At 39.3% G+C, this 72089-nt stretch overlaps 3 protein-coding genes across 12 annotated transcripts; 2 read left to right on the top strand and 1 right to left on the bottom strand.

Moving 5' to 3' along the window:
• The first annotated feature begins 14751 nt into the window (after positions 1-14751).
• LOC146393863 (LIM domain only protein 7-like) lies at positions 14752-45980 on the top strand. 9 transcript variants are annotated; one of them, XM_084936431.1, is made up of 30 exons: positions 14752-14841; positions 15040-15127; positions 19031-19101; positions 19549-19618; positions 22295-22401; positions 22961-22991; positions 25098-25211; positions 25294-25447; positions 26148-26295; positions 30706-30765; positions 31489-31657; positions 32392-32528; positions 33531-33711; positions 33915-34511; positions 35185-35499; positions 37013-37127; positions 37791-37952; positions 38043-38221; positions 38330-38393; positions 40788-40823; positions 41354-41379; positions 41507-41614; positions 41708-41791; positions 42056-42249; positions 42433-42477; positions 42759-42811; positions 42895-43066; positions 43177-43359; positions 45024-45126; positions 45416-45980. In XM_084936431.1, the coding sequence occupies exons 2-30, from the start codon at positions 15059-15061 to the stop codon at positions 45458-45460; spliced, it is 3792 nt and encodes a 1263-aa protein (XP_084792557.1). In that variant the 5' UTR covers positions 14752-14841; positions 15040-15058; the 3' UTR covers positions 45461-45980. The 9 variants fall into 9 exon arrangements, with proteins under 9 accessions (XP_084792557.1, XP_084792549.1, XP_084792580.1 ...); XM_084936423.1 differs by having other exon boundaries at positions 14758-14861; XM_084936454.1 differs by having other exon boundaries at positions 14758-14866; positions 25294-25387.
• A 7832-nt stretch (positions 45981-53812) lies between these two features.
• On the top strand, positions 53813-66972 carry LOC146393861 (uncharacterized). Of its 2 annotated transcripts, XM_084924697.1 has the most exons (7): positions 53813-53893; positions 62989-63047; positions 65289-65379; positions 65514-65764; positions 65869-65927; positions 66055-66112; positions 66271-66972. In XM_084924697.1, the coding sequence occupies exons 3-7, from the start codon at positions 65291-65293 to the stop codon at positions 66393-66395; spliced, it is 582 nt and encodes a 193-aa protein (XP_084780823.1). In that variant the 5' UTR covers positions 53813-53893; positions 62989-63047; positions 65289-65290; the 3' UTR covers positions 66396-66972. The 2 variants fall into 2 exon arrangements, with proteins under 2 accessions (XP_084780823.1, XP_084780822.1); XM_084924696.1 differs by lacking the exons at positions 53813-53893; positions 62989-63047 and having other exon boundaries at positions 65074-65379.
• Positions 57067-58786, bottom strand: LOC146393862 (BTB/POZ domain-containing protein KCTD12-like). Its single transcript, XM_084936402.1, has one exon. The coding sequence runs from the start codon at positions 58627-58629 to the stop codon at positions 57832-57834; it is 798 nt and encodes a 265-aa protein (XP_084792528.1). The 5' UTR covers positions 58630-58786; the 3' UTR covers positions 57067-57831.
• Positions 66973-72089: the final 5117 nt, after the last annotated feature.

The following is a 72089-nucleotide window of genomic DNA, read 5'->3' as shown; positions in this document are numbered from 1 at the left end:
AGAACCAGTTACTCAAATAACGACTCGTTACAACCAAGGTATGCAGAAGAGCAACTCTGGACACACAAACATGTCGAACCTTGTAGTATGTAATAGAAGACCACACCAGGTCTTAAGAACAGAAGACTGAAGCTATTCTGCTGTCAAACTTTGAAAACAGCGGTTTTATTTGTGTTACTTCCTGTTTTCAAAATAAAGGAAGTAACACACACACACACACACACACACACACATGAACCTGAGAGAGAAACTGAAGATAAACAAACATGGATATATGACTGACTGCAGGGATCACAAAGATTATATAGCCTCATGAGGAACACAGACTGGAAGCAAAAAGAAACTATGACGCACAACGAAACAGTATAATACTGAAAGGACTAGATACAGAGCTAAAACATAAACCACATCTCAAATCCAAAAGAACAAATCATGAGCTCTGAGAAAACTCAAACCATCCCAGAACTCAAAACTCTGGATCAAAGTATTGTGACAGAGAGATTCTCATCATGTATGTGCAGCCGACAAATCTGCAAAAACTGTGCGATCCTGTAATGTTAGTGTGGCGGGGTGCGGTGCCGTGCAGGGAAGGCGGACGCACCTGCACGGCATCCGCAATCACCCCTGCCGACTTAAATATTGCACTGGGTCCTGTGGTGTTGGTGTTGGTAATGTTGAGCTGGCAGCAGGAGAGAGCTGCAGCTCTGTGTGTGTTTGTGTTTAAATAAAGAATGCTGCAAAGCATGAACGTGGACGCGGGTCCGCTGTGGGTTTGTTACAGGTAGTATGGACCAAAATCTCTGAGGAATGTTTCCAGCACCTTGTTGAATATGCACCACGAAGGATTATGGGAGCGCTAAAGGCAAAAAAGCATCCTAGGCAGTGCTAGCAAGGTATACCTAATGAAGTGAGTGTATATTTAAAAAGACGCAGCCGATTCATTAATAATAATAATAATAATGGATTGGATTTATATAGCGCTTTTCAAGGCACCCAAAGCGCTTTACAATGCCACTATTCATTCACTCTCGCATTCACACACTGGTGGATCCCCTTTCACACCTTTTTCAGACAAAATCAGCATAAAGGACTGTAGAAACAGTTTCCCTACCATACAAATAGCACAAGGTCAATATGGGGGTTAATCAACAGACCAGTGACTGGATTTTCTGTAGCCATTCAAAGATGTACATCATACGCCCGCAGAAAAACGATGACAGCAGACTACTGTTAATCATAGGCCTGACCAATATGGGAAACAGACAGTACATACATATACAGTAGTGTTCATTCCAGTGATATGACCAAGAAAATTGTATGATTCATTCATTCAGAAAAATCACAAAGTGATTGATTTAATAATAATGACTAAATAATAGGGCTGCCACAAACGATTATTTTGATAGTCGACTAGTCACTGATTTTTTTTGCGATTAGTCGACTAATCAGATCATGCATCCATTGGACGTAAAACGTACAGCTTATTGCACCAGCATGCATCTGCTCTTATATAACTATCATTAGCTTACAGCTTTAAGTGTTTAAGGTATGTGCTAACTAAAAATAAAGACAAGATGGTAGTTTATTAAATTTTAATGACATTTGCAGATTGTTTCGGTGAAGTTTAATAAACTCCTTGCTATCTAAAATATAACAGGACACCGGAGGATATTCTCGAGCATCTCACACTTCTGATAATCAGTTGTCTGCTTGACGTTTATTCAGCTGTGTAAAAACTATAACTTTAATCTCAGCCAAACCAATTTACTCAGGAACAAATCAAATACTAAAAAAAAGCCAAACAATAACATTTTTAAGTTATCTAAGTGACTTATATATGTTTAACCTGAGTGGCGAAAGACGGCGGTGGGTTTGAAAACGATTTGCCAGGAGTCCGGTGTTCTCACCGGCTCTATTGAGCCTTGAACCCTGGCTATCTATCGAGCTGGTGGGTAACAGACGTCTCCGAAAATGTCGGAGCGCTTTTGAAAATATGTGGTGTCTTGATAAACTGAGCAGATATTTGAAGTTTAAACAGCTACATTCTCGCCTGAAAATATGTCAAACGTTTATTGTTGGAAACTGAGCAGGGCCGCGCTATGAATTCTGGGATAGGTTGGGCCACGAAGTATACACCCGACCCATCTTTCAAATCTGGGGAAATGAAGGGCACATTTTGATAGTCGACATAATCGTGACTAGTCGACTAATTGTGGCAGCCCTACTAAATAATAAATGGACTAGTTTTTGTATGGTGCTTTTCTACTCTATCTAAGCACTCAAAGCAACTCTACATGTATTAGGTATATGTGCTGTCCAGTAGTTTTATGCTGTTTGCTGTTGCCCTTCAGAGGATAGGTGTAAATATCACCTTTGCATTTGGATTGTACCAACTGGGCTAGGTTTGGCTGTTTTGTTTTGGGGGTTGTTTTTTGTGGGTTTTTTTGGGTTTTTGTGGGTTTTTGTCAGGCAGCCCTGCTTTTTTCTGCGAGAGCTCTCTGTCTCACCACCTTCACTGCGCCAATAGATGTGTCACAATGAAATGAAGGCAGGTGCTGCATTTTTGCCTTTCTTCTCCCTTAGCGATGCTGTCTGTGTGGCCAGAGGTATCATTCAGTTCGCACTTGGGGAAAAAGAAAGGTATTTTTATTGGTTGACTTTTTAAATATATACATTAAACAGTGACACATAACATTTTACATGTTAAATACACAGCTTGTAAAAATGCCTAAGAGCTGCAAATAATGCTGTAGTCCCACATAGGAGCAAGTGGCCAATTTCAATGTGTCTGTGTTACATTACTACATTTCACAAAGCACAAACCTCTGTGCAGAACAATACTAATTACCAACACTCATGGTCAGTCAGGTCTACAAAGCCTGTGATCATGCGGCTGGGACACCTACAATTAACTGGAAATTGGTGTGCAGAATATAATGGACAAAGAAGGAAAAATGTACTACAGTATAAACCACAAACACTCTTTCGAGTGTTGGTTTAGTGGTGCAGATGAACCAAAGTATTGAAATAGTATGTGTGTTGTGCAAACGATTCATCTTTTATTAAGTGCTGTGCTGTCCACTGTGTTTTAGTCTGTTAGACAGCTACGAATGTGCGTGACTTTTGTGCACTGTATTACTGACTGACCATCTCGCATGAATCATTTGCCTCTGAATCTAAAAGATGAACTCTTGTAGCTGAAACAGTAAAATAACTATTGACTTATATTTAACTAAACCCAGACCAAAGGTGCTGACGCATCTTCATGCCTCCTCTGCTCTTCTTCCCAGGTCCTCTATTATCATATTGAATTTGCATCAATTCCTTGCTGTCCCAGAGCAGGAGCAGCACCTTTATCACCATTCCAAACATGTTCTCTCCCAAGCAAATCCTTGCATTAATCTCTGCCCACTAACTCAGAGATGTCACCACTCTCTGTCTTTGTATATGGACTTCAGTACAACCACATGAATCTTTACTGTACATGCCAACTAGTAAGCATGAATGATAAGACTTCTAAACAGTAATGATAAAACAAAAGCAGTAGTGCAGGTCCTCTTCATCGTGTATTTATTTTGTTTTCAGGCTGATAAATTGCTGCATTGGAATCGGCTTGTTTTGTTGGGTACATTGTTTAATGTCGTTTTTGACCATTAATTATATCATAATATATTGTCGTGGCGTATAATAATTATTTGCACTGCTTAACTGCACATATATTTGCTCCAATGTTTTTAAAAAATGAAAGCTTGTCAAAAATGTCAAATGTTTATCTTGATAATGTGCACGAAAGTGCAGCCTAAATATTTCACATGAAATATGCTGAAAAAACAACCCACATCAACATTACTACTACGACTAAGCAGTATTTGGGCCTGAGTGGAGTAACTCAGATTTACAGGGTTACAACAGTGTACATTATATTGCTGTGGTAACTCATGCTTCACACCTATTCTTCCACAGAGCAGGTTATCTTTGAGATAACACATACATACAAAACCACCACATACTGTGACCAATTCTCTGGAAAATACTGGCATTATTCCTGGAAGATCCATCAGACCTCACTGCACAGATAGCAAGAGGGTATCTGTGTTTTTAAAGATTCTCTGAACCCTTTCATGCCAGCTGCAAGCAAATTTAAAGCCTACTGTATGGCAGTATAATTCTGAGAACAGCAAATCCTGCACTTCACTGGACTTGACATGAAATCTATCAGCATATTTAAGTTTTCTTACTCAGTCTCAGACAGCTTAACAACACCAGGGTTATAATTGGACAAAATGTGTGCCACACAAACTACAGGAATAGATCTCAGCAACACGTTAATTTGTCTGTAATTATAGTCAGATGGTGTCATTTAACTTCCACAGTCCACATTATTCTTTTCCCACCTGTCCTTGGTGGCTTTAAACAGCTACGCAAAAAGTACTTTGAAGAATAACCTCACTTATTAATACAGCACATTTTGTAATAAGACTACATACACTACTGTGTGTCTGATAAAAACTCATACACTTCTGCTTTGGCTGAAATTACTGTAGTGGAAAAAATTTCAAAATAATGTTCTTTCAGTTCAATTAAATTTTATTTATATAGCACTGAGTCACAACAGTTGTCTCAATGTGCTTTATATTGTAAGGTAAAACAAAGTAAAACTGAGAAAACCCCAAGAATCAGTTATTCACTGTAAAATTATGAAAACATTGAATATCTAAGTAATCAAAAGAGAATCAGAGAATCTCTGTGTTCAAGGGACAAAGCCAAAAGTCAATATTGGATATCTCAAGTTCTTCCGGTACTGAGGTAGCACTGCATTAAAAACAGGCAATATCGTCTCTTGGAAACTACTGCACAGACTCAGGAACACTTCCAGAAGCTCCGGCATCAAAGGAAGAAGCCAAATGTGAGCATGATCTAGAAATACCATTGTCTTTTCTATTCGAAAGCTCATTTAAAATGGACTGAAGCAAAGTGGAACACTGTTCTGTAGACAGACAAACTGAAATTTGAAATTCCTTTTGGAAAACATGGACAGTGCATCCACTGTACTGAAGTGCTAAAGTTCAAAAGCCTACGTCTTACATATTTCAGAAAGACAATGCTAAACCACATACAGCATCTGTTACAATAGCATTGCTTCATAGTAGAAGAGTCTGGTGCTCCTCAATTCCTAGACTTTTCTTGTTCAAAGAAAAGGGGATGCTACACACTGGTAAACACGGCTCTGTCACACTTTCTTTTTGAGATGTCTTGCTGCCATTAAATTCACCAAATGTTCTTCTTAAAATAGTACATTATATCAGTTTAAATATTTGATATAGTTTCATTTATTAAATATTTATTTATAATATAGCATATATCTTTTGTTGTGAGAAAAATACGTGTTCATTGACTTGTGTGATTTGCAAATCATTGCATTCAGCTTTTAAAAACAGTTTGATTAAGGTGTACATCAATTGTTTGTTTGTCTTTTAAAATAGGTTTCACAAGCACTGTTGATGCACGCCATGGTAACTTGCATTTTCCTATTTTCCTATGTTGATGGGTGAACTTGACATTACATAAACATTAATTAAATTAATGTTTAATTAACTAAATTTCACTGTTACGAAGTTTCAATCCTGTGTTAAGCATTACATTATGTGCTACTGCAGCAGGTGTCTTGTTATGCACCATTAGTACTAATAATAACTTCAAAATTATAACCTTAGTTATACAAAATGAAATGATATTATGTTGTGTTGTTATTCAGTTAAGTTGAAGATAAACACTTATATCGCTGATGTTTTATGATCACAATCACTGATTAAATTAAAAGGTAAAACGAGGTTATGACTGTTTTAAAAAAGGTGGAATATACTAGAACGTCTGCACCAATGATAGTGCTTTAGTAAATAACTCAATGTATTTATTTACTAATGTGTTAAAGTAGTATTTTTATTTTGAGAGTTTTTATTTTAAATGAATTATGACCACTGAGGATTAGTATTTCTTGATTTATTACAATAACAATCCCTGCTTTATACAGTTTGGGGGTTTTAGATTCCACCGAAATCTATGAACTGGTGCATACCGTAACTTAATCACCATATGAACAAATGTGCTTCTAAATAAGTATTTGCGCAGACTTTTTAAATGATACCATGACCCAAGAATAGCTCCTAAATAACTCATTTGCACCTTGTTTAATATTTTATTTAGAAACAGTTATGCCATCATTTAGAAAGAAGAAAAATATTGTTAATAAACATGTTATATATGAAATTATAAATGAAGAATAAACTATTCAGTGCTTATAAATTAGATATTAACATGTACTAATACTGTGTGTGCCGTTATTTTTTATGTTTCTTGGCTGTGACGTTGAAAGTGTGCAGGGAGAGGGTGTAGTGTCTGAACTGGAATTCAGCCAGTGAGTTATTAACCAGCTTGTAATGGGACCACTTAGTGAGAATGCCGATGTTAGGGTAAGAAAACTAAGGAAAAAATAACCTGAACTTACTTTGTAGACAAGGCACTATAGGGGTCTTGTTGCTGATCAGAACTAATTTTATGTATCTTATCACAAATCCACATCTTAGTAACCACATTTGGGAAAAGATTTGGTTGAGTCAAGACCTTTTTCACAAAGGTCTCATTACGGGAAACAAAGATGCACTTAAGGATGACTCATTTCTAACAGTAGTTCCAATAAACAATGGCAAAAGCTAGGCCTCCTGTAAGTGAGCTGCAGTTAATACATCTGTGCTTTTCTTGCTCTAACATGTATTAATGTCTGCTGCAAATCATCTATTGCTTCCCAGTGATGACAGCTTTAAGCAAAAAATATTCTTTAAAAGCATACATGATGTGCCATTCACAATTCCTGTGTCCACCGACTTATAATTGTAAGTAAAATGTACAGGGTGGGCCATTTATATGGATACACCGTAATAAAATGGGAATGGTTGGTGATATTAAAGTCCTGTTTGTGGCACATTAGTATTTGTGAGGGGGCAAACTCCTCAAGATGGGTGGTGACCATGGTGGCCATTTAGAAGTCGGCCATCTTGGATACAACTTTTGTTTTTTCAATAGGAAGAGGTCCATGTGACACATCAAACTTATTGGTAATGTCACAAGAAAAACAATGGTGTGCTTGGTTTCAACGTAACTTTATTCTTTCATGAGTTATTTACAAGTTTCTGACCACTTATAAAATGTGTTCAATGTGTTCAAACCCATACATGCAACAAGGCCATTATCAAATGATGGTTGAACTGCATAGCAAATTGATGAAATGTTATAATTACAGGTGGCTGATGAATTTCAATACAGCACGCTGCTGGACACATTTATCAAATAAAGTATGCTTATTCCACATCAGACATGCACATATATTATCAGTTACCAACAATGCAAACAAACTCAGACTAATTAATAGCAGCCATCACTAAAGTCAGCTGAAACTTTTTCGTGTGACCATGATGAATATAAACAGTAACAACTACCAGGCTGGTCAGCAATCACCCCAAACAAAACAGTTTCAACACACATAGTGACAATCAATAAATCACCACAGCATATTTACAGCAACAATACAGTCAACATTGTAATAATCAATAAAAGCTTACTTTGTGCTGTTGCCCCTTCACTGGCACATCACAGGGATCCAGGGTAGTCCTGCAACTTTTCGATTGCATCTTACTTCCTCTTTTGCTTCTTCTTCTAATGCTTTTCTAAAGCTTATTCCTCTGTCTGACTGGAAAAGTGCACCACCCAACTGAAATTGATAACCAAGAGAAGTTAGTATATCCATTTTTTCCTCCTCTCCAAGTATATGTGGTTAGTTGGTGCTAAAGGCTATATTTTAGCTATTGGCAAATTGCTAAAGCATAGTTGTTTCTGACTGGCAGTGGTGAAGGGGTTAAATTGTAGTTTTTGGTCGTCTTGTGTCTTTTGTGTTATGTGTCTCCGTCTTCATGTTTAGTATTAGTCTTACTCCTCTGTTAATTGTTTAAAGGTTACTTCCTGTTTTATTTTGAAAGTTCGTTTTCTCATATGTCTTTTGCCCCCCCCGTCATTAGTTTGACTTGCTTTTCATTGTTTCCACCTGTGTGTCAACCCCAGTCACTCTAGAGCACACAGAACACACAGATACTTTAGTCCTTCCCTTTGACCTGTTTGGATTGTCTCCCTTCCCGTGTTGTCTTCCTCTTCCTATTTGTGTTACTTTTTTTTTTGATTCTGGTTCATTACTTGTTTTTGTGGTTTGCGTGTTGTTCCATTTCTGTCTATCTTCCTAACATGACATGACACAGGAGCTTAGACTGGTGATCCTATGCAATATTGGTATTTCCACTATTTGCTTGTACTAATTTTATTTGAAATTTTAATTAAACTGAGTTGAAAATCAGTTTAATTAACATTTTTGTAGAATGTTTTCCTAAGGAACTAGATACTCACCCACCCTTTAATAATTTTGACTCTTGAAGAGGGACCTACAGCAATTTCCCTTTAAAAAAATGTTTATGTTGATGACACTCGGCTGCAGAATGTAACATCTTGACGCACAAGCTACTTATTTTCCTTACATTAAAGGACACTATACTTCAAAACCACTTTAGAGGCAAGCAGTAAGACAAAATAAGATCAATCCTGCCTTTTCCCTCAAATGCCCATGATACAGCCACTCTTTGGTTCTTTTGAGCTGCAGCACAGCCGGAGACTCAGAAGTTACATTAAAATGCAATGATAATTGGAAAATCTCCCAGGTGACTGGCACTGCAGAGGAAGCACTCTCAGTGTTATCCCAGCCCACATCCTGTTGTGATAGTGTTTCAGACCTTGGCAGAGACAACATAGACCAGACAGTAGGGAAGAGAGGGCAGAGGAGGTGAAGAAGCCAGACTGTATTATGGCTAAACCTTGATGTTAAGGAATCATTAAAGCTTGTAATCGTGGATATATTTAAATATTTTATGATTTAATCCACTTTATAAAGTCCTCAGTCACCAAAACGTCCAGATCACTGTTTTAAACCTGTTTTACTCATCTGGAAATCATTAATATGTTATTTGTAAAACGAGAAGGTAAGTAGTTGTTAACAGCCATTCTTGTGTCTATTAATTGTCACCTTTTTAAGTATTTTTTGTAATCTTTATGGTCATAGTACTAAACTACCTAAAGAAAAGGTCATAACATTTTAACTTTAATGCTTGCAGTCTTATACAATAGAACTTTTTATGTTTTTAAGCAGGAAAATAAGGCAAAAGGTTGGTAAGGTGGCTAGGTGTGATAACACCTGAATATACTGAACCAGTCTTCTTCCATTTGCTGAGAAAGAAATGTATAGAAATTAATTTGTGGAGGCAATATCAAATGAAAAAAAAAAAAACATATTAAATTAATTAATGCATTTTTAAAATTCCAGTATGCATGAATATCTGGATAAAATACGTAAACAATCACCACACTTGTAAGGGGAAACTTCTTCCTCTCTCTGCCTTTTTATGCAGTTCACAGAAGAGCACTCTTGGCAAACCCTCCAGCTAATGATCTCAGATTTAAGTGCAGGACCCTAATGATTCACTAATGCAGTCTATACTCCAAGTATAACATTACTACTGTAAAGCTCTCACTCTTTGTGTAAAAAAGCCAATATATAGTACATTAGTTATGAAGACAGACATATCAGGTTGATGCCACCAGTTTCCACCATGAGCAGTGTGTGAGAGTAACAGTTTGATTGTCGGAGACGGAGGAGGAGGTATGATGAATTTAGATGAAGTTCCTGATAAAAAGTGTCTGAGCAACAAAGAGAGTGAGCTATACATAGAGAGAAGCATTTTCCATTGGTGTTATATATTTATACCAATATTAAACTTTAAAAAAATAAAAATGAATTACATTTCATTAATGATCAGATAATTATGTTTAAAAAAACACTATGTATAAACATATTGCGTAAAACAGTTATCCATTAGAAATTCAGCTGAGATGCTTTAAAAAAACAGCATGAGGTAATATAAATAATAAATAAAGTAATAAATAGAAAGAAGGAGAATATTTTATTGGTACAAAATTCCCTTGGTTTTCTCTTCAGTTCCTGTAAAATAAAAATAATAATGGAGGACATATTAGCTGTTGACTTCGCAGCTTCTGACAACAGTAATGATGGCGGGTATAATTGAAAATTGAGTATTCTGAGCAGCATCACATTACTCTTAACCTCACTCTGGACTGGACCCAGGGGAACACATAAATGGAAAATATGGGAAATAACTGCGTTATGTGGAGGCAAATCAGACTGTCGTCATTGTCCATTTCACTCTCCCTTTCCCCGTCCCCTTCATCCACCCTAAACCACCCCCTCCAGTTGAGCCATGCAGATGCAGAGTTACAGCAACACCCAGTGGCAGCCCAGTGCAACAGATTAGTTCATCGGCTATGATAAGTTGATGCATTCATATGGACCCATAACATAAGTAAAATGTAATGCATTACTTTTGCAGTAGTTTTTCTTTCTTTTTTATATTTAGCTGTTCATGCATCAATAAATTCAGGACACATTTGTAAAAAGGACTCAAAGACAGAGAGCAGAATCATTAAAGGCATTGTACTTATAAAATCTGAAACCAAACAATTGAACGGTAAATCATTTTTTAAAAGTGATTTATTTTGTCACTCCCCAAAATATAATTATGCTAATTATGTGTATATTATTTATTTAGCATAATGTCTTGACTCCTTATTACATCATAAGCTCCTGGATCGTTTTACAGTGATTTCAGTATAGTGATTACTCAAACTACTAATTGTAGTTTACTAGGCATTACATCTTTACATTCAGTTCAGTTTATTTATACAGGGCCAAAACACATCAACGGTCTCCTCAAAGTGCTTTATACTGGAAGGTAAAGATCTACTACCTTTGAGAGAAAACCCCAACAAGTAGATGATTTCCTATGAGCAGGTACTTGGCAACAGTGGGAGGGAAAAACTCCCGTGTAACAGGAAGATAGCTCTCCCAGAGGCAGGCTGAGAGAGGGTCAGCCATCAAACACAACAAGTTAGGAGGTGAGGGGAAAGTAAAAGAAAAAAAGGCACAAAACACACACTATTGCAGAGAGAAGACACAATTTCATGACATTAAGTAGTGGTCTCTAAACACCTGGGGAGTGAAAAGGGTGAGTGGAAAAGAAATGCTCAGTGCATCATGGGAAATCCTCCAGCAGCCTGAGACTATAGCAGAATAACAGCAGCAAGGGTTCAGGGTCTGATGAAGAAGTAACTTTAAGCTTTTTCCAAGATGGAAGGTTTTTCTTTCTGGTTCCAAAGGACAGGGGGCTCAATTTGAGTCTTACCTGTGGTAAGGCTCAATTTGAGTCTTACCTGTGGTAAATTCAGTTGTTGGACATGATTTGGAAATGCACACATCTATCTATACAGGTCTAATAGTTTATAGTACATGTTAGAGCACAAACCAAACCATGATGTCCAAAAAATTGTCTGTAGGCATCCAAGACAGGATTGTGTTGAGGCACAGATCTGGGGAAGGGCACACAGAAATGTTTGCAGCATTAAAGGTCCCAGTGAGCACAGTGAGCTCCATAAAATGAAGAAGTTTGTAGCCACCAGCTCTGCTAAAGACAGAAGTGAACCTTTCAGAAGGACAACCATTTCTGCAGCACTTTACCAATCAGGCCGGTATGGTAGAGTGGCCAGGCAGAAGTCTGTAAAGGCACACAACAGCCCACCTGGAGTTTGCAAAAGAGACACATGAAGGACTTTCAGACCATGAGAAACAAAACTCTCTCGTCAGATGAAACAGTGATTGGTCTCTTTGGCCTGAATGCCAAGCATCATGTCTTGAGGAAACCAGGGACCACTCATCACCTGGCCAATATCATCCCTACAGTGAAGCATGGTTGCAGAAGCATCATGCTGTGGGGATGTTTTTTGGCAGCACAAACTGGGAGACTAGTCAGGATCGGGGTAAAGATGAATACGGCAATGTACAGAGACACTCTTGATGTACACCACAAAGATAACAAAGGAGTGGCTACTATTGTGAATCTCCTTGAGCCACCCAGCCAGAGCTCAGACTTGAACCTTGTTGAACATCTCTGAAGAGATCTGAAAATGCTCATGCGCGATGCTTCCCATCCCAAGCTTGTACCATCATATCCAAAAAGGCTTGAGGCTGTAATTGTTGTAAAAAAGTAAAGTACTGAACAAAGACTGTGAATATTTATGTACAGGTTACTTTTTTTTGTTTTTATTTTCAATAAATTTGCAAGAATCTCAAGCAGAAATCTTTCACTTTGTAATTACGGGGTATTGTGTGTAGAAATTTGAGGTGAAAAATTAATGTATTCAATTTTGGAACAAATCAAGGGTGTAGCATGCCATAATGTGGAGCAAGTGAAGCACTGTGAGTACTTTCTGGATGCTCTGTAAACATTCACTGAACATTCATCTAGCATATATTAGAACTAAAGAGATTAGCCTTTTGGGCTTTATTCTAATCTATTTATCGACCAGGTGTTCTTGAACAATCACAATAAACACACATCTTATCATTTTATATACACAATGTAAATGGATCATCAGAGGACCAGTGATGTTATTTACATCCTTGTAGTTGATGAGTATTTCGTACTTGGGCTTATAATCCTATTCCTTATCTAATCAATGGATCAGTATGTGCAACAAACCCTCATGCCTGTAATAAAGATGAAGAGCCATTCTGCTTTTTCAAGTGTGCAGCACTTGTGAAAGGGGTTGTGTAGTACCATTGTTGTTTTTCATCTTGGATAGAGTACTTTATTCATGAAGAACATAAATCAGTGGCCAGCATCTTACATAAAGCCTCATCAGGGCAGGAATTTAACAACCTAGAGTAATTCAAGCTTCCATCAAGAACCACACAAAAGGTGAAAAACCTTTGTACATAAATACCACTCTGAATGTGCAGAAACAGAGGCAGCCTTTTCAGTCACCGCTGCTTCTAAGTTTCCTGTTGTTTTCAAAAATGAGTGGAAAATTGATGTCTGTGGCTGTAGCCTTGATTGAATTTCTAAAGATGGTCAGTGCACAGAATTTTTTAAGTGTGAAAATTCTTCTGTAAAATATCAGAACACTGAGACCAGCCTTACTTAATTCTCACAAAAGAGCAACAGAGGATTTATGTTTGAAGCCCCAAAACAAAGGTGGGGAAAAAAGATAATCCCTATTGTTCTGTGTGCATATCAGGTGGTTCAGGAAATTATGTTTTAATTTCCCAGTTTAGGTAATAAATGGAAGGTGTGTGAAGATTATTGATTCACATAATGTTCTTTCTTCTTAATAGGCATCTCATTAAGTTTTCTACAGTGTCCTACACCTCTGCACCTCATTTTACTTTACAATTATGTGATTCCATCACAGTTTCCTATACAGTCCACCTCCTTAGGCATTTGGCAGAAAATTAGATTGGAGTAAGCACGTACTGTAATACAAGATGAGGCCAGTCCACCCTGTTCTCATTATGCTTTCAGATGTGCAAATAAAAAGGAAAAAAAAAAGAAAGAAAAACAATTTTCTATTCATAGACATAGCTGGTGAAGAGACCTGCCCTTGATGATACTGTCATGTTTTGCGTACGGCAGAGGGCTGGTGCTACAGAGACTGACAGAAAATAACTTTGACAAATGGAATTAAAGAAGAGAAGGAGATTATTTTTTATCTGTACCCAATGCAAATATATAATTTTGCACATTTGCTATTTAAATATAGCCATCCTCTGAAGTTAATGGATTACATGGCTTGCATTCTGCATACTGTGTGATCGAACGTGATGTCTGGATCAACTAGAAGAGAGAAAGCAAGCTCAATAAGTGCCACTGAATGCACTGCAGATGACAGTTTGTATTTGGTATGTAGCCATGTGGATGGCGCAGTAATGCAGTAGTTGCAAGAAGAGTCTGGTTTTTAAATATACTGTCTTCTCGGGGTCTTCCTGCATGAAGCTTGCATGTTCTCCCTCTGCCTGTGTGGATAACCTGCGGGTGCTCTGTTTCTTCTGCAGTCCAAAGACATGCACGCCCGGCTAATTTGTGATTCTAAATAGGTCGCTGATGTAAGTGTGAGCGGTTATCTGTCTTTCCTGTCATGAACTGTCCAACCTGTCCAGAGGCGTACTTCTCCTCAAGCCCTATGAGAGACAGAATAAGCTCCAGCTCGAGCTGCCGGACTGGTAAAGATATGGATGGATGGATGTAGACATGGATGTATGTATGTATCTGAGGGGTTAAATTATAGACTCTCAGTGGTGTCACTGATATGCAACTAAAATAAGGACCGATACAAAGTGATAATTCAATGGGGTGCTTTTATACTTTAAACACAGTTCATTTCATTTTGATATCTTAGGCCAAGAGAGATATATATTCTCCATCAGAACTGCATCACTATGATCACACTGGGAAATGAATTCCACCTAGAAAGCTTGATATGTAAAAAAATAAGACATTATACTCTGCTGTATACGCTAAAAACGACCTTATTTAATGTATTTATCTATCTTTATCTACTTTTTGTTATTATTTAGGCTCTTCAGTATTTGAAATGTTAAAACCTCATCTCTTGGTGGTGCAGTGCAGCCGCTGGCCAGCAGGGGGATGAAGAGTCTACGCTCCCCTCCTCGGCTCATCTTTGGTTTCGCTTCAAACTTTGCCTGAAAGTTTTTTAGTGGGCGGAGACCTTCCGCTACACTTCATCCAATAAGCGGAACCTGTCAGTGATGGGCTCCGGGGTGGCAGGAGTACGGACGGTCCGGTGTTAAACTGGGTGTCAATTAGCGGAAGACTTTCACCGGTGAGCAGCCAAGCCACAGCGTAAGGTGACCAAACAGGCAGAAATTATTACTGTGCCTTTTCTTAAAGTATCACTTGGATGTGGGTGTGTGCTGATACTAATTGACCTTATTTGAAAGGCTTGCTGCAGGTTCGTGGCTTCCGTGCTCCGTAATTAATGAATGTAACGGATTCTCGCCTCTTTTTGCCCTCTCGTTAGAGTTGTTCAGAAGACTAAGATGGAGTGGCGTCAGCAGACCAGTGTGAGCAGTGCAGACGCATTCAACGAGGCCAAACGCTGGATTGAGGTAGCTGCAGGTTCAGTTCTTCACTCTTTCCTCTCCCTTTATTTACTTCTAAGACGTGCTTCTCTTCACTTGTTGCAGACAATTAATTACAAGCAATTAAGAAGGTTTGATGTCGCTTTATTTTAACCCGCTGTGAAGTCAGGAAATCTAACGTTAACCAGAAGCAGCCATGCAAAAGCACCTGTGCATAATTTGTATCGTTGAAACTCACTATAAACTCATACACTTTTAAACTGACTGAGGCTCTGTGCTCTCAAACATCAAGCGTGGCATCTTTTGCATACTTAATCTTTCGTTTCAAAGGCAAACTGTGCCTTGATAAGACTCAGGGCTTTTTTTATGACCCTTACCTATCTGAGAAGTCTGTTTGCTCAGAAAGTATTTGACTGCAGGTCTCAGGGCTTCAGAGGTAAATTCAAATACAGGAAAGGCATATAAATCGTTAATATTTAAAAGAAGCTGGAAAATCATAATGTGCACACTTTACTTGAGGTTTGTTTAGTATCAGTGTGCTGATATTATATAAGGCATGGGTTAAATTTGCTAAATGTAACACTTTGCACGCTACCCTGGCATGTGGTGCAGGCAGGCAGGCTTTGCCTTGCATGCATTGTGGAGGATGTGGTTTCAGTGTGGTGCATTTTCTAGGTTATTTCAGGCTGCTCCTGTCCAAACTAGAAACTGTGATCCTTAAATCATAACCGATGGCTACAACTTGTAGATGGTGGGCACTGGACGTCGACCAACTCTAAATGGGACCATTAATGTCACTTGTGTCCGAGCAGATCATTATGAGAATTTTGTGCAGGGTTCTCTTGGCAGAAAGCCCGTGCCAGTTTTGCACGTCTATTTTCCTGCACTGACGGATGAAAGAACGGGTGAACCGATATGTGTTAGACGGGAGTATAGCGAGGCCTGCTGCTCGCAAACAAGTAAATGCACCGTTCCTTGAGCCAGATCACAATGGGAACGTGTTGGCACTAATATCTCCAGCTACAGGTTGGGGGATAATAAGCTTCCATATATTCAAGCATCCAAACTGTTTTATCATTGGCACAGAACTGGCAGCAACATCATGTAAGTGTTTGCTGTACTCGAGGAGAAATTATAATGAATCGGGGTATTTGATATGACGTCATAGTTTCTTGGAGAAGCAGAAGATTCCCCCTCCTGCTGTCCAGCATGTATTCTCCTCATTTAGAATAACACCATCATCCCTTCATTAAGATGAAACAAATTGACTGTAATTCGGGTCTTTTCTCATTTTTATTTTTTAACAAACCCCATGTTTGACCAGTGAATATTTGGCATTTTTGAAAAATTCCTGCTTTATTTCCTGATAGCAACTTGCTGCGGATTAATTGGCGGATCATTGCAGCTCTTAATAATACATTATTTTAAAGACTACATGTAATGATGCTTGTTTTTCTCCCACCCGGGGTCATTTGATCCTTTTTTGGCTCGGAGACACTCTATTTAGACAAATGAATCAATCTGGCGAGGTTTGCGAGTTGCACACGGATAAAATTCATTTAATTTGTGGTTTCTCGGGGACTATTGTTCATTAAAATGACCACGTTACGCGTTTGATGCTGTAGAACAGACGGCATGCCAAGGCACAGCCGCATTGTGTGTTATTGTGTTAACCTTGCGCTGCATTGTTTGTCTGATTCCACTGAGACGCATTCGCTCTGTACCCAGCGCCCGATTCTACTAAAAATGAATTGTAATTGTGGATTCCTGGGGGGACTAATTAGTGAGAAGAATAGCCTTTTGGGGCCCCGTGTTAGTTATGGAGCCGAACCTTAATAGTCCCATTTTTATGTCCTCATTACAAAGCCCCGCTTGCCTTGTTCTTGCTCCTGCCATGTCAAATCATTTCCATAGGTTATGCTATATTTGTTGTTCAGAGCAAAAACAACTTTTGAGTGGTTGTGTGAATGCTTGTTTACATACATTTTATGGCTGCTTTTCTCTGTAGATGTATTGTAATTATTTGTTTTTATGTGGCAGCTGGAGAATATTTTAGCTGCTCTTAACAAACTCACTTAATTTACTCTTATAGTTGACAGCAACAACTACAAGAGGTAGTGTGTGTATATTTTTGTCTTTTTAATTAACTTCAACTGAAACTATGGCTTCCTAATGTTTTTCGCATAGTTGTTTTTGACACAAAGTGGTGTGTATACACTCACTGGCCACTTTATTAGCTACAACTTGCTATACTGGTATAACTTGCTTGCAAAATACTTAATTCTTCTTGGCATGGATTAAATAAGGTGCTGGAAACATCTCCGAGATTTTGCTCCGATCACACGGTTTCTTGATTTGACTCTGCTGTTCCCGCACATCCCAAACGTGCTCTAATGGTCTGAGATCTGGTAACTGCCAAGGTCATTTGAGTAAAGTGAGCTTATGATCATGTTAAATAAACCAGCTTGAGATGATTTGAGTTTTTCATATCGGGTTTTATCCTGCTGGAAGCAGCCATCAGATAATGGGCACATGATGGACACAAAGGGATGGACATGGTCAGCAAGAATACTCAGGTAGGCTGTGGTGTTTGAATGATGTTCAACTGGTATCAAGCAGCCCAAAGTGTGCCAAGAAAATATCCCCCATACCTTTAAACCATTACCACCAGCCTAAACTGTTAATACAAAGCATACCTTCTGCGTACCTTGATGGCGGTAGCCAGTAGTCATTTGAGAGACTGTTTCCATCCTATCGGCTTGAAGCAGTCGGGCCATCTCCAGCTGACCTGTGATATCAACAGGGTATTTTTACCCAGAGATCTGCTGCTCAATGGCGATTTTGTTTTTCAGACCATTCTCTGTAAAGCATAGCATTCATTATTTAGGCACCCATTAGTTGTTACCACAGCAACTGCTAATTCTTCCTGAGGTCCACAAGAAGATCTGGTGGGATTTTCCCAGTAGATCCACAGTTCTTGAAACACTCAGAGCTCCGTCTGGCTGCGTCAACCATGTCAGCTTTCTTACACATTCTGATGATTGGTTTGAACTTAAGTCTTCTTGACCTTGTCTGTATGCCTAAATGCACAGAGTTGCTGCCATGTGATTGGGTGATTAGAATATTTGTGATAGCTAAAATAATGGGTGACTGTATAAAGGGCAAATATCATCTTTAATAGTTGAACTCTGCAAGCACTTAACATACTTTAATCATTAATGTGCTGGTTTACACCAGTTTATATAGACAGTGGTGGATATATGGTGTTGGTGTCAGTACTGTAGAAGTATGTGGTACTATTTTAAGCATGTTGGAACCTTTTTAAAATGTAGCATGAATTATATACAGTCATACATATTCATACAGTCATGCTTATTTCTGTTACTTACTGGTTTTGACCACTTGTTCCAAACCTGAATGTCACTGCCTAATAGGCTGTGGGTCCATTGTGGGGTGCCAAAAAAGCTCTGATTGAGATTGACGTGAACTGGAAAAGACCTCTGAAAGTGTGTCATCTAGCAGTAATCCATTAGCGGCGCATGTGAAGCTGAGCTGCCGTGAATCAAGCTTTTTCCAGTACATTTGGACTGGTGTGGTGATATTGTCGGTTCTGGTCAAAACGACATACCAGTCGGTCCTGTGTGCCTTTTTTTTTCTTTTCTTTTCTTTTTTTCCAGTGTTTTCGGTCCATTTTATTGTTCATTCTTTCTAGTAAAGGCGCGCTGCCAAAACAACAAGAAACAAACAAAAGGAGTCTGAAAATGAAGTTGTACATGCCACACTGCAGCCTATATTTTTCATTTTGTTGGACCTCCAGCTGTGTTTTTAATTGCACTCTTGTTAACTTCAACTTTTCCCAAAAAAAAGTTATTAAGCAAAGAAACGCAAATAATTGACTTTTTTTTTTTTTTTCTCTCCTCCCCTCTTTAGGAAGTGACTGGAAAGTCGTTTGGATGCAGTGACTTCCGTGCCGCATTAGAGAACGGAGTCCTGCTTTGCGAGTAAGTAATGATGCTCAAACTTTAAGTGTTTTGCAGTTTTACTTTGGTCAAACTTTTATCTGTAAGAATTAATTTGAAAGATAATTATCATGCAGACCTATTATTAGTGAGTGTATGCAGGCTAATATGCCAGCTTGCCTTAAGCAGCCTTGAAACAATTTTTTAAAAACAGTAGCATCCAAAACTGCAGTCTGGAGGTTGCTGAGTATCTTTAAAAGTAAGCAAAGATAAACACCCATAAATTAACAAGTGCAGACGCACAAATCTGATGTTTGCTGGTTAACCCAGAAGTTGATTTTAGGATGATGGCTTAAAAAAGAAAAATTTGTGGTTCTTTATCTAAAATGCCGTCTGCCAATGGAAGTCAAAATTAGGACTGTTTACCAGTTCTTATCTTTTGTGGCTGGAATATTTTGTAATCTGTTTGCTAATTGTCTTCACTCGCAGCCTAATTAATCAGTTGAAACCCGGAATAATCAAGAGGGTGAACAGGCTGTCTACTCCAATCGCTGGTCTGGTGAGTTTACACTTCAGCTGTATGACGTGTGCATAATCAGAGTATGCAAGAAAACAAAAAAGACACCTGTTAGCCAGGAAGTGTTGAAACATTGTGTGGTTTCCTGTTGCAGGCACAAGGAGACAGTGTTGTTGTAGTCTGACTAAACATGAACGTGCATTTCAACCAACTGCAAAGTTTCAGCTTGTTTTTATTGGGCACTGATGCAAATGAAGATTTTTATTTTGGCTTCAGGCTGTTTCTCAATAGCTTCATACAAGTATAATTGCCAAAACAGCCCAAAGCAAGACCAGGAAAAGATCAATTTCAGGCTCCCAACAGGGCCCAATAGATGGAGCTCAGGGATCGATGCACTGGTGGTGATGGCGGTGGGAGAGGGAGATGCAGCAGAGGTTCGGCTCTTACTTTCACAACCTAAAGAGCAATAATGGAGCTTTTGTTTGTTTTTAATCTGATAACTTCAAATTAAACAATTTAAAAATCAACATCGACACCTATCGAGAAACTCTTTGAACAGAATAAATATCCTCTGTCCGGCCTTTGAAGCTTTGGCATTATTTATAGTGAATTTTCAGTCTTTATTATATTTTGTTACATGGGAGTTGGAATTGTTACATGCTAAAATGCACAAATGGGGACAAAAACATTGATCATTATTTTAAATAAATTATGCAGTTTGTTTATTTACCAATAGAGGCTGCTAAATTATCCACCTCTGACTGTTTTAATATCATCAACATAATAATCATGTTTTCATATTTAGTTTGAGAAATGGTTGTAGTGATCTGTTGAAACGCATGTAATCATACACAGAAACACGGTGTATATTAGGCAAAAACAGAGTCTGCACAATTCTAACATGCTTGAAAGATAATATTTGGTATGAGCACCTTTATTCTTGAGCATAGCCTGAGTGCTTTTAGGCAAACTTTTATTTGACTGGTCTTCAGGACTAGCTGTCCAGTCTTCTTGAAGTCTACCAAAATTCTTTGGATGTTGGCTGCCTTTTTGTTCTGTTGTGTCAAGATGCTCTCAAACTGCTTCAGTAATGCTTTCAGTTTCCAGAAAGAGAGCTAACTTTACCTGAGTCGATTACCGTATATAAAGTCTGTGAACTTAACTTGGCAGCGAGCAGGTTTTCTTCAACAAACTGAGTTTCTCTCTGACTCCTAACCTCCTGCTGCACATGAACCTGCTGTGTGACACCCCAGTTCATTTCCTCATTTATAAAGTCACAAAGCTCAAAGTGGAGTAAACGTCTGCTGAAGTTTACGTTTTTACAAACACTGAGGCCCAGTTAGATGTTAGTGTCCTATTTTTGTGTTTAACATGAGCGCTTTTCATGCGTTAATGTGTAAGGATGGAGAATGTGATTACCTTGCATATTTATCAGCTCAGAATAAAATCTATATAATCCGCCTTTGTAGCTCCAACTCTGTGCCATCAGGCTGTCAGACAGTCACAACACAATGCAAACACTTACTATACGTTACACACTGATCAATGGTAAATCATTTCTCGTATTATAAGTGGTCACACTCAAGCAGTCAGATGTCTCACATTTGGATTTTGGAGATGATTCGAGTATGAAATTCAGGTTGAAATTACTTTAAAATCTGAAAACAGCTCTAAATGTATTTGTAGATGGTTTGTTCTGAACATTTCATCTTAAGATTCAGTCGTTAAGTTATGTCAAACACTTGAAAAAGGAACAAATTTAGAGTATTGGTCTCGATGTATGTTTCTCCCCTGAAATATCTTTAAATCAGTTGGTGGGTCAACCCAGAACCAAAGGGTTTATAGGGTCTTGCCTACCAGGACGGATCCAAAAATGATAAAGATCACAGATTCAGACTGGACCAGGCCTGAACTGAGATATTTATGTTTGCCTTTTCTGATCCTTTATATTTAAGATTTGGAAAACTGCAGTTTTCTGCCTCCTACATTTTATCGCTGTGAGATTATTACTGGATGATTAGAATTTAAAAATCAGGTGTAAAATTAGATTCCAGCTTCATTTGATGAAAGTCCAATGAATGTGCATTTCTCAGACCCTGCTGTAGACAAACATTTTCAAATTGCCTTGTGGTGCAAGAAAGGTACAAGACCTGAACTGAAAACGAGTGGACAGAAAACCTTTGAAAGACAGGAAAACAAGAACTTTACAAGTGACAAGAAAATCCTGGAAGCAAAATGTAAAGAAATGAGTGGTTTCTCAATACTTTGAACCGTACTGAACTACTTCAAAAATGATAATGGTGACCTTTAGGAGTAGCTGTGTTAACATTGACAGACAACTAGATAGGATATGTTAAGCTAATCTAAATAGATCTGTTTGCAGCTCTAGAGTTGTGCTTGGCTGTAATCCTGCCTGCTGTAGTGGTTGAACAGAGCAAGTATGATTTCTAAACAAATGGGTTACTTATTAGATAATATCTACTGAGTGTTTCTTGACAGATGAATAGATGATTAATGATGAATCAGAACTGGTTGTAGGTTGTACTCCCAGCTGTTCTCACTTGGAGAATTGTTTGGATGAGGTGGATTTTAACCGTTTAAGGCTGGAGTTGGTCATTACTAGTTTATCAGAACAAACATCAACGGTTTCTCTAGTTTTTCATGCTTTTTTTTTTTTTTTTTTTTTTTTTTTCTTTTCCCTTTTTTCTGATATTTCAGGATAATGTGAATGTTTTCCTGAAAGCCTGCGAGAAACTGGGACTAAATGAATCCCAGCTGTTTCATCCAGGTGACCTGCAGGACATCTCCACTCGTGTGACACTCAGGTGAAGTTGCATGAACACATACCTCTGCAACTGGACCTTTAACTCTAACTTTATTGCAATTGCACAGTGATACTTTGTACAATAGTACAGTGAAATTGTTGTACGGTCCCACATCGGTGCTATAAAAGCAAGAAAATCAAAACAAATGGCATATACAGAATAAAATAAATACAGTATGAGCAGAACCACTGTGTATTGGCAAAATACACGAGGGCCTAATGTTTTCTGCGTAGGTTATAGTTACCACTGACTAGTTTTCAGTGTCTGTATTTAAAAAGATAAAAGTGAACGTGCTGCTTTGCATTAATAAATGTCTGCACTTTCACTAACAAGCTGCTCCTTTATATGAGCTGATGGCCTGTTCTCCATAAAACCTGATAAGTTGCTGATTAGTGAGGATTGCAAATGAGAAGGCTTAAGATGTCACTGTAACTTTTTTCCTTCACAGTTATCTCATTCACTGGGACTTTTCAGTGACGCAATCGAAATGTAAATTGTAGCAGCAGATGTTTGGCTCTTTTGTTTAAGTACTTATTTCTGTCTTGAATTTTTATTTTAGGCGTGACGAAGGCAACAGACGACTCAAAAATGTAAGTCGTTATTCTCTTGTTGGGGTGTCTTTTCCTTTCTGGGTAAATGAGTTGGGTATAAAGCCATAAAGGGAGCAGTGTCCATCAATATATTAGCTTGAACTACTGATGCTGAAGACTTGTTCAGAAGTATGACAAATAAGGTGGCCTTGAAGAGGGGCTGCTGAGGTTGAGGCAAATCCCAGGAGTCTGGTGTTAAAGCCTTCGTAGAGTTTAGAGTGATGGAAATATCAGAATACATAAGTGGCAGAGGCCGTCTGGAAACTCCCATCTTAACTGCCTCTTAACTGTGTGTGGAACTGAGCACAGTAGCTGTGAACTTTAACCCCGGACGGAGGGTTTTGTTTTGTTTTTTCCTCCAGTCTACAGTCACTGAACTGGGTGTAGCCTTCTTTTTATTTGTATTTTTTTAGTTAATTATTCTTTTAAATGCACCACTTGGGGTGAATTTGGGACAATTGGAACAGTTTACCAAAACACTGCAGCACACCAGCATGAACTGTTGCACGCCATTTAATTAAAATAAAAATGTTAATAAAACACAATACAAAATACACTTGGTCTTTTATATAATCCATCAGATCTTTTCTTTAAAGTTCTCATTTTGTTTTTGTGAGTACATTCAAAAAATTGTATGACTTAAGAAAAATATTTAAATAATATTTATTTAGATGAGATTCAGGGTTTATGTACATCAGAGTAGTTTTTTTTTTATTAATCCAACCTTCTGTTAATTTTCATCTACTTTCCCCTTTTTATAAGGACTTTTTGAAAAGCCAAGAGTAATTATGGGTTTCTTGCTTTATTAAATAAAATGGAATCATGCATAGCTAATATAGGATTAACCTGTGATCTGTTGCAAGCAGTGAAGTAATTTCCTTGGCATGAGAGAGAACTGGAGAGAAAGAAACACATTTTATGCTTCTAATTAAGTTTGACATAAGCCCCGAATGCTTATTTACGCTCTGCTTGTACAAATTAGGGGAAAATAAAACTAATTGCAGCTATAATGGCGCCAACAGTCTAATATGGCAAACAGAATTGCTTACTTTTGAAAAAGGAATTATTATAGTGAGTCGTGGAACATCGTTTTACTTGGAAAATCGAAGTAGCTTCGTTGGTGCACCTTGATACTGACACTGATGGCTGAAATTCAGAAGTGAAACTAGTGATTTCTTTAAAGGAAAAATTGATTCTCACACATGGCAAAAAAACTGAATGCAATTCAGAGGTGCATATTTCAATTCTTCATTTTCCTCCTCTTCATCATCATCTTTTTCTTTCTCTCACTGCACTGCTTTAAAGAAATAAAGGCACATTCGATCATCACAGTTTTGAGCAAAGTCAGTTAAATTTCAGCTAGGAAGCATAAACTGTCGTCAAACAGGTTCAGGCAACAACAAGAGAACCAATTAACCGGGAGTGGTGTTACAGGTGGGGGCTGTAGACCACTGCTCGCTGCGTTTATCCCTCCTGACTGAGTTTCCTGTAGTTTAGCTCTCTGCTAGTGTCCTTGACATTACTGGTAGCCCACGATGGACCTGCAGCTCATTCAGGCTGTGCTGTCACAAGGTTTGCTGTTTTTTAACAGTGTGGAGGAGATCACAGGAGACGGGTGGTTTTTCACCAGGAGAGCTAGACGGGCCATAGAAGGGCATCAATCCAAGTTGCTTTATGTGAGGAGGAAGAAATTGTTCTACTTGCATAAGCACAAAATGACAGCTAGCGGGCAGCTCATGAGCACGTTTCTGACCAAACTGTCAGAATTGGACTCCATCAGAATGGCATGAGGGCCTGATGGTAGGACCTGAACTGGCAGTTCTTTCAGTGGCATCCCCTTTTACATTTGCTACAGCATCACCGGACTCTTCCACATGGTTCAGAAGAGAGGGGTCTTAACAACACTTGGAAAGTTGTCTTGTTGGTGTATCTGTAGTACGCCTGTTTTCACTTTCAAGTTTAACTGAAAGCAATGATCAGCTGTTCTCTTAATTTGTTTTGAGCAGTGTAGTGTCTTTTCTTTCTTTCTCTTTTTTTTTTTTCTTTAAGTAAGGAAGTAGGTTGGTGTGTTTGGTCATATTTGTAATTCTGTCTATTCTTTCTCAGGTTCTGATAACAATTTACTGGTTGGGTCGCAAGGCTCACCTGGACACATTGTACAATGGCCCTCAGCTTAATTTGAAGGCTTTTGAGGGCCTGTTGGGGCTGGCCTTGTCCAAGGTAATTTTTTTCTTTTTTTCTTTAAGTATTTAAAGATTGTATTACTTTATTTTTATACTTCTATTAACCCTTCCTACTCCAGGCTCTAGATGAGGGTGGTGTACCTGTGAAAGACAGCAGCGATAGTTTGTGCCAAAATCCAGAAGAGGAATGTCAGTACAGAAATTACAGGCGAGGTAACTCTGCAGACAGCATTGACTCCTTTAACTCCCGGGCCCTGCACCCAAATGTTGAAGGTACATTTGTGATACAATGACTGGGGTGTGAAGGAATCCGTGTTTGGTTTCTGCTAAATATTTTGACACTGCACTGCAATTTGTGGAAAGATTATGGAGATTATAGCTGATGACGGCATTCGTTTTTCTTTTTTTTTTTTCCCTTTATTGCTGTCTTTTGTTTTTGAAATGTAACTCTGCTCATTGATTTTACACTAACTGCTTTTGAAACTTTTGCAAAAGTGAAACTTCAGCCTGAAACTGCTAAAGTGACAGAAATGTACCCCAAAAATGTGTCATTATAAGTTTGTGAAAACACATTTTTGGGGGATTCCATGTTAATACTGTTAATCGATGTCATTTTGGTGGATCAACAAAGTTCTGACCTGCTGCTCTTTTATGCAAGTTTTTTTTTTTTTTTTTTTTTTTTTTTGTCTTGTCTGCAAGTGTTGATATCAGGCTCAGTGCATGTCAGTGATGGATTCTGCACTCTTGTGTGATAACTGTGTGTGTGATGGGAGAGGTTAAATACTTGCCCTGATACTCCCTAAAGGCTTGACTGTGTGAAGGCTCAGTCATCCAGGAAAGGTTTCTTTCTGATGTGCAACCTTCCTTGTATTTTGATGAGGTTTAGTTCAGCTTTTGTTTTTCATACATGTTTTATTTTCCCCCATTTAAATGTATATTTTTGGGGTAATTTTCGTGTCTCTGTGATATCTAGGTTTTGGAGGCAACGCAGAAGCTGAGCAGGTATTCAAGATGGAAAACAAGCAGGTGACAGCTCATCAAAACAAAGGCTATGTCCCACCACTCAGACGAAAACAAGGACCAGAGGAGAATGGAAGTGGCTTCGCAAGTCCGTTTACCAGGTGCTCCAGACGTTTCTGTGGCCAAACAAAAATTCCTCACACGCTGCTGCTACCTAACTTACCCGTAGGCGACCTTTCAAAAAATAGCTTTTATATTTCTAACTTCTTGCTTATTTTATGTGTGATTATGAAGACGAGTGCATAATGTAAATGATTAAAAGAATAACATACTGCTGTCTTTATATGAAGCTGGAGTTCGGATTCCTTAAATATGAGCCCGAGTTTAGTCAGTGGAATACAGTTGGGTTGTTTTTCTTTCAGGCTCGGTTTGGATTGAATTTCACACTTGTCAGAACTGTTAAAGGCTGCTTGGTTTCCGACAGTTTGGAGTTTCTAATTTGCAGCTGAGTGCTTTTTCCCTTCACACTAAACCCTAATCCAAATCAATTAACAATATGAACAATGTCTGCATCCATTCATGGGCACAGCCATCACAAGTAGTCACTTTAGTATGACACAAACAAGGTGGTTATTGTTTTCAAGGTATTTAAGCTGTTCTTTGCCTGCTAGACTTGTTTAAAACGTCACTGTCAAGACTAATTGCCTATTATTTATTTATTTTTTTTAAGTGTCTGTTACAACTTAAATTATTCTTCTAAGGATTATTTTTGAGCTTGGATATTGTCACTTTTTTAAATTCCTTGTCAGTAAAGATCAGCTGGGTTCTCGAGTTTCACACTTGCTAGTGATTTTACTCACTTATCTTTTTAATGAACAAAGTGTAGCAGTGGCTGAGTGCTCGTGTGAGATGAGCACCAGACTTGGTAACACGTCACCGCAAAGGGTCAGTTTGGCAAGTGAACCTCTGCGTTCTCATGATAGCAGTTCCCAAACTATCAACACGGATCATTTGCTATAAATTCTGATCCGATTTTTCTATGAGTAAATTACATTTTGCAGTCTTTGACAAGAGTGTTGGTTTAAATCACTGATGTGCAGTGACTTTTACAGAAGGGCAAGCAGAGATGATGTCATACATGTTAATCTGAAAGTGCTGGTGGAGCCAGCACCTGTTCAGTTTGCCTGTTTTATTAAATCAGACATGACAGGAGCCATGTTCCCTCTCCATTAGCATTGCATTGCTTGCTAAAGAAGTGATTAAAATGATCTTTTATCGGATGCTGGTCAAGGGTATCAGTAAGAGAGAATTTATCATAAGTGCTTGTTTACTTGCTAATGCTAGCTGTTTCCACACAACAGGCAAATGGTAGCTGATCTCAAAAGCAACGAAAGCAGAGCCGCAGGCAGCTTGTCCCCAATTTGCAAAAAACATGAAAAAGCTGCTTGTTTCCCTGCTCAGTCCACTGTTAACAGGACACAGACACACCCATAGACTAAAGACATGTTATAGATTTCATGGAAATTGGAGGCAAGCGGAGTTGTTCCCCCTCCAGATACTTTAACCAACTGTGGCGACAAGATGGCAGTAATATAAAGATGGAAGCAACTGGATGAAAGGTTTTGACAGAGTGCTGCTTGAGGTAAAAGGAGATTGCTTTCACTTAGTTTTAACTGATGCGTGGTGTTTTTGTTAGAACTCACAGGGCAAGCGCCGTTTGCTTTGCTTGCCCTGATGGAACCTCTGTGCTTGAAACTATGTTCTTGTGCTCCTAATTCATAGACTTGCCCTCTGTATTCTGCATTTGAAAGGCTCAGTTGTAGCGCTTGGGTTATCACCATGTTGGCTATTAAAAGCATTGGTTGTCTATGAAGCGTATAGTTTATGGATGTTTTATACATGCATCACACAGCCTCTGCTAATAGGTACGAAGTAACTGACAAAAGTTTGCTTTATAGCATCCACTCTTTGAGAAGTTTTGCAACTAAGTTTTGAGGAGTGAAATTCTCAAATGGTTGACTTGTTTTTAATAAGACATCCACAGTACAGTTGTCACAAAGGGAGACATCCTCTATAAAGGCCTACTCCGTTTATTAAGGCTTTTTAAAAAAAAAAAAAAAAGATGTTTTAATCCTTTGTATCTTATTTTATTTAACATAAGCAATACCCTAAAATAAGCTAATAGGCCTCTCTGGCTTTTTATTAGCACTGTTATTGTGGCATATTTAAGCTTAGGGTTTAAAATCTCACAATCTAACTACAGCACATGTGCTCACAGTTTGCCAGACACCAAAGGTTTGAATGCTTCAAAAAAGAATCACTAAAGCTAATGAAGATTTGAATGGGTACATGAAGCTGAAGATCAGGAATTTTTCATAGCGAGCAAATGGTTTAGTTTTAGTTTAGGTTTGTCTCCATAGTGATAGCAGAGCCATATGTTTTAGTTTTCCAGAAATCTCACAGTGACAACACAGGATATCATCTTTACATGGAAACTAGGAAGCTAACTTCAAACTCCATTAAATGTCATGAATCCACACTGATACTTACATTGAAACTGAGCGAATTTAGGACATCTTTAAGTCTCAGTGGTGCTGCAGTGTTTGAGCTTAGGAACCAAAGAAGTCACTGAAAAGAGCAAAATCACTAATGACGTCAGACTTGAGAGGTCGATGGGCACGGACCTATCTTTGGAGTCAGGCTCATGCGGCCACTCTAGGAACTGTAGTTTTAAACATTATTTTTGACTCCACAGGTTGTTGCTTGTGCTGGTCCTTTTTTTTTTTTTTTCCCCTGAAACTAAATATGGATGCAAATGCTCTGCTCTACTATTTACTCGGCCACAATAAAAAGCATCTTCACTGCATGAACAATGAAAGTAATTTTGTAAATCTAACAATATCCTCAAGAACTAAAGAGTGATTTGCTTTTAGGCATTAATCAAATGTCTGCTTGGTAACATTTGGAGCCGCTTCCATTCAAGCTCATTCCAGCTGTATTATCTATGATCACTATTGGCTGTGGCTAAACATAGATTTGGATATATCACTGTTTACTGCAGCACTGCAGATGCCCCTCTGTCTCCTCAATGCCACTTCACTATCTGTTCTCCTGAGTGTGCCACTGAAGAGCTTTTCCTGCAAGCTCTGTGTGAGGAAGACTCGGAGGACGATTATACTGAGGCAGACCCAGTGCTAGACGACTTGCATTTCAGACGAATGCAGCAGACACTTCATCAGACATCTGCCAATCTGCATTATGACCGCTTCTTACCCCAATATTGGACGCCTGAAGAGGAGGTTCGTGTACGCAGGATCTACCTTGGCTCCCAAAGACGTCCCTGGTATCATAAAATGCAGCGCCTGAGGTCTGTCTCTTTTTATCATTCAAAGCAGTGTTAACAAAGAAATATGCTTAAAACTAATACAAAACAATGGTAAAATTGCAGTGTTGTACTACTTAAAGCTGGAAATAATTCATGGATTGCTTTGCAAAGCAGAAATAAAATAATGGCTGCCTTTACTGGCTTGAGCTTAGTTTTTACTTGCATTAAACTCTAACATGAAGATGTGATGCTAAAATAACCAAAAGTGTGACGCAGCGGTGGATTTATATGCCAGCTGTAGCAAACTAAATATTAGTTTGCTAAGCACAAGGAATTAGCTAGCAGTAGTTTGCAAGAATGTCATTTAAAGCTGATCTAGGATCTTGCAGTGTATATTTTTTAATCCTGTTTTTAATCCTTCATTGTAAGACCTGTGTCTATAAGGTCTGCTGCTAATTGTGTTGCACACATTTCATATATTTGCTGTTCTTTTCTTTGACTGTAGCCGTAAAGCCTTGGCTTTTGCAGAAGAGTTTGACGTTGACTTCGTATCTGGAGAGCCCCAGAAGCCTGAACGCAAGCCTGAACTTTTGCAGCTGTCCTGAAGATCCGTACATAACAAGCACACGATCATAACAATCCTAACCACAAACTGCTCTCGTTGTGGATTGAAGCCTTTCCACACATTTACAAATATCCAGCTAATAAGAAGATGTTAAAACATGCACAGTTTTCTCATTTATTGTATGGAATTATCAAGATCATTGTTTTGGTTTTTTTTTAAAACCAGCCAAATGTTTTATCTGCCCTGCCACATTGCTGAGTGATGCATTTGTTAGTTTGTTCACATTCTTTATAACATGAGCTGTGCCTTCAATATTTTTTTCAGTTTACTGTGTGAATGTCATTGCTTCTGAAAAATAAAGTATGATGCCACAGGTCAAGAAACTGCGTGGAGTATTTTATATGCAGTACAAAAACATTTTGTCTGGTGTGTGTTAGTGTGTGAGATGGGTTTGAGTGGCTGTGGTCTTGAAGCCGTGTGTATTACAAAAACATGGTCTCATTCATACAGCACCTCTTTGTGTTTTGTGGTCTAACCTCTTGTCCTGACCACTTTTTTTTTTTTTTTTTTAAATTTATTTATATTATGCAGCATGTTGCTAGATGCTTTATCAAACCAGGTCCACTACATGTAGGCACACAATGTTCATCAGTCTTCATGTCTGTTTCTCTGGTTCTTTAGAGCCAGTCAAACCCAGGTCAAGCCTGAGAGACCAGTTCAGGTCAATCCTGGCTGGATTTGGTAAGTTCCAAAGTTTTAAACATAAAATCGTAGCAAAAATGTCTGAGGCCGCTTTGACGTGACTGCTTTATTGCTGCTTCATCCAGGTATGCTTTTGTTTGCATTCAGTTTGTAAAGAACCAAAATAATGCCACCAGAATAGTTTCCCTTTTCATGAAGGTGGAGCGTGTGGTGCACATCACCTCTATTAATTTTCTGGGCACAGGCTTGACAGTGGAATTTATGACAGGACTGTTTGTAATCAGTCTTGGTTCCTCCCATCAGATTATGTCATTGTTTTGATAGACCACCTTCTAAATGCTGCTGTAAGTTATTCGAATGTCATGTATGACATCCTCTGTTGCCCAGAGCAGTGTTATTACCTGTTATGAGTCATGACTGTTGTGTTATCCAGACAGCAACATCTGTTACATTTTTTTTCAATACTTTTGCATTACTTGACTGGCATGCTACATTCGTGCTTGCACTTCGCTGAGGATTCTGTCATTTCATTGCAGAATGTGCTGCTACAGCTGGCAGAACTGCACCCTGTTGTGTATACATGTGTAAGCGCGTGTGTGTGTGTGTGTGTGTGTGTGCATGCAAGCAATGTGGCTGTTATCATGCATACCCTGCTACGTGGTGCTCAGAAGTGTCACTTTCATGCAATATGAAGCTGCAGTGTAATCATATAATGTCATCCATCATTGTTTAAGTGCCTTGCCTCCCGTGTGTCTGAACCAGGAGCAAATCTCTCAGTGACATCCCGATGGTGTACCCTGTGCGAAAGGCTCCTGATGCAAACACTACTCACGATGAAAGTCAGGACACCGGATTGACAAGACTGTGGAATCAAGACAACAGAAGGAAGTGTAGCGTTGCTGCCAAGGATGCCGAAGCTCAGTGGCAGGATGTAAGTTGATGCATAAATGCTGACACAGCAATATTTTTCACGGTCCGTTTGGTGTTTTGAAGCTTTTGAGCATTTTTGTCATCAGATGGTAATTGTAGATCTTCACATTTTGCTTTTTCTGCACATTTAAATGACTCCTCTTTTGTATTCTTATAAGTTGAAATTTAAAGCTTATTTTTGACATTTCATATTCCAAATTCAAGATTCGCTAAATTAGACACTTGTTGTAAGAGAATGGCAAATGGAGTAAGAATATTGACAGCAGCTCCTGAGTTGGGAAGGTCCTCAGGTACTAAGGAGAAACCTGAGAGCTAAGAAGGGTGGGACATGACATTAATAGAATAAATAAATAAAAAACAGCCTGTAGAGCAGTAATAGAATAAAAATCAACTTTATTTTCATTGCACACGTCACAAGTGCAAGGCAACGAAATGCAGTTTGCATCCATCTAGAAAGTGGTTTTAGCAATAATATGGTGGTCTTGCTCCTGAAATTTGGATAAATCATCTCTTAAAAAGTGGAAAAATAGTTGAATGTTTAGAGATCAAAAAACTCAGTGTGTTAAGAGCATATCTGAATATACTCATGCTGGTTAATAGTAGCTTACAAATACAGTAACTAAGTCAAGAATGCAGATGTGGTCTAAATTGAAGTGGCTTTTTTGGGGGGGGGGGTAATTTTTGATAAGCACACAGGCAGTGGTGTAGTTGGTTAATGTTGTGTATTTCTTTCAGGACTTGAAAAAGTGGAAAACCCGTCGTAGGAGCACAAAGTCTGAACTTCGAACTAAATCACAAGACAGAGAGCATGTAATGGATAAGATGATCAATGGGTCTGTGATAACTATTGAGAAGAATGAAGCAAAACTAAAGTATGTTTGTGCTACAATTGTTTTTAAAAAGAATAAATTCTTAAATATTTTTGAACCATGCCTAATGTATGAAAACAGCTATTTGCCGTGGCATGAAAGAATTTGTTTTAACTCTTTATTCATTTATTTTTGGCTTATTTGTTTCAGATCATCGATCAGATAATAATAATATTAGACAAAGATGACCTGAATAAATACAAAAGGTTTTTTAATAATTTAATTTATTAAGGGCAGAAAGCTATCATAACAAAGCTGGCCCTGTGTGGAAAAAGTAAATCATGAATTGTGATTAATCACATTTATTTCAGAAAGCAGATTTCAGTTTCACTGAACTGGGCTGTTGCTGCTTCAGGACATGGATGACTTGCTGTAATTGATAGAGCCATGAGTTCTGCTCTCTACCAGAAGATCCTGAGGCAGGATGTCCGGCCATCAGAACTCAAGACCACTTGGGTCACAGCAGGACAGTGATCCAGACACACCAGCAAGTCCACCAAAACCAAAACAAACCATGAAGCTTTAGGAGTGGCCTAGTCAAAGTTCATTCTTAAATAATATTAAACAGGACAAAAATCCTCCAATGTGACTGAATGAAACTTATTTTGCAAAGATGAGTGGGCAGCGATGTGAAGGACCCTTTGCCAGTTATCACAAACACTTTATTGCAGTTGTGGCTGTCAAGGGTGGAACAACCAGTTAATAGATTTAGGGGGCAACTACTTTTTCCACACAGAGCCAAGTAGGCTTGGATAACTTTGCATTTAACCTTAATTCATTTTATTCATACTCTGCTTATATTTGTCTTATATTAATATTTGTTTGATATGAAACATTTCACATATGCAAGAAATGTAAGAAATCAAGAGGTCAAATACTGTTTCACAGCACTGTACCTTTTTATAACTGTATATATACTCGTGAGTTGTGATCCCTGTCCTTCCTCCATGTTTTCTGCTACCTGTAATCCTTTGGTTACTCTTCCCCTGCATATTAATACCCCAGATACCAGCAGTCACCTTGGACCAGGAACACAGCGCCTCGTCCTTACTCAACAACTTCTCCATCAAAATCAAGCTCTGATCTCCGACCACATACTCGAGCTCTGCTGGCCCGCAGCTATGCCACCGAGGCACCTTTCAGCCCCACGGTTCCTCTTAGCTCCCAGAGCTCAACCCATGCTCAAGTAGGTTTACACTACTGTTGAGTTTTACCTCCCTGATGTTAATGAGCACCACACACTGTTTTAATAATGGGATTAAAAATGCTTATGATTTTAAAACATTTCTTGAGTACAGCTGAGTTGTGAAAAGTGTTATAACCTATAAGGTGTTTTTATTATATTGCCAGATGGCATAACTGTACTCATTGTTGGCCCTTTCCTCTCAGGGTGGAGCAGTGGTTGTCCCTGATGGAAAAGTCTTGGGAGAGGAGATCCACTTTGCCTCCACGGCTTTAGATGAAGCAAGAGTCGGCATGCCTTCTCTAGGCTTTCCTGTGATCTCTCAAACCCAAGTGAAATCCCAGAGCAGCACAGCTCCTTTCCAGTCCACCTGTGAACTTTCCCAGCCACAAAATGGTCTTACAAACCAAATCTCCACTCATTTTACAGCTTTACAGCTGAACGAGACCGCAAATTCTAAAAGCAACAAAAGTCCCACTTTATCCATGTCTAGTGAACGGAAAGCATTTTTTTATGTTGATCCGGAGCTTAAAACTGCTGGTGAGGATTTATCGCATCAGAACGACAACTCTCAGGAAGATAGACAGAAGTCCTCTTGGGAAGCAGCAGCAGAGCAAAGCACGGCCCCGCAGACTCCAGGCGTCTACAAGTTCTTGCCCAGAACTGTTTCCTGGTCTGGCTCAGCCAGCCTTCCCCGTGGTTACCGTCGGTCTGAGGGCTCATCCCGTCTCTCTTCTGCTATCACAGCCAGACCCTTTGGGACCAAGCAGTCCAGAGTGTCATCACTGCCCAGAATGTACAATGTGAGTTCACTGGTTGCTGCGGCGGTGGCTCTGTTGCTCTTTAAAAAGATTAGTTTTATCAAACCGTATCCATTTAACTGCATTAATCCAGCCTAACACCCATCTTCCTCCTCAGCTGACTCAGTTTAAATATTAACAATGTCACTGTCAAACCTGCAATTCATTCAGGTTATTGATCAAGCTTAAAAACAATGTTTGGGCAATTATAAGAGCTGAAAATGCTGATGGTGATGAACATGGATGCCAGGAAACCTTGGGTCTAAATCCAAACTTAAAAAAAAAATTGTATTATTTAATTTCTTTCTTAACAGAAAAACCTGTCGTTCTGACATTATTTTACAGTCAGCCTGTTATTTTTCTGGCTAAATGGCATTTTAGTGTCTGAGGTGGTGTACAGGGATTTGTTAAGACAGCCTAATAAGCTTAAGTAAGTTGGTGTAATGAGAGCATTGTGTATGTAGGTGTGTGTCTGTCTGTGCACACTGTGTGAGCTAACTTGTTACCTTTTGTTTTGATTGCCTTCCTCATTAATAAAAAGTGCTGCTGCACTGCGGAGTTCATTCCAAGATTACACATTTCTCACAAATCTGCTGGTTTTACACATTTTTAAGGCCCTACTTTAACATTTCAGTGCTGCAGATTCTGAGCACATCTTGTTTTTCTTCATCTCCAGGTAGATGACAATCAGGGTGTGCTGTTGAACAGTGAGAGAGAGGATTCTCCATCTTCACCATCTCTGAAAAGACAGACTGCGACCGCCCAGCTGAGCGGTCCGTATCAGACCAACCAGGGGAAGCAGACTGGTGCAGGACAGGAAGAGCAAGTGACTAGCTCCAATCTTTCCAGCCAGACCTCCTTTCAGAGCAGTGGCTATTACTATCGACCCTCCATTCAAAGCCAGATACTGCCTCAACCTTATTCAAATCTGCAGTCTCGTCAAAATAGAGGCTTGACCTTCTCAGCTGATGGAAGCACAGATCTTCCAAAGGTATGCTGGAGTATTTTTGAACTTGTAAGATCATATCAAATCAATGGCATTTATGTGATTACCCACTGCTCTGTAGAAAAATGAATGAAACAAACTCCTGTAAAAATTTGCTGCCCTATGGCCAAGTCTCACTTGGAAATGAGATTTAAATCTCAATTAAACTTTTCACCTGGATAAATAAAGGATGAGGATGATGATAATATAAAATCAGATTTAAACTGGCTGGATCTGGACCAGTTCTAGAGCCGCTGCCCTTCTCAAATCACTCCCTCAAAGTCACTTTCTGACCCCCTGCAGTTATTCTGTAGTTACACTGTGGACCCCAGACTTGTGCAGAGAGCAGACATCAGCTTCTGTATCGAATGTACTTGACTTTCATGAACCTGGGCTACAGTGAAAGCTAACAGCAGTTTTCAGTGGAAAAATCCAGTTTCCACTCTCAAAGTGCATTAGTTCAGGGGCCTGACCAGCTGCATGTGTGCGGCTCTTTTGTTTCTTTGGTTTTCTTTTTGTTTTGTTTTTTCACTGTCCCAGAGCTAGAGCATTGACAGTCTGCTCCTGGGGGTTTCCTCTATTTTGGAGGGTCACCATTTTACACTAGACAAGATCGACCCAGAGTTGGTATAAAACATAAATGGAGCTTCTGGGTTGGAAAAATGAAGCCAATGCAGAAACATCTTAAACTTGCATTATATCTGAAAGCCACCAGGTGGCAAAAGCTGTGGTTGCAGAAAGACTTTTGGTCCTATAGATGTCTGGGAAAGCAGCTTTCTGTCTTCACCCCTGTAAACAGTTTCCTGCGGAGTTTTTGACCCAAAATTAGTTTGACTTATTTTGGGTCATCTTGGGAGGAAAAAAAATGTTTCAAAAATTGAGAATGATCTGTGGTATGATTATTGGTTAATGACTTGTTTGACAAGTTGCACACATGTTCACTTTCCTCCTTTGCATCTATCCAAAATGGCAACGGTGAGAGTGCTCATCCCAAGGCTTTAAAATGGGGCTTGTTGGGATGTAGGGAACAGCCATGATGGCTACACCCGTCTTTTATATCATGAAATTAGACACTTGGAAGAGGGATCGTAAGGTGTAATGAATGATTGTTCTCATTAAATAAGCTCAGTGGCGACCAGAAAATTAACATTTTGGAATATTGGGAAAAGTTCATTTTCGGACATTTTGACTTGTAGACTGGTGTCATTTATATCATTAGATAAGGTTAAATGGGTGTTTGATGAAATAGTGTTGTCATGACAACTTCTAAGGTCACCCCCCCCTTACTTTTTTTTTTTAATTTTTTTTTAAATTACCATTCACTACAGTGTTTCAAACTTAAAGCAGCATGCAGCATTAATATGGCATTTCTGACAGTAACTGGTCATTCAGTGTATCCCTTCCTTACTATATTTGTGTAGCGGGCCACTCAAGTCTCTAATTTCCACTAGGAAGCATTCGACATTGGATCACACGGTGTCACCTTTACACGTGTGTGTGTGTGTGTGTGTGTTTCCAGGTGGATCACAGTGACATGAGAGTGAGCCTTACTCTTAAACCCAACAGTCTAGCTGACTTTGGTTTCCATACTCACTGGGACTCGACGGGGGCGAGAGTTAAGCTCATTCAGCCCGGTAAGACTCTTGTTAAATGTAACTCTGCAGTGCTGAAGTTTTGTCACAAGAACAGAACGTTACATTTAGCATCTTTGTGTGAGACAGGAACAAGTCGGTGACAAATGTTTTCTTTTTTGCTTTTTATAGAGGAAATTTGCTCTCACAGGTTAGCGCTTAGAGATTCAAACGGTAACAGATGACACTGACAGTTCAGGTCACAGACTAAAAAGGCATCAAATTTGTTAGTGGGTCGATTTTTGTTGTGAGGGAAATTGTATGCAGCAGAAGGGGAAGAGTGCAGAATTTCAAAGCTATTTTTTATTCTGGTGGAGGGGGAGAGATGTCAAAACGGCTACATTTTGATTATGTTTTCTGAACATGGTAATTATGTATACGGTTACTTGTAGGGAAGAGAAACTTTAACCTAGGAGTTTTACAATATTTGAGGGCTTCTGAGCATCAAACTACCAAATGTAGCCAGTGATTTAAAACGCAACCATGAATAATGAATTGGACATGAGAGAGGTGTCACTTACTCGCTGCTTAGTGGCCCACTTTCAGATAGGAACAGCTCCTACTGTGTTTCTCACTTCATGCTAAGCAAATAATTTCTGAATTGGCACTTTCGTTTTTTCATGTTATGCCGTACTCGTTTTCATCTTTCTTCATTTCTTCCCTCAGGCAGTCCAGCCGAGCTCTGCCAGCTGTGTGTCGACGACAAGATCGTGGCCGTCGATGGAGCTGCGGTGGCACACATGAACTACGACCAGTGGAAGGATAAAATGGCATCTGCCCTTCAAACCGGCAGTTTGACCATGGACATTCGGCGCTATGGCAACAAGGGTAGGATAATGAGTAAAAGCAGCTCTGTTTTACCACTTCCTGAAATTATTAGCGTGGTCTTAGAGTTGATGGCTAGTTGTTTTTAATTAGATTGGAGCACCAGCGAGGGGACTCATCACAGCCAGCCAGGCCAGAGCAGGGTGACCCTCAATCTGACTGCTGCGTCTTCGCCTGTCCTGATAGGGTGCCCTGATCACCATGCCAACAGTGCTGCCTTTCCAGACACACAAGGCACACAAGGGTTCAAAAGCAATGGGCACACAGACAACGTGAGCACTATTTTAGCAGCTATCACAGCAATTTAAAAAAAAAAAAAAAAAAAAAAATGATCAAAGCTCTTCTTATAGTTTGTGGTGTCTTTTTTTTCACCTGCATAGGTGATGCAGGGTAAAGTCATGGGTGGAGAACTTTGTGAGACACATAGGACAGCCAGAAATAAAGGTAACACCAAGCATAAAGTGTGTAATCGCAGTGATATTTAAAAAAAACACTTCCTCTAAAAATAACTCGGGTGTAATATGTGTAATTTCTCACTTTGTCCACCCTTCCTCTTCATGTAGATTGTAGTACTATTATTAGAAAAAATCAGAATAGGAGGGCAGAATTTTTCAGGCAGCAAGGTAAAATGGCAGTTTGAACTTCATGTGAAGCGGCTTCGGTGGCTGGTGCTTGGCTTGGTTTGAGTTGTCATTAGAATTAAATACGCATTTTTAGTATGCTTGTTTTTTTTAAAGAATATTTAGGAGATGCTAATTATAAGGAATCAAAAGATGCATGGTGATTAGCTGATTGCCTTTTACTAGATAACCACTGTGATAACATCAGTCTATTATACTTTATAGCAGTGCTTTAATCAGAGCAGCGTAACCACAAATTACACCAAAGTAAATCAGCTATTAAAGGATTTCTATAAATTGCTGTTCGTTGTACAGTTTGTTCATGAAAAATCGCAGAAGAACTGAGGGCAGGGGCGCAGACTGTACTGCTTTTCACAGTGCTTGGCCAATTTTAACCAAACAACCACAGAGATACGGCACTGATCATGTCCAAAATATAGAGACCACAATAAATATAAGCCTATATTAAGATGATCTCCTCTCATTTCTCAGTTTTTGCATTGATTTCCTCTTTTCCGCTTAGTTCCTATCAGGTGCAGGAAGGGGTCAGGAATTTGAGGCATTTAACAAAATGACAATGATGCAGCTTTGCAGCCATCATCTTGAAGTCATTGCAGATGAATAGTTATGTAAAAGGTTTTCCAGGACCGCATAAAGTCCTGTGGAAAGCCACATGATTCAGTAGCTTATAGAATCAGCTTAAGCAGCAAAAACTTGAATTCATCGTTTTGGGGATGATATTGGTCTCTCAAATCATTGTGGATGAACATTGGTTCAGTTCACTTAAGTGTGAAGGCATTCGTTTATGCAGAGGTCCCTCAAGGTCTGACCACAGCATCTCAATCAAGTTAAGATCTGGACTTTGACCGGGCATTTGCAACACTTCTTTGGCCGTGGTCTCATTAGGGCTGTGCGATATGACCAAAATCTCATATCCCGATATAAGACATCTATTGTCCGATAACGATATAAATCACAAAAATGTAACATTTTCTGTAAATTCTGTGAATCTCGGGCAGCTCGACTTGCGTGAAGTGTTTCCAGCTGGGCGTCCTGTACCTGGAGTTAAGTGTTTTAACCGATGTATGAAACTATACATTTTTAGACATAAGTTGTAACGGCCGCCGTTTTCTCTGTGAGTATTTACACGGCGTGCTGCGGGGAAAAGCCTGTTCTAACGTTTGAGTCTAAGGTTTATTTTTTTTTTTAGCACCTGGTGTCTCTTTTTTGCTTCTCATCTCATACTGTGCATACTCTTTCACGTGATTCAGTTTATTTTGAAGAGTCTCAACAGGATCTTGAGCTTTATTGTGAAAGGTTTATGTGGAAAATAAACAAGCGGACACGCGATGGTGTTACTGTCGTTGTCGCTAACGACAATGCATAAAAACAGGCGCTTGTCCGTCTGTAGTGTGGTTATATAAAATATAAGAGAAAGAGGGAACTTAATAAATTAATATAGCCACTACAGTGACCATCAAAACGGTGAAAAAATATTGCCGAAAACAGTTTATTTTGCGACACCACGAAACAAACGATAGCGTAAAATGAAACGATAGATGTTTTTATATCGTCATCAGATATATATCGTTATATCGAACAGCCCTAGGTCTCATATTTGACTCTAGAAGAGTTTAGTGAACTCGTTGACTGCGAGGTGCTCAGCTCCCGTGGTTGAAAAACAAGACCAACACGCCATCCTTCTGTGCTGATGTGCTTGTGTGTTTTCATGCGTTCATGCTGTTGACCTTTACCTAGTTTTTTATAGGTCTGTATGTAGTCCTACTTTTTTAACCCCCCCCTTCATATAACTATGTGATGTCTGTTTTGTTTAAGCTTACTCTTATATTTTATGGCAGCTTCTATACTTTAATCATATACCAAAGGTACATCATGATGGTTCTATATATCGCGAGTACTTCCTCACTCATGTCCCTTCAGCAACCTGTCTCTCTCCTGGCTCCTCTCTCCTTGAGATGCATTTTGGAAATTAAGGCATCCCTAAATAATGACACACTGGAATTGATTTCCAGGTTACAGGCGGGAGGAGATAAGGAGGCACAAAACAGAGAAATGAGAAGAGCCCACTGTGTGCAACGGTTCTTTATGTTGTTTTCATTGTTTGATCAGTAACTTTCTGGCACGAAGACTGATATCCTCTGCTGTCCTTTGTGGTTGTTGATGATTCTGTGTGTCCTACGATGGCTTTTCTCTTCAGGCTGTGCAGGATTCAGCTCGTGGGTGTACTTATGTGGTAAATATTTGCACTGTGTGTAGCTGCTGTTGCATCAAGCAAACACAGCAAATTTGTGCTTGCTTTACCGCACACTGTGATACCTTTCTTGCATTTACAAGTTCTTGAGGCTTTGTTCTGCAGCTTCTTTTTCAGAATTTGCAGTGTGGCATCTTTAGCTGGGGATACATTAGCAGAATAGTGTGCTGAATTTTGATAAACTGTAGGCAAGTTGGCCCTGATCATTGGAGAGTGATGATCCTGAATGAGTGGTGAGAAGTGTTTAATTCAGTCCTACTGGTAAGTCTTCAGTGACCGGTTTGGGTCATTTTTTTATAGCTTGTCTGAGATTGGCCAGATGAAGGCCTCTAGCAGAGCTTTCCTGACTGAAGCAGGAACAAAATCAAATATCCACTACGTTTTTCTCCAGTCTTCCTTAATCTTCTAATGTCTCCCCAGTAATTGCATCTGTTTAGACCTGCATGATGCTACTCTACTCTAGGAAAAAACAAAACACTACACAGGTCCTAAACTATTATTCTCTCTCACAGGAGGGTCAGAATCTGCGATATCTGATGTAAGTTTCTGTACTATTTGATTAAAGGATGTGCACAGTCAGAAATATGTCACCTGCGTGTGTTTAAAGAGTTGATGTACTGCAGTGTGATCACATTTGAACTTACAGTCTGTCTATGCATCACCAGCTCCAGGTGCCATCGCTCAGCCCCCCCTCATCCAGCTGGTCTTGGGACCTTGAGGAGGATCGCAGGCGACAGGAGAAGTGGCAGGAAGAACAGGAGCGCCTCCTACAGGTGAAGCCTCTTTCAAACAGAACTAAGGAGCATATGCTTGAAGTTTAGTGCAATTTTATGAAAGTGCTCTGGTGTTTTTGGATTTGTTTTTAGGAGAAATATCAGCGGGACCAGGAGAGGCTGGAGGCAGAGTGGCGGAGAGACCAACAGGATGTAATAGACCCCAAGAAGTCAGGGGTAATGTCGCTTTCATTTTACAGCAGTTTTTATAATCGTTTTTTCCTTACTAAGGCACCAAAGAAGGGACTTTTTTTTTTTTTTTTTTAAGATCCTAATGTATGACATTTTACTACATTTTGAGATCACACTGGTTACATTATAATGTTGCATTTTCAGTCAGAGCTCTGACACCGCACTGAATTATTTTGCTCACTTTTATCAGTGTGTTACATTGTTTTTCCTTTTTCTAAATACTCTACATGTACAATATTCATGTTTCAGAGCCAGAAAACCTTTGAGGTGACCCCTGGTGATGTGGTCCTCGCCAGGACCCAGCAGCAAGAGAATGCAATGCCGAAGAAAACCAGAGAAGAAGAGCAGAGCACTGATGGAGAAAAGCTGAAAGAGTTGTTGGGGCCAAAATGGCAAAGTAATGCACATGAAGTGCAGAATGAGATGGTTGCTCAACAAGACTGGTAAATAAAGCTTTGCTTCTTTCTTAATGCTGCTCTTATCCATGTGGTACAAAGAGCATGTTTATTACAAAGATTCTCATCTGCAAAAAGTTCTAAAGCATTTTTTAATCATCATTACTGCTGTTTCTGCTGTGCCTCCTGTTGCTTTTGCTGGGCCTTATTTCTGCCAATGCTGTACCTAAGGGCTGATGGCTCATGTGGCTTTGCTCAGCTGTCCCCTGCACACAGGTCAGATCAAGCCTGGTCCAATTTCCACTGTATTTGTAGTTTTAGTCACGCAGGTCCAGGTTTTGCACACCACTTCAGTGATTTTTGTAAATTAAGCTATTATAAAGGTAGATAATTGCTTGTTTTTTCTTTTAGAGAAAAACACTTTTAACAAATGCTTGATTTATGACTCAAAGCACAATTTCTTAAAAGAAATAAAAGAAAATCACATCAAAATATTGTGGACTTGAATTAAAAATTGCTCTCAAGGTTGAATAATGCAGACTTTATTGTTCCCATAGGACAAAGTCCTTGTCTTCCCCAGTATTAGCTGGGCCTCACAAGTATTCTAGAGGTGAGTTTAGCTCTTTCTCTTATATTATCCATTTCTGTGTTGGAGATGTACTTCTCTAACCCTTTCAACATGCTTTTGTTCAGGGGATCAGAGTAAAAGAAAAGGACTGTCTGTGTCCAAGGCTGAGAAAGAAAGGCAGCAGATTTTAGAGGAGATGAAGAAAAGGACTCAGCTTCTGACTGACAACAGCTGGATACGTCAGCGCAGCAGCAGCTTTTACAAGGATCCCATGATTGTTGGGCTTCCTCTGAAAAGGTGAGACCTCAGCCAAGCTGCATTTAAGATTGGACTCATTGCCCAATGGCCTGTTTTTCAGTCCGTGTGTTTTCAATTATTCTTCTACTACTGTGATTTCTTACCTGCAGATATGACTCTCTGGATAATCTTGATAATTTGCGTCAGCCCCAATCCTCAATCTATAGTTACCCTCGACCACACTCGGCTGCTGCAGGTTACGTTACACCGAGTAGGAATGCCTCTTCGCGATACAGCACTGGATCAGTATTATCCCTGAGAAATCCTTACATACAGTCCTGTCATCAGGCCAGGTACACATTTATGTAAACTACAAGCTTTGATCTCTTGTACATGTACTTAAAAAAAAAAAAAAAAAGGTCTTTACAGACATTTTTGGCCTTACCTGGTTACCATGTGCCTGCCCCAGGATGGTCAATGGCAGGAGGAATTGCTCTGTCTGTGGGCGTATCCTTGGTAGTAGACCAGCTATGGTCATAGAGGCCCTTAGTCTCTACTTCCACCTTGGCTGTTTTCAGGTGAGAGGGTTTACCTGGGTTAAGGTGCAGTCACAATAGTTCCAATACCTGCAAATAACTGCAACTGCTCCTCATCTCTAAGGAAACTATTCCATTTTTGACATGAGGTCCTTCAGTTTTTCAAAGTTAAAATGTGATCAGAGTTCATGGTTGGCCAATAGAAACACGGAACTTATTTTCTTATAGTTCAGTCACTTAAACTCTGAACGCAACAACAAAATGGAAACGGCAAATGATGCACAAAACACATGATGACTTATTAGCAATAATTTCTGTGAATCTGCATACAATGCTGCAGAATCTGTAGGCAAGAGACAAGAAAGCTGCCACTGGAAGACAACAGACTTGGTCCTGATTTCTTACGTGTTGACCAAAGTTCTCATAATTTTGGAACTTTAAAGTTCAATACTGCCGGAGTGTAGGATTTCCACCACAGTAGTGGATCTATTTTGCTTTTTTTTTTCTTATTTTCTGCCCTATGGTTGATGCACATATTTTATTTTATTTTTTTTAAAGAGGTAAAGTTTCAGACTTAGATATGCATACATGTGCAAGTTATCCCTGTGAGCTTAACAGAAGCCACACCCATCTGCTGTTTGAATCTGTTTGCGAGGGACAGCCAATCAGAAGAAAGTTGGTTTAAAGAGAGAGGCGCTAAAATGACGTGTTTTATGCAGAGGCCTAATATGTACATGACTTATACAAATTTTCAGTTCTACTCCAATTTTCAGTTTTTATTCTTGCGCACTACTTAACATAACAGGTCCCAGTTAAAATGAACATTTAAGAAAAGAAAAACATACACCCAGTATAACTGAACCCTGTATGTGTTTTGGGGGTTAATTCTGAACAAAATTTTAGGGTTGAGACTAATGTGACTGCAACTTGCTTCGTGAGGTTGGCAGGAGTCTCATGTCTGTGGTCTGTTTTCCAATCATAGTTATCAGTTTGCATCTGCTAGGAGGAGTGTTTCTATCACTTTCATGAATCTATTTTTATTAGCCAGTCTGTCTCTTTGTCTGTGAAGCTTCTGGGGGTGGTGGTCAAGCCCGCTGTTATGTTTGTCATTGTTTTCTCAGTTACTTATTATGCGCATAGAGTGGAAGAAGCCAACCTGCTGTCCTGCTTTGCTTTTAGATCCTTGCTGTGAAAGTCTCACTGGCAGGGGACCCCTAGATTTAGCTGGCCTTGGTTCATTAGCATGTAGATGTAAAAGCAATTTCACTTCTGCCTCCCTGTAAGTCACAGATGCACATCACACTTGTTGTGATATTTATATGCTGTGGGGTTTTTACGCAAAACAAAGCTTGGTTATCCTGTGCTCGGGTGGCGGACCGTCTGGTGAAATAATTTAGACGCTAAAGGCCCACGTCACAGCTCGGCTGGATTTGTCTTAGATGGTCCCTAAATCCTTTCTCACTTCCCCGTCCTCCCCTCAGTGCGTGGGCTGCCGTCAACATCTCGGAGGAAGAGAGAATGGAGCCCAGGTTCAAATCCGAAACAGGAAGCCCTTCTGTGAACGCTGCTATTTCCAACTCAGGTGTAAGTATTGGTCATTGTGAGACATGAACATCACACTTTAGTTTCTGTCCCTCTATTAACCTTCCAGATTGCTTTTTCATTTTTTAACATTGCATTATGCATGACTTTCTTAGTCTATAAAATCATTTTGTTTAATTATTGTTCTGTAGAAAAACTGGAATTATTACCCATCACTCATTGAAAGCTAACTTTTCTTATAATACTTTAAAATGTGTTTAAGATGTCACATATTTACAGCTTTACAAACTCGAGCTTGTTTTTCAAGGTACCATGTTTACTTGCATTTTAGTCACCCCCATGTGAGCAGCTTGCTGTACTCCAGATTGAAGAGTAAATACAGTGGCAGGCAGTATCTGAGCAAAGCTATGCTGTACAGAGGAAATCGCAGCCAATTCACAGCTTCTACTTCCTGAGCATCGGTAAAACTTTATATAGAGTTTTGGCAAAGTAGAACCTTTACTTCTATTTTTTAAATGAGATAAGTGGTGCCTCGTTTGACCGCCTTTCTCCTGCTAATTTATTTCCAAGTTAGATTTAATATATGAAATAAAGATATGATGGGAACTGTTTGATTTACGCCTTCATCTTAATGCTAGTGTCTTCAGATCCGTGTGCCGTGTTAAAATTATCAGATATTTCTTGAGGCTATTCGTGTAACTCTGGTATGGAAATGAATTTTAACGTGTACTGAAGCACTTTCTGTTCTGTTGTAATGTCACCGAATACACACTGGGGTAAATCACTGGTGTATATATATAATGTATGACTGTCTCACATACAAATCAGCCTCTTAATTGAAATGTCTTTGTAAATAAAGTGGACTGAACATATACAAGTGTTATTTGTTGTTCATTTGTATTCCACATGGTGGCAGCATTGATCTCACTTTGATCTCATTGTCACTGTAGGCAGAAATGACTTCACAGTTGACTGTCTTTACATGTTGGTGAACATACTGACTGTTCAGGTAATGCAATGACCAGTGCACCTTTATTACTGGACGTACTAATGTCCTAACTGGAGTAAAGTGTCATCAATAAACGAAAGAAGCAAAACATTTACACAACGTGTTTTACATTGGTAAAAGAAATTTGGAAGAAGGAACAAATTGAAAGCCTTCGCCCAGCCGGATACTGGATGATGTTGCACCTTTAGTCGATGATGATGATGAGGTAATAGAAAGCAGTCCAGTCATTTCTGTTTTTAAAAACAAAACAAAAAAACCCCCAAAACATCAAAAAAGCCAAGTACATCGTCACTGCTTTCTTAGTAATTCAGAGGGTAAGTAGCAGCCAGGTGCTGCTAATAAAAAAACAAACAAAAAAAAAAACCACTTGATTTAATTGATCATTGGGAAGTGTGAGTGCTTCTGTAAAAGCATAAGCTTTGCTGGTTTGGACTATTTAGATTTAACACAATGCAGCAAAATTCCCAGGAGTGGGCACCCTGCAAACCAAACCAAACCAAAAGAAAAACAAAGCTACATCTCAGACTCTATACGCGCAGTCAGCACACTGATTATTGAACTTCCTGACAGTACAATTAGAAAAACACTAAAATATGGCTTGTCTGGAAGAGCTGCCAGGATGAAGCCTCTTCTAAAAACAACATGGCAGCGCAGCTTAGGTTTGCAAAGTTGCATCTGAACAAAACCACAAGACTTCTGAAACGATGTCCTTTGGACAGACAAGACCAGAGGTGGAGCTGTTTGGCAGTTGTGCACAACTGGTGAGCACAAACGCCTCATACCAACTGTAAAGCACAGCGAGGGGAGGGGTGATGATCTGGGCTTGTTTTTCAGCCACCATGGGCACCTTGGAGGCAGTTCAACCATGAACAATTACATACCAAAGTATTCTAGGACTCAAACATGAGGCCAAACTGAGTCATGTAGCAGGACGATGATCCCAAACACCAGAGTAAATCTACACAGTGGCTAAAAAAGAAAAGAATCAGGATGTTACAATGGCCCAAAGTCCAGACCTCGACCTGAAATGCCAGCAAATCTTAATGAACTGCAGCAACTTTGTAAAGAAGAGTGGGCCAAATTCCTCCACAGCGACACGAGAGACTGATAGTCACATACAAAACGATAACTTCAAGTTATTGCTGCTGAAGGTGGTTTTACAGGCTATTGAATCTTAGCCTCTACTTAAAATTCTACAGTCATGTAAAAATGTTTTCGCAGGACTGTAGAATTAATGAGGACTTGTTCTGTAATTTAGACGATGACTTTATTTACCTCTGCTACACTTGCATGCAGTAGCAATGACAAAATGATAGCATTGGTTAAGCATAAAGGACTTGTATGGCAGTCATTTTTGGCAAAGTTGCTGCAGTGCAGTGTAAGGTGCAATATTTTTTTTTTCCTTCCAAATGTGAAGGGAGTACTTTTTGCTTTTTAAACAGTTTTGAAGAATGTCAAAACATTAGTGGACACTTTGTCCATTTATGGACCAAATACCAATCCCCTCAAAGCTTGTAAAAAGGAAATGTCCTCTGTTGAAATGAGCAGTGACAGACAAAACTTCTCTCGCCTCCAAAATGCTGGCGTAAGAGAGAAAATGTCTGTGTGTCATTTGAGTGAACTGTTTTACAGGAAGCTGATGAAGCAAGCTTAAAGCAGCAACAAGGAAGAGAAAGTTTACTGTCCTCTAACCTTTCAATGGGGAAGTGCTGTCCAGTGGTAGATTCAGTCTGTCATCCAGCTTTAAGAGGCTGTAATGTTAGCTCCAGCTTAATGTGGGCATTAAAGGTCGGTTCGGGGTTACAGGTAACCTTTTCTTTGAAACATGAGGAAAGCTACTTGCATGAATATGGCCATTATGCAAATACTGGGGCAAAACAAAGGCAGCATTTCATTCGTAGGAGGAAGCTGTGCGCCAATGCAAATGTGTTGTTGTTCACAACACAAAGACAACGTTGCCTGATATGTTTTGTTTTGCACTGGATGAATAAAATGAGAAAACGGCAACAGCGTTGTCAGAGGTAGCTGGATCACTGAGCTCTCTAGGAATACACACTCGCTCTGACATGTTGAACACTGGTCATTCGGAGCTCTGGGCTTAAGAGAAGGAATTTTTTTTAAATGTTTTACTGTGATCTGGTCTTTCGGAAGAGCGAGGTCAGCTCCCCAAAGACATTTTTTCAGTTTGACATGCTCCATCTGTTGAGCATGACAGTTGTGGCTCCGCTGTGACCTATTTAAATACCAGAAGTACAGTAAGATGAGGACAGCGGAGAACCAAACACAATGTGCAGCCTTAACATATTTACCACGAGCTAAAAGACTAAACAGAAGTAGGACAATGTTTACAGAGACGTTATGCCAAAACACATCTCTCACCATAATGACTGAACTTGAATTCTTTACGTGTCAAGATGTTAACGCTTTCCCAGTCACCAATAAAACTGGGAATGCAGCAGGAGTCTGCTGTATGTCTCTCTTTTTTCCCCTCTAGCTTTTGCCATGATGTTTGGAGCGTCAAATAAGCAAAACCTGTGAGGCTTTAACAAAAGGCCGCATTCAGTCACCAGTGTAGCATGTACCAGGAAGAATTCTGGACCACAAGTAGACAGCTGAATGATGTGGAATTATTTTTAAACTAAAAAGCTTTTATGTTTTTAAATCTGACAAATCTTTAAGTGGCAATAATTAACCTAAGGATGCATGATGGGAAAAATCTGCTGAACATCACTATAGTGTATGACAAGGGCTACAGCTGCAGTTTTTCTTTCTTAAAAACAGGATTTCAGAGTGGCCAAGTGGAAAATCATGACCCTGGTCTTTGTCAAGAAATCTTAAGAATTCTTAAGGCTTATTGCTTCCTTTGGGTAAAGGGAAAGTACCTCGAGATGTCCTGAGGCTGTTATTTATGGTACTAATTTAAAATTGCTTCTGCCGGTGGTTTCGGAGGACAGGGTTTTTCATGCAAAACTCTTCCCACAAAATTTCAGAGTGCTTATTTGTTCAGCTGGACACATTTAATCATAGCGTGCAGACTACTACTACTCTCTTTGTTAGATTGGCATCTTCTTCCCACACAGTTTTGTACTCAAATTCCCCGTCTGACAAATATACAAAACTATCCCAAAGCATAGGACCAGAAGAATGGGGGTCATTTGTTTTCATCTCTGCAAATGCTAAAGTTAAGACCATCGCTTAGTCTCTGAGCTTTGTGATGTTTTACAACACAAAAACTGGTCTTACTGAGATATAGCACCTGTCTCATAACTGCTGATGTTTTTATAATAACACAGCAAACAGCTTGACAGTTAAACATTGCCAGCCTGCTGCACTGAACAGCCAGTGTTTGTGCAATCTCACAGGAAAGATGCTGACATGAGGAAATTTAAGCTACAAATATGCCACAAAACCTCCTCCTTGTCTACATGCAGATCATCTGTTACACTATGACCCCATATTTGGCTGCCTATCTGGGCAACACAGGAAGAACCCAGGAGGAAGAAGTGGGCGGGCCGACGCCTTGCAGATATCGATGCGTCCTATGAGTGAAGCGTGCTGTAACATTATCCAGAGCCCCAACAGACAGGCACAGAAATCAAGCTAAACAGACGGCCTCCAGGCTGATCTGGAATCTGTTTTGACAATCCTCATTTCATCTCTAATCATGACTGTTTTTCAGCTGTGATTCTAGTACATTTATTCAGATGAAGAACATTTATGAAGGTTACATTTCCTCGCATGTAATTAAGGACCGTTTAAAATTTTGTTTCATACTTTTTTTAAACTGCACTTAAGATTTAAGAACAGTTGTTCTTAAATGAATTTTGTCATTCAATTCATTTAATCATAGTACATCAAAGTAGTGGAAAAATTCTTGTATGTTGATTTAAAAAAAAAAAAAAGTCTGGGAATCATCCCCTGGTTACCATAAACGTGTAATTTTCATGGCAGGCTTTTTATTATTAATGACCAAGTTCACTTTGGACTGAAGTGTTGGTCAAACCGGCAGGCATACACTTCACGAAGAGGATGAACGAGCTAATACTTTCTGAAAATATATATCGGTGCGTTTAAATAAAGCAGAATATCATGAAAAGGCGGAAATATTTCAAGCCTTTTATTTTAATTTTGACAATTGTGGCTTATACAATGGGGAGAGACCACAGTCACCAAGAACACCATTGGTAACACACTATCAGTAATGGACTGAAATCTTGCAGCACCCACAAGGTCCCCAGACTTCAGTCCTATAGGAAATCTGTGGAGGGAGCTGACACTTTGAATAGGGAAGTGTTTTCTCTGGTTCAATAGTGACTCCGTATGTGACAATATGGAGCCAGGAATGTGACAGTTGCAGCTCCTTTCCTGTCCGTGCCTGCTCTTGGTGCACTAGCAGTCCTTGTGAAGATCTTCCAAGTTTTTCAGTCAACTCTTCTTAACAATCTTCCCAAGGTTGCAGTCATCCCTCTCATTTTTCCCTTCCAGTCAACTTTAGTAATATAGCACTCTGACAGCCAGCCAGCTTTTCTTGCATGTACTGAACTAGACTGAAATATGTACAATAGTACAAAACCAGCCTGTAAATAGAAAGATTGATATGAGCCAAGTGAAACACCCAGAGATCCCCCCAGAATCAGTTACTGACAGGATTTTTTTTTTTTTGTTGAAACACATTACACCAAGTAAAAAAATAAATAAAAAAGCACTATCTTGCAACTGAAATGGCGGCATAAAGGTTTAAATTAAAGTGACCTTTGTAAAAGTCTTAGACACACTGAGAATAAGACAGTTCAGTGATGGACTTTGAATCAGCTCCTTTCACGTCTTGCCCTTTCCAATAGCCCCTGAGAGAGAGGGAGGGAGAGGGGAGCTGCACTTCTTGTGAAAGGAAACACACTGCAGCAACAGCAGGGGAGGAGGATGCTCCCTCTCTTCCTCTCTATACCCTGCAGCTGATTGATGCTGGCAGCCTTTTACCTTTTAGTTTACCGGCACAGTGCAAGGCTCAGCTTTGTCACTGGGAGCTGCACCAATCTCCGGTCTGCTGCTGGGTGCTGAGAGCAGCTCAGCGGAGACTGGCGACATTTACTCCCCCCGCCACACTCCCAAAAAAAGAACTCAGAGCAGATGAGGAGAAAGAGCTTTGTAGTCAGAGATATGGGGGTAATGTCCTTGAAGACACATAACATGGCCACTGGAGGATCACAGATTTTAATCTCTCTGTCTGTAGCTATACCTGGCTTTTATCCTCATCCAGACTCTCGATTTGATGAAGGCCAGCTTCCATGTTGCCTAGCTGCAGTTTTGAGTTGTGTTTGTCACCCGAGTGCACCTAGAGAAGTGTCTGTAATTGCTTATAACCAAGAGACATTAAAGCCATTCTTAGCTTTTTGCATATTTGTCACAATAAAATGTTTCAGATCATCAAACAAATTTTAATATTGGGGAAAGATAACACGAGTAAAGGAAAAAGTTATTCAAACACATATTAAACCCTGTTGTTTTTGTCTAATATTAAAACTTGTTTGATGATGTGAAACATGTAGGTGTGACAAATGTGAGAAATCAACACTAAACAAAACTACGAAACTAGGAAGGGGAGCAGTGCACTTCTGTTGCTCTACTCGTTCAAACTCTAAATACAAGTTGACAAATGAAATAGTTTTAAATGGCCTCTTGCACATCATAGCTGGCTGTAAAACAATTCAAGCAGTTTAGGAAAGAAGAGAAGACGAGCTTTATGGGGATGTTTATCACATTAGAACAAAGCATTCACATTATCAGATGATAGCATAACTTTGGACTACAGCAGGGGTGTAATTTCCAGCAGGGTTAGGGGGGTTATGACTTTACTCATTTCAGGTATTACCAGCAAAATAGTTGCATGTTTAATCATCTGGGAATTTACCAAGATTTATTTATTTATTTAGACAGAGATCTTGACCCCCACAATGTTCAGCACAAAGTTACGCTGATGGACTAGAGGGAGAATTCCGATTGTTCCTGAAAGATGAGAATTATTTTGTAATTTTACAGCCAAATGTACAACAAGTCCAACAAAAAAGTTCCTTGGAGTTTTTGTGTAATTGTTTTGTTTTTTTTAAACATTATTATTGTGTTACCGTGCTCATATTTGCATCTAACGGCACAGAAGAACAAAAGCTTGTCTCCAGGTTCCATAAGTACATCTTAGTGCTGGGAGTTCGTAAGCTGAAACAGGCTTATGTCAGGCTTGTAGAGTCAGAGCCGAGTTCTGACTGGAATGTATTATTCCTTTCATTTCCTGCATCTTACCTTTCTTGTGGTGTATCTGAAATTTATAGTGTACTTGAGCACAAACATGTACTGCCCAGCTAATCTATCACAACTGAAGAGAAAATCGGTTAAAAAAAAAAAAAAACACAAGCTGCAATCCAAATGTCGCATTGTAAAACTGCACGACAGTACAGAATGAAAGATATCAGTATTAAATTGTTGTGGATTAGAGTTGCGCAATTCGAGAGTGTAGTGCAGCTTTCAGATGATGGATTGTGGCAGTGTTTTACTGCTTCTGCCACACTACCGCTCCGGGGAGGGATTTGTGAAAAGCACCAGCGTACTAACAGAAAAGTTCACTTATACATATACGTATAATGAAACACAACTGCACGTAGAGAGAGACAAATTCTAAATGTTGGGGATTTAAGGAATGTGAGGACCTTAAATGGATTCGTTCCTTAGTAACACAAACACTTAACGGTGTTAATTATGCTGTTAGGGGGTTAGCAAACACTAAATGTCTGTAGTGAAGCAAGACTCTGCTGATCTGTTACATTAGCCATCAGTGATGGAAAGCCTCCTTAGGCTTATTCAAACAGTCAAGTATTTATTCTACTACCAAGATTAGTGAAGAGATTAAATGGCTAAGATAAAGTTGCAGAAAAAGTGGAGCTTAAGTTGTTTGCTCAACTGCTGTTTCTAAAGTCAAGAATGGAATTAAAACTTTTAAATAAATTACAACTTTTAAATAAACATGTTTAAGGAGTCTTGGATTTAATGCAGACTCATGCAGCAGGTTTGGATTAAGACTACTGTCAGACTAAAGGAAAAATCCAATGGAGATCACCACTGAAAAACAGTGTCATACTAGACTTGTCCCCCTGTGGCTATGACAAAAAAAACTTACATACAAACTTTTTGAGTATGGAAATAAACTAGTTTGTTATTGTTTATAGGTCCAAGGTGGTATGTATCTTAAGAAAAAAGAAGAGGATTGCCTCATGCTGAACTGGCTACTTTTAATCCGAGTTAAAAATGGTCTACACTGCTTTATGTAGTTATATAGCTATGCTGTGACCTTAAACTGCAAGGGTGGATGGAGGTTTTGACCTTTATACCATTACAAATGCTGAATTTGTTTTGTGACTCACTGTGGACTTTTGGGTCAACAGTGCCTTGCTCAAAATAAGCACTTTTAAAGGGCACTGACCCATCCTAAGGACTATAGAATTAAGCAGTGTTTTTCTGGGTAATTGCCCTTGACTATGTGTTTTGCAGCTGAGGAACTATGTCATAAATTGCCCAAGTTTATAATTGAACTGTTTATAAATGAACTTGCAGGGTCTCTATGTTGCTGTTTAATATATTTGCTTTTTTTAAGGTAAATTAATAAGATAAGTTCTGTTCAATATCAATCAGTTCACCTGCAGGAGACCATAACAGGAGTTCTTCGTACTGACAAACACACTTACCTGTAGATGTGTTGAGGGAGGATGACAGTATCAAATTGACTTTTGTTAAGCTACAGCCACAGCTGAACAAGTAAGATATTTAACTAATTAACCAGTTATTTATTTGTGTAACCTGCAGCTACAGAAACTTAAGTAAAACAGTCGGTATGTTTGTTTTAATTAAGTTATCGTGAGCAAAGCTAACAGTTCTCCTTTCTTTCCATTTCTACTGTGTGCTAAGCTAACCTGTTGCAGGCGTTAGCTTCACGTTTAAAACCGGCCACTTTATTAGGCACTAGCACCAAGTTGGACCCCATGTTTCCTCCAGAACTGTCTTATTTCTTCATGGCATAGATTTAACAAGGTGCTGGAACCATTCCTTAGCACCTTCCTCATTTTGGTCCATGTTAACATGATAGCATCACAAGTTGCTACAGATTTAGCAGCTGTGATATTTCATTCCAGCACATCCTCAAAATCCTCTATTGGACTGAGATTTGGTGACTATGGAGGCCATCTGAGTACAGCAAACTCACTGTTATGTTCAAGAAAGCAGTTTGAGACTATTTAAGCTTTGTGACACGGTACAGCCATCATGCTACATCCCTTTATCACTGCAGTGTATGGTGATAAACAGATGACCATGGTCAGCAGGAATAGGTTATCTTTTTAGACCATTTTCTGAAAACCCCTGATGTTCAGTTTGAACTTCAGCAGGTCGTCCTGACCGTGTCTGCATACCCAAATGCACTGAGTTGCTACCATGTGATTGGCTGATTAGATATTTGTGTTAACAAGCAGTTGAATGGGTGTACCTTTCAAAGTAATATTAAAAAGTCTAAGACAGGAAAAACAAACATCCAGTAAAAATACAGTTAGAGGACAGAAAACTAATTGATGTCAAACACCTGGTATAGTAATATAGATCTTGTAATACATCAGTATATGAACAGAATATGTCCATTCTGCAAACAGTTTTGTTTGTTTGTTTCAGAGATGTGGTCACATATTTATGCAGATCTGTTGCTTTTCTTTTTATTGCTACTGTCAAAATGTCTTAAGGATTGTGGAGCATTTTGCAGTGTGCTGGTTTTTAGTAGTGGCTATGCTACTTGTTTATTATCTGAATATTAAAGAGTTTCACCCTTCAGAAAATATAATGCAGAAGAATTATATGATTACTTCTTTCTGTTGTTTAATGGGGTCTTCTTTTGTTATTGTTAAATTAAAAATCATTTAGGTTTAATGTTACATTTCTCATTTAGGTATTACTTTAGCATGAGCTTAAGCGCCTATAGTATATGTCACAGTATTGATATATATAAAAGCAACAGAGCAGCCGTTAATGTGAAAACTAGCAGCAAAGGAGCTCTAAAATAAACATTTCAGATAACACCGAGAATGAAAGGAAAATAGTCTTACATGCACCTGAGGGCGATAATTTTTTATACAAGTTCTCACACCATATCTAAACAAAGACAAACACAGCTTGAATTAATAATTTATGTGTTGTTCTCTCTGTGCGAGCAGTGTGATGTGTCTATATCAGAGGAGGTGAAAGCAGTATTAAAGACGAGCAGGTCACAGCGAGCTAGAAGTAGACACTGTGATAAAGTGTGAAAGATTTAGCACATAGAGGCTGATATGAAAAAAAGCCAGCATGCCTGTTGTATCTCCAGCTCCTCAAATTGGCTAATTTGGCTTTATCCGTCTCCCTCCTGCGCCGTGTGTATTCATAAGTGTGCGTGCACATTTTTAGCGTGTGGTGACCAAGTTTTCTTACTGAGACAAACTAGTGTGCGTCGAGGGAAATGTGTTTTGGAGGTGTTTTATCACCAAGGACACAGACCACACACACACACACACACAGAACGAGAGTTCAGTAACAGAAATAATTGTTAGGCAAAGAAACTCGCCATTGTCTCAGAACATAAAAAGATGGCTTAAATTCAAGTCTTTTAAATGTCTGTGTGTGCGTACGTGCTTTCACTCTTTCTTATGATTTCAGTCCAAAGCAGAGGATGTAATTTGCCTCTCAGAGCATTTTTCAAGCATATTGTTTCTGCATAATAACAAATTTAAGGGCAGACATGTGGGTCTGATTATCCTAAGCTGTGTGTTTGTTTCATTTTGCTTGAGGACAGTGAGTCCTACGTCCTGTTTCTGGGGATAGCACCAGAGGAAGAGTCGCGGTCTATCCTTCCCTTTTCCTGTCCAGATGGCAGCATCAGCTGACGACAGATACGAGCTTTCTTGTCAATCCTTAGAGCTCTTATGAAGCTTCTTGGTTGCAGAATAGTGCGTGGGAGGTTGGAGAAGCGAGAGTGTGTGTTTATGAAAGAGAGAGAGAATTTGTGCGTATTTGTGTTAATGTATATTTGCTTAGGGAGATTTAAGGAACAAACCCACTGTAAGGTATTTTACAGTAAACCGTTTCCGATGTTTGTGGGCATCTGACAGATGATTCGCTTTGCTGTTTTTTTCCTTTTTTGGTACATTTGTATTCAAGTACACTCTCATACAGCCCACACAATGGTTTTTTTGTATTAGACTGGATCCTGGGATAGCTTGGATTTGTGCCTCAGGATCCCACAAGGGAACAGACATTTGATTACTGTACTTGTCAGCCAAACAGAACCACCCCCCCACCTCCCCCCATCCTGCCTAGGGGAGATAACAGACCTCATCTGTGTAGGAAAGGACGCTGTGGTCTGCCTGATCAGCGAACAAGCTCTCGTTCTGGTTCATTCACATTTAGCAAAACTAAACACTAAAGGGGAAGCCAGGGAGCTGAAATCTTAAACGTAGAGTAAATTATTTATAGAGGTGTGCTTGACGGACCTCTTTAAAAATGAGAATGTGGCATCATTCGATTGGGCTGAAATTGCGTTTCGTTTGCATAAATCAGATAACTCATAATGGGTTTGAAATCAAGACACCATCTCTGTATTTTAGCATATCTCGTGTGTTCGGTGATGTCAGCCTTTTCCAGGAAACACGACTCGGAGGGAGATTGCGTCTGATATTCTGCAGTGTGCAACAGCTCATCGCTCTCTTCTCCATTTAGTGACCTTTGAAAGTGTGCTTTGTTCACGTCACATTTAATGTTAATAACAATACTGCTGCAACCTTATTCGGGTCCGGTTTTCATCAAACCTCTTGTATAAGGCTACCGAGGTCAGCACCCGCTCAGCAGGGGAGGTGTGTTTTGGTCTTTGATGTGCCCATACTTGTAAGAGTATTCACAAGTAATGTCATAGATGATTAGGATGCTGGATAAAATTATCAATTTATTTTGATACTGTGGATCTGATGAGAAAGAAACCTTGGTTGGAAGACGTAATACACTTAAGTTAACAGGATGATGAGTTCAATCTTGTTACACTGTCACACTTTATTGGATGCACCAGAGAAAACATTTACAGCAACCCCCCCCCAACCCAAAAATCCCAGCCTTTACAGCAATGCTACCTATGCACAGTCAGTCTGAAGGAATTCAACATAACCAGTAAAAACAAAAACCCCATGAAAGGAATTCACTGTCAATGAACGAAATATACATGAGAGTTACAGGAAGAACACAAGAAGAGGTGCATTAGAATATTTACAGCGCATGTGCATGGTTAAGGTGTTCAGCAGTATAGCCTAGTAGCAAGAATATGTCAGCCCAGATCACTAAAGATGAGAAAAAACAGGAGCTCCTAACATTTCTGCAGTCCCATGGAGCCATTTACTTAAGAACAACGCAGGCTTTGTGAAAATCAGGAAGGCCAAACTGGAGCATAAAAATAGCCTAACCAAGACCCAGGGCCATCAGAAAGGTCGCTGTCTTTGTTTATTAAGCAGCCAGCAAAGAAAATAGCAGAAAGTTCATTCTAGCTGCACCCTGACCCAACTGTACAGAGCAGAGAGCCACAAAAACAGAGAACACAGAAACCGAAGTTGACAAATCGACAGTTTTTGGATGGAAATGCAACTACTGTAACCTATTCATTTCTCTCCGGGTCAACCGTGCGCACTCCTGCCAGTTCACCGGGAGAAGATATACTCGGTGTAGCTGGTCCACAGCTTGTCCTCTCCGGGGTCATTACTGCCGTACGAGCAGGTCCCGGTGGAGTTACAGGCCACCATGTGGAAACCAGCCTCGGCCAGCCGGTCAAACGCCTGCTCCAGAAAGTTGTACTTGAGGTAATACCTGGAGGTGTACTTGTCAGGTGGTCTGTCCGGGTCGCGGCTTTCGTTCAGGGTTTCCCCAAACACCTCCTTAGCCAGCGAAATCTTGCTGCACACGGTTATTCTGGCCACCCTGCGGAACTTGGCGTCCGCCTGGATGTCTCTCCCGATGGTGTAGCTGCCTCTGTAGCCGATGGTTATGTAGCCGGAAGTGGCTCCGGGAGACCGCAGGGTTCGGTCCGAGGAAGAAGAGGTGACCGGGCTGCAGAGCTCAGCCTCCTCCGGCTCCCCGCTGTCCTCCGTGTACGAGCTGTCTTTGCTCACCGTCGCCAGGCGCCTCGACAGCTCGGGCAGCTGGAAAAAGTCCGCTTCTTTCTGCAGCCTCCGCCTCTCTTTGAAAAACTCCGGCAGGGAAAGCTCGGAGTCCCGTAGATAATCCAAAATGTACCGGAAGAGAAAGCCGTCCCGGTCGAAGAAGAAGCGGCCCTTGCTGTCTTTCGGCAGGGCGGCCGGAGAGCTCTGAGTGAACTTGGTCCACAAGAGAGAGTTGGGCACCGCAGTGAGAGTTTCAAGACGGGTCACATACACCTGGCCGCCCACGTTTAGCTCCACTATCTCAGGAAAAGTTGAACTTTGGCTGTCGGTTAGTGCCATCTCTCTCTTACTCTCTCCCCCCTCTGTCTCTCTCAGTCTGTCTGTGTCCCTTTTAGGCGACCTAACAAGGAAGGATAGTTGGGGAGTATCCTCACTGTACAGAAATGTTTATATTGGTTTGGCTGTGTGGGAGGAGAAGGAAAAGGATGGCCAACAGAGACATTAACTGTTCGGCGGAAAGCTCTGAAAAAACAGAATGCTGCTTTTAAGGTCTGCATGTAAGCCTCGACTTCCTAGATTCATATCTATCTGTGACATTCTAGCAGGGGTGCAAAGTGACACCGTTTATTTGTTTAGCACCGATCTTAATCTCTGAAGCAACAAGTTTTTTTTTTTCTATTTTCTACTTGTTCTTTGTTTAAATGGGAGCGAATGACTTGAGATAAACCCTTTTTGCAAGTGTTTTCCACCCAAGATAAGCAACAACAAGTCAAGAGGCAGAGTAAAATACAGAAAACTCCTAGAGTGTATAAAGATCAGTATAGTCATCTTTTAAACCCCCCACTGGCCTGTAGGCTTGCATTCTGAAGCCTCGATTTTAGCACCGAGGCAGATTCGATTTGTTGAAGCCAGGCCTGGCTGTATTTGAAAGAAAGCGTAAAGCATACTAACAGTTAACATTGGAAGGCTTGATTTGCTGCAAGTGTGCATGGCACAGGCTCAGACTTGCCAGTTGTTGCAAAGGAACACCAAAGCTGCAGTACAGACTTCTTAGACAGTCTGTTAGCACAAATTAGAATATTTGACATATTTAGTTACAATACATAAAAAATAAATAATAATAACAAGTCCAAAGGCAGCAAAATGAAAAACACAGTGAAGCAGTCCAGTTGAGTCCAGCACTTGTCAGTGGCAAGGGCTCCAATAATGCAAATTTTAAGCCTTAATGCAACTCAGACCTTGATGCTGTTATCTGAGGTAGAGAATTTGGCACAGAGACTTAAAAGTCCAATTTGTACCAGGCTGTAAACATGTGTATTTGGCTCTAAAGTTTGCTGTTTTAACATAAAAGTCTGCAGGGACTGACTTTTTTGAGTTTTTTTTAAAGTAAGTAAGTAAGTTTTATTTATATAGCAACTTTCAAGACAAAGATCACAAAGTGCTTTATAAAAAAAAAATCTGAGTTTTTGGCGCTTTCACAATGGCTGCGGTTATTTTTTTAACCCTTGAAGGGGTAGTGATAATCAGGAAAAACTCTACACCCTTCCACCCCCACCCTGTCAGTGTGATTGGACTATAACACTGTTAATCTCACGATGCCCAACACCATTGGATGAGGGCATGGGTAGGGCCAGTATGAATGTAAATGAGTACATCAACTCAGCAGTACTTTGTGCATAGTTTAATTATTTCTGTTATGCTACTTTCTGCTTTTACACCCTTATGCCCCCCTTATTTATTTTAAAGCTTTAGTCACTTATTCTTTTTGCACATTAATTGCATGATTACAGATCAATCAATCGCATATAGCACCATATAAGATAAAAAGTGTCATTCTGTATAATGAGTGTGTTTACATTAAGTACTTTAAATCTATTTTGAATGTACAACTTGTGCATTATTAAGCTACTTAAGTAGAATTGTACATTTTATGTTTCAAGTACAAGTCTAAATACTATTTCCACTTTGCAAAATAATAATCCATCTTATTTCTTATGAAATATTCTGATTTGCTACTCCCTCACCCCCATTTCTGTTGCTTCTTCCACGCCGCCCAATTTAAAAAAGTCTGGAAGCACCCCTGCCTTCAGCTTGTATCGCTGATTTTACAACTGATCCCAAGCAGAGAAAGCAGCATATTTAAATGCTTGTTTAACTTCTAGTAGACCTGTAAAACAGTGTACGCTAATCGTCTTTCAAACATAAAAGAGAAGCAATATTTTTTTAAAAACCCTTTTATTTTATTAACGCTACGCAAACAAAATATTGTGTCTTACAAGATTTGCCTTAGGCATCGTGCAGGTGAATGAATGGTGAATGTTGTGATCACCTGCTCTGATGCCTTTGCAGCTCACACACTGTTTTAAGTATTATAAGTTAAAAATGTTTTGATATCTCTGACAACATTCAGAAAGGCCAGGATAAAACTTATTTTTATATGTGCAAGCAGTATGCTTAGCTGGGACCGCATGCTCCAGTGGTTTTAATACCCCATCATTGAGAACCAGCAGCAGACAAGTTGTTTTTATGAACAAGTTATTATGACATCTATAACAGCCCTCTGACTCCATTATGTTTACATGGAGCTCAACAGTATTAATAACACTTTATTTAATCTGTCACATAAAGTAAGTGGCATGATTACAAACAGCTACGATAACTGTAAACAGTAGTTTGACCCGAGGATTCTGCCCAAGCACTTTTTTTTTTCTGTTTTCTGCTTATTAATGGCCTCTTGTTGATGTTGGCTCCAAAGCTGCACTCACAAAATAAGTTCAACAGCTTTTGTAGTTTCATAAGAGCTGGATTCATCTGCAGGAAGCCTATGTAATGTAACTTTAATATATTTAAATATGTCTTGTAATTCTTATTATATGTAAACTTGATGTTTAAAAAAATATGATTTCATTAAAAGCATTGTTCAAATGAGTGGTGCTTGTGGCTGTAGTTTGTAGATTTCTTGTCAAAGAAGAACTTTCTCCTCTGGACTCTGCAGAATTTAAAGTTATCTACAGCCCTCCCCGTGCTCCAGTTAAGAAATTGAAGCAAAACAGGAAAGGTCTACATTGATGAACGATCCTTGAATTGGTTCCAAAATGAGACAGTTTATTTGTGCCTGGGGTCTTGGTGTGTTCACTACCAGACTAAAAGTAGAATTAAGCAGGAATTCAATATAAATGATGTACCAACATTCTCCGTTTTAAGGGTAAGATGAAGCTGATTGGACTGATCAGTGGTGTTTCCAAAATCCCTTGAAAGGAGGTCATACTTTGCTTAAAACCTACATAAGCCCAAACGCTGCACTGATTTCAGCTTAGGACCAAAGACCTCTTTGATGTAGTCTCGAAGCATGCCGAAGGCTGTATCCATATTTCAGTCCACGCTCCATTATTATTTCAGAGGACGACCACTGACACTATTGCACGTAGTCTTAGAAGAAGATGTAATTGGTCTGTTATCTCAGATAATGAATTTTGTTTGACACACAAACTGTTCATAGGAGAGACTGCTGATTCAGATCAACCTGTGCTGCTGAAAAGAACCGTTGTCATAAAGTTTCTTGGGAATAAGCAACATCTGAGAGAGAGCACAAAGATTCAGAAATATGATGCACATAATGTACAGTATCAAGACCAGTTGAGATAATGTTGCACTAAATTTTGTTTTTGATACAGCTGCAAGAAATTATAGAATTTACAAAAACTCACTCAGCAAAAAAGGAGACTAAGACATTGTGCTTTCATGTTTCAAATTTCATACATGAAAACATGAAATTCTACCATCAGCTTTCTAAACAAACTACTGCTTTTGAATACAGCTCTCTAAGTGTCTGGCTCTTGCTGCTGAGAGCACATGAGCTTTCCTGGCTCTTAAAGTTCTTGATTTTACAGGAAAAGCTTCATTTTGTCACCCTACTTTCTCTAAAGCCAGTTTCAAACTCTGGACTAGAGTGACATCTAGTGGACAGTTAGAGAAGAAGCGGTTCATCTTTATTTTCTTGCTTACTGTAGCTGTGGGGTTAAGCAAAATGGGTTCAAGGTGTTTAGATGCAGTTACATCAGCAGTTATTACGTCTTTCTAGCATCTTTGTCCTGTTAGACCCACGTGTCCAAAATCAGATTTTTATTCTAACACCATAAAGGAGGATTGAGGAATGTGCCTAATTAGATGACGCGATCCATTCTTCCATTTTCTTCTGCTATTGCAATTCAGGGCCAACACAGAACCATTCACACTAATTTTAAAATCAAAAATTAACCTTAATTCCAGTAACTGCATGTCTTTGGACTGTGGACCCTGGAGTACAAAGAATATGCTTACCACACGGAAATGCTCTGGCTAGATGGTGGATTTGACCCAGGACGTTCTTGCTGTGAGGTAATAATGCTAAACACCATGCTTTACTGGTGACTGGGTGGTAGGGTAATCGTCTTTAATATAAGTACCCTAAATATTTGAACAAATATAACCACATTTTATGAAAAGAACAATATTTATTAATATTTGAAACACACTTAACTTGGGACACAGGAATGATTGTAGAAAAGTTTTCTTCAACAACTGCAATACACATGTATATTTTCAAAAGGTGACATCTCTGGCCCCTTTCTGGCCCCGACACAGTTGACTACAACACTTTCTTCTGGATTAAGCATCTCATATTCTCTTATTCATCTCTTATTCTGTGTTTCTCACCAGGATTGATTTTCAGTATTGGAGGGCTGAAAATGGACTTTCCCACCCCGTTCATGAGTGAGGTATGAAAAACATATGAAGCTAATTTTGTTAAGCACGGTGTTATTGTGAATTGCCCCTACATAAAATGAACTCAATTGGGCTGAATTAAATTTCTTTAAAACATAACAACATCATCCCCTTCAGAAAGCCAGCATGATTGTAGCTAAAAGAGCCTGGAAATCACCATCTCTCCCCTTGTTTAGGGTTTGGCTATGTGACAGGATTGCACGTTTGTGTATTGAAGAGGTTTGCTATCATCTGGCTGACACTTTTGAATTTGTTGAAATCTCTGACCCTTTCCTCAATCATATTAACAGTGATTGAACATAATCTGTAACCCATTTGACTGCACTTTGTGTTTATGTGAAACTACACCTCTGCCGGATACTGATTCCTTCCTGGACTTGTTCCCCATATCTTCTGGGCTCAGTGAACTCCCTGTCTAACTTCACACAGAAGATTATTTTCTTCAGACTAGCATTTCTCTTGAACTTTTGATTTGGACTGACTAAGCAGTCTTTCTCTCTGCTTAGATGTTGTTTTTTCACCCTTTGTCTCCTGTGATTTTATAGTAATTTGAAACATAAAATCTTATAACTAAACAGGGAGAACCATGAAAAAAAAGTGTTTTTCAAGAGTAATCTGGCAAACAGGATAGCAGAAATTCCAACAATAAAGATGTTTTAGTTGGCCTAAAAGAAGTAACGGGTTTTACCAAAATAAATAAGACATTACAGGCTCTGTAACGGATCCGCGAACCGGGTCCGGATCGGAGTCCACTTGCACAGCGAGTTTGGAACAGATCATGACTGGACCCGATTTGGATCGGTCGTTTCCCAGTTCATCCGACCCGGATCCGCATTGGGTCTGCTGTTGATTATAAGCTAGAATGATGCCCGCTAATGTTTGGCTCGAGTGTCCTAAAATCACACTTTCCCTCTGAGAAACAGTTTCATTACACTTTAATACCGCATTTAAATGACCGTGGTCTTCCCTCATTCTCATACGTCACAATTTTCTCACAGCAAAATCAAACAAATTAGTGACAGTGAATATGGAAAAGTTTTCTTCATTCACTGCAACACATCTTTGCACATGGGCTCGTGAGCGCATGTGTTGTGCTTTATGAATTTGGACAATATGATGCGGTGTTTATAAAGGGACTGAGAAGGAAAAGGTATTTAATTGAGAGCAAATTTCATTAAAAAAAACAGATCTACACTCACACCTTTGCGCGTGCGCACACGAAGTGCTGCTCTTATGGAACGCGCGTGCGTCATATTCGATTTGTGCATGTATCAGTTTGGAAAAAGCTGCGGTTTGAAATTTTTCTTCTGCACCTAAATTTTCTGGTTCAGATGAGTTCAGTGAGAAGCGCTAAACGTGCAAATTTACGGAAAAGCACAAGTGATTCAGTTTCTTAAACTTTCGTTTTAAGTGAAGGTAAGTGCAATCTTTCGACTAAAAATCGACAAGTACAAAAACAGAGTATGTTTTGGCTTCACATCTTACATTTAATGTATGTGTTTCAAATCTGAACATTTTAAAAATGATATCGTCAGAAAAGCACTTTTAGTGCATTCTACTGTAAAGGTGATTTTACTGCTTACCTGTTAGACGCAGCTTGCCTGATAAATATTGATTTCCTTTTGTATATTAACTATAAAAACAAAGAGTTTTTAATTCTTAAAGACCTTTTTATACGATTTTAGGCCAAATTCTATATTAACTATAATATCTATCTATCTATCTATCTATAGATATAGATATAAACAATGAGTTTTTAGTTCTAGTGTGAATGTCTCTAAAGACTTTTTGACAGGATTTTGGGCCAAATTCATTTAGTTGCTTTGAGCTTTTCTTTACCGCTGTGGTGATTTCCTCTTTTTCTGAATTTTAAAAACTACATTGTAAACAAACAAACTGACAAGTGAAAGAGATTTTTTTGCAAGAAAAGCAAGAAAATGTTGTGATCTGTTGCTATGATATGAATCATAACAATATGACGCTTTTGTTTTTGAAGACACTGGGAAAAAAAAGTTCTTTATTAAGAGCGGATTTCATAAATGGGTGTGATTCAAATATTATTCTGTTCATTAAAAACAAAACAAGCTGGCACCGTGAAGTTTATATATAAGAGAATTTGCACTGATTTGTACAGAGTTGCTTCTGATGGAAACATGCTCAAATCATAGTTATGAAGTCTGATAAGCTTTGTGTTAGAGACTCACTTAACCCCATGTTTCCCTTTCATTTTACAGCCATGTTGAGAAGAAGCCAAAGACTTCAGTCTAACGGCTATTACGGCAGCCAAGGAGAGCCCTTAATCTCCTACAAGGACACTTTATACAGGTTAGTGCTGGTCTACATGTTCTTTGTTGTCATCCACTGACATAGATGCATGTTTTGTAATCATAATCCATTTGTTCTTCCATGTACATTTTTTCTTACATGATTTTGTTTTTTCTATTCTGAATTTTTAAAAGGCGTCAGCCCCGTCCCCGTCCAGTCCCTGACAATAACGACCAAGACACAGTTGAATATAACACTGATGACTGTGACACTGTGGACTACAACTACGATGACTGTGACACTGTGGACTACAACTACGATGACCGTGACACTGTGGACTACACCACTGATGATTTTGTTGACTACAGTAGTGGCAGCAGCAGAGGTCTCTTTAGAGCCATCAAGGCATTGGGACTTTTGGTCCTCATGCTGGCCTTGTGTTTTGGTAAATGATCTCCTTCCACAAACAATTACAGTCTTTCTAGTACTATGTGCTTTTCTTCTGGATTAAGCTTCTCTTCTTATTCTGTGTTTCTCTTCATCCACCAGGATTGATTTTCAGTATTGGAGGGCTAAAAGTGGACTTTTCCACCCCGTTCATGAGTGAGGTATGAAAAACATATGTGGCTCATAATATGAAATGTACTTTTTTGCTAAAAATTTATTTAGATAATGCCAGTTTAATATTGTCATAAAGCTGTTACATAAACGTAAATGGTCTCTTCTCAATTGTAGTACTCGGTGAGCGGACATGAACGGGTGGACAGGCAGGTACAAGACATTCAGGATACCCGTGAGTACACTCTACCATTAGACACATGCACATAGACTTTTCTTACTTTGCTATCTGTATATCCTCCCTCATAATAATCACAGTATTCCTAAATTTACCATCCTGTCAAAAGTCAAAAAACTTTTGTCTGACCAACTCGTCTTGTTTTTGTCTCTCAGGACCACAGTGTAGATTTCATCCGCTACGTCACGCTGCATCTACTGAACAAGTGGTGCAATTGCGAGGATTCCTGTCTACGCAGCTTTCGAGTTCAAAGAAAGCTGGCACAACCAAATTCCCATGAAACCATCTTTAAAAGAAAAGAGAGGAAAAATGTGAAAGTGAATCAGATTGCAACACATATTTAAATATTGTATTTGAAAAAAAATGTCCATTTAAACCATTTTTTTTCTCCAGCGAACGTCCATCCTACCAGGTAAGACATGTCTGATTAAGATGTTTGCAGTCTGATTCACCTCACCCCCAACCAGCCGTGGCAGAGGGCTTGCCCCTCCCTGAGCCTGGCTCTGCCAGAGGTTTCTTCCTGTTAAAAGGGAGTTTTTCCTCTCCACTGTTGCCAAGTGCTTGCTCAGAGGGGATCATCTGATTGTTGGGGTTTTTCTTCTCTTATATTGTAGGGTTTTTACTCTACATATACAGTGCTTAACAAATTTATTACATCACCTGTCATAGAAATAAGAACACCCCAAATTCTTACATTAGGTGATGTTCGACTAACTTTGTTAAGCACTGTGTTATTGGGAATTGGCCCTCAATTGGAACTCATTTGGACTGAATTAAATTTCTTGTAAAACATAAAAATTCTCTAAATTGTCTCCACTGGAAATTTAGAGATATTTTTAAAACAACAAGAATAAAATTTTAAGAAGAAGAAATTTTTCACGTCTTTTGGTATTCTTAATTATCAGTGTATATTAAACAAGCGTGATAACACTATGGCCAGAGGATTTAAATTTTGAAAATGAACATTTAAACTCCCAAAAGTAAAGAAAGTAAAGTCCATGTTGCATGTGCTGTGATATAAGAAGCCTTCACTGTGATGCAGGCTTTGAGGTTTAGTGAGGTAACTTCAGGTTTAATCACGTGTTTGTAGTTGGGACACCAGATAGACCATTAACCATATTTCATCTGCATTTAAACTTAATCAATTTTGCAGATTTCACTGGAAATTTTATTTAATAACCCCAAATTTGGACTTATTGATAACAGAAACAAGCTTCTACACTCATTTTATTTAGTTCTGTTAATTTCAAAACAAAGCTTCTTTTCCTTTTTCTTGACTAATGGTGTCACCTCCTGTAAGTCGTCATGACTTTTGAGTCATGATATGTATAAATTCTAAATGAGTGAAAGTCAGGGACTGGGCCAGATCGGACGGTCTGAGGCAGCTTTGTTCTGGTCTCCACCTCTGTGTGGAGTTGCTTCCTTGAGCTCATCCACTCACATCTGCAGGTAGTTTGAAATCAAGAGGCTGTGCATTTAGGAGCTGTGGTGCTAGATCTCCACCAGTTTGTATTCCTGCCATGGTAGTAAATGGGCTCTGTCTCTTGTCTTCATTTCTCTGCATTTACTCTTTAGTAACTTTTGTATATCATCTTCTCTGTAGAACTACACACATGCTACTATATAACTCATCTGGAAATCTTACCTCTCCCGTCTCGAAGAAGACCCACCCAGCTCCCCCTCTTCCCAGCAGCACTTTGAAAACAAATACTGAAAACACAAATCCCACCATCCGGCTCTGTTTTTGGGGCTCAGTAACAGTCGAATCATGGCACTGAAAATTCTTTTTTAATGGTATCCGTCATGTTCTCTAGGAAGTGGTTGGAGAGCTCAACCTCACAGCTGTGTAAACTTTCATGTGCTCTTCTACTAAAAACACTTAAAGTGCTTTACACAACTTGCCTCATTCACCCAGAAGATCCATTAGAGCTGATTGAGGAGCATCAGGGTGCAGAAGTAAGCTTGAGAGAAGGTGAGAAGGAGAAAAGACACAACCAACATGAGCACAAGGACAAACTGGGGCCACACACAACTTTATACAAGTAAAGACACACATACATGTACAGTAGTGCAAAGAATATTATGTAAAGCCGCTCGACAATAGTGGAAAGAATACCAATAAAGTGTATCAATATGAGTCAAAGTGTGCGTCTGCAGTTCAGCATCAACAAATGAAGTTAACAGGAGTTCATGTGACTAGTTCACATGACATAGAAATCAGCTTTTAAACAGAGTGCAGTTATGGGTTTCTTCAAATATTAACTAGGTGACAATAAATGTCACCCACAGATCCACCAATTAAACTGTAAACAAGACATGATCAGCGTTAATTGTTCACTGTTTCAAAAGAAAATAAAGTCCTTGTTATAACATGTCAGTGACACAGATGTTTTTGAAGCTGTTGTTAAAGTTGTTTACACCAAAGTTTAAATCTAATACAACAGGAAGGAAGAACAAAAATGGTCACAACTATTACTAACAGTGTGACTCACAGTAGTAATTGCTTCATTCAATCTGCCACATCAGAGCACTCTACCTGAAAAAAGGACGGCAGGTGTGTTTTTGTAACATTTCTTTAAAGAAAAAAACTTAAATGAAATTAAACATGAATTGTTTTTGAAGTTTTTCAAAAAAAAAAGTCCACGTTATGCAAAAACATGCAGGCAGAAAATGCATTACTTCAATGATCAATGAGGAGAGAAGCAGAGGCCCAGACTTCTGAATCAAAACAACAACACATGCAGATGTTTGACATCAACCCCAACTACAGAAGTGACTTAACAGCAGTGAATCTTTGCACTCTGATGTAGTAAATAACCGGATGCTTGGATGTGATCACTAATCTTACCACACATTTACAGATGATTAAATACACAACTTCCTAACCACAGAAATCTGTGTGAGGTGGCATACATGAGATAGTGGCTTCACTCTTACTTGCTGTTTTTGTTACAGTGAAGGAGACACAGGGATGATGCCTTTGTTGTTTTGTCATAGATGATGTGAAGGTAATCATTTTCATCAAGGCCTCATTCTTAGAACAGATTACAAATGGTAAAGATGAATTACACTGGACTCACTGTTTCTTATACGAAGTAATTTTGATTATTAATTACATTATTGATTAACAACTGACTGAAAAGCAGTATCAGATAATTAAAGGTATTTACAGGTTTATCTGACTTTTATACATCACATACACAGCTTCAGCCAAAGTGCCCACTAGAGGGCACACTTGTTCAAAAGTCTACAAATATTCTAAATCACAAAACTAATGAGTCATAATTCTGGTTTGTTTTTGTCAGATGTCAAACAAATCCAGATGCAGCCTGAGAAGGGAACATGAAAGAGCCTGTGCATCAATCATCCAGGGATGAGGGAAATCTCAGATGGTTGATTCTGTTCATCGTTACATTTATCACTGAGGCATAACTTTCAGCATACTGGTTACTTAACAGCCTTTTGGAAATGATTTTCATACTTTCATGTAACAGTAAAAAAGAAATAATCCCCCTTTTGTTGTAGATGCGTAGTATTAGATGGTGGGCTCAAGCCTGAAGCCATCAAATTGAAGAGGTGGAGGTGGAAGGACGTCTGGTTGGTGTACTACAACCCTCCTAGCCACCTGTGGATGCTGGGAGTAGACAGCACTGTCTTATGAAGCCAAGTCAACCAGTGATGCATGCAAACTTGTATCCTGGTGATAATTGGAGAGATGTCTGCCAATAAGTCTTTTGTGCAATATGAGGACATCTGAATAAGCAGCTCCCCCTACAGCCTCCTGTAAGGTATACACCTTTAAAGAATATACTCTCATATTTCAGAGTTTAAGAACAATTTCAACCAAACAATAATCAAACACATAGAGAGGAAGAAACACAGGAAACCCTAACCACCATGTTTGGAGGATCAGACTTTTTTGTTTTTGCTTTTTTCTTCAGTAATCAGACATATCATACTGCAATGTGTGCATACATGTACACAGAATAGCTTGAATGAAATGAAACCATAACAGTAGTATTTAACTAAAACTTCTAAAGTACCCTATATTAAATAATATTAACGCTGTGTTCTTCATGTACTTTAAATTGAAAATAATGTTTAATGTCAGTTTTAGCACACATTCGTACATGAACATGGCCGTTGTCGTCTTCTTCCTCTCTCATTCTCTCTCTGTCTTCTCTCCTGACGATTTCCTCCTCTTTTTCCTTATTTCAGCAGCTCCCGACAGTACCACAGTCCCACTCTTGGATGAGAGCTTAAACAACAGTGAAGTAGAACAAAGGAAGCTTTTATCACAAAAAAGTACATTTGGGATGTGTCCACTAATAAAAGGCACTTTTTTCTTGTTTAAAAACAAAAGTGAGAAATAAACTAATAATGCAGGTAAAACAGAAATATTTCCTGGATTTTTGCTTCTATGGTAGTGAGGTGCAGCAGGGTGTGTACTGATGAGGGCAGCCTGGCTCCTTCATTTAAATTTGGTCAGACTTTGAAGTCATATTGTGAGTTACTAACCTCTGGATTAGCTCGCATGTCATCACACAGAAGATCTCAGAAACTGTAACGTCAATGTCAATGTTTTCATCCTGAATTGACTGAATAAAAATGGCAGTTTTATAAAAGTTACACCTCCCTATTTTTGCCGTTTCCTGTCTTGGCTGCTTCATTCATGTTGGAAATATCATATCCACTAGCAAGCTGACTCTGAGGGAGACCATCAGCCTCAGCAGTGAAGGACAGAAAGGTGCACGTGGAATACACATAACGGTATTCTACCAATTATGTAAGTGTTAAGAAAGAAATGATATCTCTATGTTTTGATAATAGTTTTTCAACATCTAATATTTGAGATAATTCTGATCTTTTTGTCATTAATCTCTTGGATGAGCCCCCAACTGTGCATGGCCCCCTGGGCAAGTGTCCAGCATGCCCTTTGGGTGATCCAGCCCAGCCTGGATAGCAAAATGACTCTGGACCGGTGTTGTACCAAAAAGTGATTGTCTGTTCATATTTATTCTACTGTAAATGCCTTTTTGGTATAGAATATATGAAACATATGTCAAATGTCTCCTCATGAATGATATCATCCCTTCTATCCCATTGAAGAAGTGAGGCTCCATAAATGCTAAAGAGGTAAGTATTATTTCTCAGTTGCAATGAATAGAAAATAAACTGTAGAAAAATAAACAGAAGAAAGAAGAAGAGAAATAACAATTTAACATAAACCAGTGACACACTCCAGGGTAGGGCTGGGCTATATCATACCGTTCACGATAATACCGGTGTAATGTTGGGCAATGATAAGAAAATGAAATATCGCGATAGAATATGGGTAAAACGCGCATGCACAGTGCCTTTGTTTACATACGCACATGGCGGCGACGCGGAATGAGAAGAGCGAAAGTAGATCGTTGAATGAAATGGATGAACCAGAATTGGTTCGTAAAAATGCTGCAACTTCAGTGGTGTGGAACTGGTTTAGCTTTCGCCCGTCAGATACACAACAAAGCACTACTTTTGGTAGCGCATGCTAGCGGGCTGTCGTTATTACCGTGTTTTTTGGAAAATACGGCACACTTAAAATCAATCCTTTGATTTTTCTGAAAATCGACAGTGCCCCTTATAATCCCGTGTGCCTTATGTATGAATTCTGGTTGTGTTTACTGACCTCGAAACGATTTTATCTGGTACACGGCGCTCGAAAATCTGTCAAATGTTTCAGTACGACTTTGCTAAGCTACGAAGCCGCACCGCTTGATGGATTGTCGGAGCATTACGGCTATCGTAGGCAGGAGCCTCGCGGAGGCTGAAAATGGTCAAAACACCCGATGAATCCAAGGTCCACTACTGACGATGTGTCCCAAATTTTAATATGATCATCTAGATCAGATCTCTAATCCCTAAACCTAACCAAGGAAGAAAAAATGACAGATTAGCCTGGGTAAAAGACCGAAAGTTGAGGCACACAACG

The sequence above is a fragment of the Perissodus microlepis genome, chromosome 1 (assembly GCF_051167445.1).
Source record: "Perissodus microlepis isolate ML-2025 ecotype Zambia chromosome 1, ASM5116744v1, whole genome shotgun sequence".
NCBI lineage: Eukaryota > Metazoa > Chordata > Actinopteri > Cichliformes > Cichlidae > Perissodus > Perissodus microlepis.
The sequence above is the reverse complement of the archived record's forward strand: the minus strand, read 5'-3'. Positions and strand labels throughout refer to the sequence as shown.

Excerpts from the sequence above, each read along its gene's own strand:
- LOC146393863 (XM_084936431.1), top strand. The coding sequence starts at position 15,059 with ATGGAGTGGCGTCAGCAGACCAGTGTGAGCAGTGCAGACGCATTCAAC. Across the intron at positions 25,212-25,293 it reads TGGGGCTGGCCTTGTCCAAG|GCTCTAGATGAGGGTGGTGT; the intron begins GTAATTTTTTTC and ends TTCCTACTCCAG. Across the intron at positions 43,360-45,023 it reads CAGTCCTGTCATCAGGCCAG|TGCGTGGGCTGCCGTCAACA; the intron begins GTACACATTTAT and ends TCCTCCCCTCAG.
- LOC146393862 (XM_084936402.1), bottom strand. The coding sequence starts at position 58,629 with ATGGCACTAACCGACAGCCAAAGTTCAACTTTTCCTGAGATAGTGGAG.
- LOC146393861 (XM_084924696.1), top strand. The coding sequence starts at position 65,225 with ATGAAGTCTGATAAGCTTTGTGTTAGAGACTCACTTAACCCCATGTTT. Across the intron at positions 65,765-65,868 it reads CATGCTGGCCTTGTGTTTTG|GATTGATTTTCAGTATTGGA; the intron begins GTAAATGATCTC and ends TTCATCCACCAG. Across the intron at positions 65,928-66,054 it reads CCACCCCGTTCATGAGTGAG|TACTCGGTGAGCGGACATGA; the intron begins GTATGAAAAACA and ends TCTCAATTGTAG.